This window comes from Medicago sativa, chromosome 2 (genome assembly GCF_051527215.1).
Source record: "Medicago sativa cultivar Bolivia chromosome 2, Bolivia_mono, whole genome shotgun sequence".
Taxonomy (NCBI): domain Eukaryota; kingdom Viridiplantae; phylum Streptophyta; class Magnoliopsida; order Fabales; family Fabaceae; genus Medicago; species Medicago sativa.
In genome coordinates, this window is record NC_140750.1 from 73651276 (window position 1) to 73722555 (window position 71280).

The 71280-nt window shown below is 34.6% G+C and overlaps 7 protein-coding genes, 1 non-coding gene and 2 pseudogenes across 10 annotated transcripts; 3 read left to right on the forward strand and 7 right to left on the reverse strand.

Annotated features, from left to right (window-relative positions):
* The first annotated feature begins 137 nt into the window (after positions 1-137).
* On the forward strand, positions 138-4968 carry LOC146950578 (mannan endo-1,4-beta-mannosidase 2-like). Its single transcript, XM_085746524.1, has 5 exons — positions 138-815; positions 2026-2223; positions 3314-3436; positions 3782-3993; positions 4303-4968. The coding sequence occupies exons 1-5, from the start codon at positions 459-461 to the stop codon at positions 4703-4705; spliced, it is 1293 nt and encodes a 430-aa protein (XP_085602650.1). The 5' UTR covers positions 138-458; the 3' UTR covers positions 4706-4968.
* Positions 4969-5425: 457 nt separating this feature from the next.
* On the reverse strand, positions 5426-6456 carry LOC146950579 (microtubule-associated protein). Its single transcript, XM_085746525.1, has one exon. It carries the CDS (start codon positions 6353-6355, stop codon positions 5657-5659), a length of 699 nt encoding a protein of 232 aa, XP_085602651.1. The 5' UTR covers positions 6356-6456; the 3' UTR covers positions 5426-5656.
* A 1399-nt stretch (positions 6457-7855) lies between these two features.
* On the reverse strand, positions 7856-28096 carry TPC1 (two-pore channel 1). The gene is made up of 24 exons (XM_085746523.1): positions 27801-28096; positions 25828-25971; positions 25602-25709; positions 24760-24855; positions 23762-23892; positions 22111-22171; positions 21772-21938; positions 21561-21666; positions 21311-21388; positions 19919-19980; positions 17686-17758; positions 17516-17581; positions 17289-17429; positions 15389-15446; positions 15030-15137; positions 14479-14545; positions 13352-13520; positions 13139-13203; positions 12818-12911; positions 11644-11730; positions 11248-11325; positions 9660-9700; positions 9170-9279; positions 7856-8363 (listed from the first exon to the last, which is right to left on the reverse strand). The coding sequence occupies exons 1-23, from the start codon at positions 27924-27926 to the stop codon at positions 9192-9194; spliced, it is 2214 nt and encodes a 737-aa protein (XP_085602649.1). The 5' UTR covers positions 27927-28096; the 3' UTR covers positions 7856-8363; positions 9170-9191.
* Positions 28097-35589: 7493 nt separating this feature from the next.
* Positions 35590-41758, reverse strand: LOC146950581 (callose synthase 12 pseudogene; annotated as a pseudogene). The gene is made up of 2 exons (XR_015027600.1): positions 36352-41758; positions 35590-36100 (listed from the first exon to the last, which is right to left on the reverse strand). The product of XR_015027600.1 is annotated as a callose synthase 12 pseudogene (transcript).
* Positions 38720-38800, reverse strand: LOC146950582 (small nucleolar RNA J33). The gene has a single exon (XR_015029560.1). It is a non-coding gene; the product is annotated as a small nucleolar RNA J33 (small nucleolar RNA).
* A 6250-nt stretch (positions 41759-48008) lies between the features above and the next one.
* LOC146950583 (large ribosomal subunit protein uL3m-like) lies at positions 48009-51117 on the forward strand. The gene is made up of 6 exons (XM_085746505.1): positions 48009-48137; positions 48515-48807; positions 48947-49156; positions 49784-49885; positions 50047-50160; positions 50698-51117. The coding sequence occupies exons 2-6, from the start codon at positions 48523-48525 to the stop codon at positions 50869-50871; spliced, it is 885 nt and encodes a 294-aa protein (XP_085602631.1). The 5' UTR covers positions 48009-48137; positions 48515-48522; the 3' UTR covers positions 50872-51117.
* A 1020-nt stretch (positions 51118-52137) lies between these two features.
* Positions 52138-53640, forward strand: LOC146950584 (uncharacterized; annotated as a pseudogene).
* Positions 53641-59935: 6295 nt separating this feature from the next.
* LOC146950585 (chromatin remodeling protein EBS-like) lies at positions 59936-64171 on the reverse strand. Of its 2 annotated transcripts, XM_085746504.1 has the most exons (6): positions 63989-64171; positions 62004-62832; positions 61334-61456; positions 60581-60920; positions 60399-60467; positions 59936-60209 (listed from the first exon to the last, which is right to left on the reverse strand). In XM_085746504.1, exons 3-6 carry the CDS (start codon positions 61425-61427, stop codon positions 60110-60112), a joined length of 603 nt encoding a protein of 200 aa, XP_085602630.1. In that variant the 5' UTR covers positions 61428-61456; positions 62004-62832; positions 63989-64171; the 3' UTR covers positions 59936-60109. The 2 variants fall into 2 exon arrangements, with proteins under 2 accessions (XP_085602630.1, XP_085602629.1); XM_085746503.1 differs by lacking the exon at positions 62004-62832 and having other exon boundaries at positions 63989-64109.
* Positions 64172-66085: 1914 nt separating this feature from the next.
* LOC146950586 (chromatin remodeling protein EBS-like) lies at positions 66086-67204 on the reverse strand. The gene is made up of 2 exons (XM_085746506.1): positions 67013-67204; positions 66086-66555 (listed from the first exon to the last, which is right to left on the reverse strand). The coding sequence occupies exons 1-2, from the start codon at positions 67077-67079 to the stop codon at positions 66260-66262; spliced, it is 363 nt and encodes a 120-aa protein (XP_085602632.1). The 5' UTR covers positions 67080-67204; the 3' UTR covers positions 66086-66259.
* A 164-nt stretch (positions 67205-67368) lies between these two features.
* Positions 67369-70528, reverse strand: LOC146950587 (uncharacterized). The gene is made up of 3 exons (XM_085746502.1): positions 70342-70528; positions 68814-69104; positions 67369-68653 (listed from the first exon to the last, which is right to left on the reverse strand). Exons 1-3 carry the CDS (start codon positions 70465-70467, stop codon positions 67580-67582), a joined length of 1491 nt encoding a protein of 496 aa, XP_085602628.1. The 5' UTR covers positions 70468-70528; the 3' UTR covers positions 67369-67579.
* Between the last annotated feature and the right edge of the window lie 752 nt (positions 70529-71280).

The following is a 71280-nucleotide window of genomic DNA, read 5'->3' on the forward strand; positions in this document are numbered from 1 at the left end:
TCCATTTTTGAGGATAATAATAATCATCATGTGCTTCTTTTCACTTCTTTGAGGTTGTTCTTTTAACATTACCTCAATCATTTCCTCATTCTTAGTTGTTCACCTATAAATAATTCAACTTTCCTAATTATTTTCTCATTACTACAAAATTAACTTAATTAATCTCTTCTCTTAATACATTTTTTTGGTTAAGCTAATTTTCATTGCAGCTCATTAAAGTTAGTGTCTTTTGGAGTTATTCACACTCTTCCAAGTTCTAAGAGAGAGATCTAGACATTTTAGCCAATTGGGTTGTCAAAAAAAACCAAACTTTTTTTTCTGGGTTTGTGGTGTTTGAGTAATTGAGTGTGAGTGTGAGGTTCAATAATTTTCATCAAGCTTTACTAGTTCAGTGACCCTTTGAGGAAAAAATCAAAAGGGTATCTTTTCTTTAATTTGTTGAATTTTGTTGTGAGATAATGTTTGCAGGAAATGGATTGTTTTATCCCATTTTGGGTTTTGCTTCTTTTGTGGTTTTTATTTACATGTCTTTTGGAGGGTTAAGGTTTAGTTTTGAAGAAGGGAGAGAAATGGGTTTTGTGATGAGAAATGGGACACAGTTTGTGTTGGATGGGAATGTGTTTTATGTGAATGGGTGGAATTCTTATTGGTTGATGGATCATTCTGTCGATTTTTCGTCGCGATTTAAGGTTCGTCAAATGCTGAAAACTGGGGCTAATATGGGACTCACTGTTTGTAGAACTTGGGCTTTCAATGATGGTCATTATAATGCTCTTCAAATTTCACCTGGTCACTTTGATGAACAAGTTTTTCAGGTATTGTTTGTTTTGTTGTTTGTAGCTCTTGATTTTCTGGTAATTTTATAACTTTGTTGTTCCTATGATTTGTTCTGATTATGTTTTTGTGTGCCCTTTCATTGTTTCATGTTGTTGCTGCCGACACAAATTAGTTTTTTATGTGTGAGTGACATGTTTTTTGTTTTTTGGGTTTTACTTTTCATTGAATTTTTTATTCCCTACTCAGTTTGTGCACTCTTTTCCTAAAATTGGGCATGACCGAGTGTGATTATGTCTCATAGGTCTTTGCAAAAGTGGTAATAATAATAGCCTGTGATTATAATTTAGTATAATAATGGTATCTTGCTGGGAAGGCAGGGACCAAACTAATAAACTAGGTATCTTTTGTGGAAATAATTATCTAATGCTGTGATAGTTCTAAAAAGTGATGTAAAAGTTATGTACTTGTTCCTTTAGGGTTGAAAATGGTTAAGTTCATGGTTAGATTGATAGTGAGTTTAGCATAATTACAGCGTGCCACTGTGATTTTGGCAAATGCTATACTTTGCATCTTCAAAAAAGATTACATAGACACCATGAATTTGCCAAACTCACAGTCAATTCAGACATGTACTTAGTTAATTGAGGACTGAGTTACCATCGTTTCTGGGAAGTGGTAGAATACAGAGAAAAAGTGGCAAGCGATCTCTCTCTATGGTCAGCATCTAAGTGTAATCAATTAGAAGATTGTTCTTTTCTTGTGCTCCTAAAATTGTGTTTACTAGGTAGATGGATCTGACAAGCAATATGTTGAACTTTTGTTATTCTTCTTGTCCTTTTGTCCATCATGAAACCTGGGAAATTGACCCAAAAAACGGTGTCGGTGTTTCTGTCTTCTGACTAAAATCAATTTATGAACGAAATACCAAATTTCAAGTACTTAATTTTTGCAAACGTCAGAGTACCTTAGAGATTTATGTTTTACTTAACATGTCCTTTATGACCGAGGTCTAGCGCAAGTGGTTGGTGCGCAGTGTGTGGAAGTGTTGTGAACTTCAGGGGTACCGATTTCAATTCCTGGTCATAAAAAAAAAAATCTGTCATTTCTGTTATACCCGATTGAAGGAAAGAAAGTTTTTATGTTCGATTACTGCAGTGTAATTCTTTTTGCTTGTGCAATTAGTTGTTTCGTTTACCATTATTTTTGAAGAATAGAAATTATGCTGAACTAAGGATTGGTATGTGACAGGCTTTGGATTACGTCATAGCAGAAGCAAGGCAAAATGGAATAAGGCTGCTCCTTTGCTTAGTAAATAACTTGCAACCATATGGTGGGAAGAGTCAGTATGTCAAATGGGCATGGCAAGAAGGGGTAGGATTAAGCGCCTCCAATGATTCGTTCTTCTATGATCCATCAATCCGTAGTTATTTCAAGAATTACATCAAGGTATGACATGTTTGTCTGTCTATATATCTACCTTTTCTCTTTCTCCTTTCCCCCCTTTCTCTTTACCCCACGCCCTCCAATGGTTGGAGTGGCATTCTTATGTGCTAAGATTAATTTCCTTTTTAAAGTCATTATGTCAGATTCCACATGTTGTATGCCTTTAATTGTCATATGATAACTTTAGATTTAATAATACTTTTGTACTGGTATGTTTCTTATTATTCTTAAACTCAGTAGGCCTATGTTTTCTATGGCTTGTGTTGTAAGCATTGTATACAGCAAGACAAGTAGTTTGCATGTATTTCTCTGCTGACCAGACCATTTTATCTGACATAGGAGTTACATTTGTTGTTTTCTCTTCTTTTTCTTTTTGAAGATTGAATCAAATATACAGGCTTTTGGAAGTTGAGACCAGTGATGGTACCTTTTTTACCGTTTAGGTCATAGAACATAGGTCTCCGATAACGTTAGACTCTGACTAATATCCGAGTGTTGTTGGGAAGAGGCCCCATAAAGGAGGGTAAGCTCTCCCGATGTTATTTTTCCCATCTACAAGACTGGAACTTGAGACCTTACTTAAGGAAACAAGTTTTGGTGTCACTGGCATCTTAATGAAAGAATATTCAGTCAGTTGCTAATTGAATGTATACTTCTTTTACTCAATAAAGGAGTAGTGAGAAAGGGCTGAATCATCACCGCAGCGGTGCAATCTTGCTGTGAAGCAAAGAATTAGACGGCCAATGCATACCTTTCTTCCTTTTCCCACACGCAAATTCTTAACCTTATTTTTCAAGCTTCATTGAATATATCTTCTGACCTGTTTCCTTTAACGTTTTGGTTTCACCACTTTCTGTTTTCTTACGTATAACAAACTGACGACTTATAGAATGCTTTACACTTCTCTAGCACGTGATCCATGACTTCCATATGAAGCTTGTATCTTTGGTTTTCCTAGGTCAAATTTCTTCTTCATTTACTTGCTAAATCAATGTCTATGACTTTTTAACTGTGCACTTCAGTTTTCGCTCTATGTTTGCAGCCCTTGAGGCTATCCTTCGAAAACTAATAGCATCCTTTGAGTTTTCTGCAGACTGTCTTGACAAGGAAAAATTCTTTCACCGGAATTGAATATAGAAATGACCCCACCATTTTTGGCTGGGAATTGATTAATGAGCCTCGTTGCATGACTGATCGTTCCGGCGACACTCTCCAAGTAAGTCCTTCACCTGCGATCCACCCTTCAAATGTTTATAGAAAAAGAAGATTTTGCAAGTAATCACTTCAAAAATCATAATAATTATATGTTGACTCCCATGAGGAGATTAAAAAGTTCAAATTTCTATATTAAAACATTTATGATCTCTAATGAACTTGTCATGGTTGTTTTCTCTCCACAACTGAATATGGCAAAATTGGCAGAGTTGTCACCAAGTTCAATACGAAGGATTCTTTATCCAAATTTTATCCATTTTTTCTATTTGATATTGATACTGCAAGTTTTAGTCCATGTTGTGAAATATATAATAAAATAAGGAAAATGTTGAAATCTTTCCTGCAGGAGTGGATAGAGGAAATGTCGGCTTTTGTGAAATTGATTGACAAGAACCATATGCTGACCGTGGGGAATGAAGGCTTTTATGGTCCTAATGACCCAAAGGATTTGACCGTCAACCCCAATTATTGGGCATCCAGACTTGGGTCTGATTATATCCGGAACTCCAAAATCTCTGATATTGATTTCACCTCAGTTCATATCTACCCGGATCAATGGTAAGCATTGCTTGAACTTTATAAGGTTTTCTTATGAGTTTTTCATTTCATTTATGCTCAAAGTCATTGGGTACCGACCAAAATTTCCACTATGAGTAGGGTAAAAGTATGTGTTATGGGTATGGGCGCAGGTATTTCCACTCTGAAACTGTAACACAACCTGCAGAAGTAAGAAAAGGTTATAAGGGTTTCATATGAGTTTTTCATGTTCAACTGATTAACTAGTGCAAGAGTTTTAAAAATTATCTGTTCCCTTTTAGATTTGTCTTCGGCGTGTATTTCTTGTTTTAATTATAACTTTTTGCATAGGTTTCACGAGGATGAGAAAGCAATTGAAACTCAACTGAAATTTGTCAACAAGTGGATGCTTTCCCACATTGAAGATGGCGATGAAGTACTGAAGAAGCCGGTCCTGTTCTCCGAATACGGATTATCAAAAAAGAACCAGAACTTCACTGTATCCGACCGAGAAAAGATGTATGAAACAATTTTAAACATCGTTTACAAATCTGCTAAGAGAAACAAGTCTGGAGCAGGCGCTTTAGTTTGGCAATTCTTAGTTGGGGGAATGGAGGAATATTCTGATGATTATGGAATCGTCCCAGCGGAAAGTCGATCAACACAATCGCTATTTATAAAACAGTCATGCAGATTGGGCAAAGCGAAGGGATGGATTAATCAACAAGATGTAAATTTCAAAGCACTTTGTTAGCAAACAAAGAAGTGGAAAAAAAAAGTTGACTACAGTATGGAATAGATATCTGGATAAAAATCTGATTTAAGTGACTACACATTGGGGTTTTGTGCAATATCCTAATTTCGATTTGGAATGATTAGTTGAGTGTATAGTGTGGTAGCATGTATTAGAGATTTTTATAAACAAAGTATTGTTTATAACTTTATATATATCATATCTATGCAATATAATAAAATCTATTTTTTTTTTTGACAAGATAATAAAATCTATTAGAAAAATGGAAATTGAAAGTTTTCTATGTAATGAAGTTTTTACATCACAAATCCTATCATCTCACCGAGCTGTGTTGGTAATTACAAATCAATAGATTCAATACAAAATAGTTAGTTATTCATCTGGTTTCAATTCAGTCAGGCACAACAAAAATGTCAATTAAGTAAAAATTATATATTTTTTTGGTTTAGAGTGTTGAATAAACCTTGAATCTTGGACAATCTATCAAAATGGACCAGGTGCAGTCAGTCACATTGCACACACTTAAACACTTTGTCAAGCCATCAGATCAAGATCAAACAGTCTAGATTTTGATGTTCTTTATGTTTTAAAATATAAAACACTGACATTAAAACTTGCACGGACCGATATCGAAAGACTAGTAGACAACTCATAAGAAAACCTAATAGAATTCAAGCAATGCTGATATTTTGTACACAAACAAGATTCACAAAGTAAATGTATGTAAAAGCTTAAAAACCAGTCCCATAAGATGTGTATGTAGCACCAAGAATAATCATGCAGATGCAACTTATGTTTCAACTTGAAATGATTTAGTAAATCACATTGGACATAATTTCGTCAAAATCACATCATCAATCTAATCTCTAATCTTGAACACACACTTAAAAACGAAATGAAAAGCCAATAATATACATTTAATTTAATTTAATTTTGATAACCAAGCATATCCTAATTCGATCTATTCTTAGCCAATCTTGGAGAAACCCTAACCCTAGTAACAGAATTAGGGCTTTTCTCTTCTTCTTCATCTTCAACAACCTTCTTCTTCAACTTCTCTTCAGCAGCTTTCTTCACAGCATCACCAATTTTCACCAATCTCCGACTCCTCTTCACCGGTGGTGTCACCGGCGCCGGATCAGCAACTACCGGCGCCACCTCAGCAGATCGGTCATTCACCGGAGAAGCAACTCGATCAAAATCATCACCAAGCTTCTTCACCAACCTTCTCCCACGACGAGTTTTCTCAACCGGAACCAAATTTTCTTGCTCAAGAAGAGTAACGAATCTCTTCCTCTTCAAACCGATCGGAGCAGGTGGCGGTGAAGGTGACCGCGAACGCAAACGTGAAGCAGCAGAGCCTTTAGATCTGGGTAGATCTGCCGGGCTTGGGCTTGTTGGATGGGCTTTGAATTCTTTTTCGCGCTGGGAACGAAGCTTTTTGACGTTGCCTTCGATTTTACCCATTAAGCGAAGGCGTTTGAAGCTGACGCCACCCATGGACCAATGGGCTTCTTGGGCCCACGACATAAGCGGGGCGGTGACGGAGATAGGGGGATCAACACGATCGGAACCGTCTGGGGAGACGTAGATGCGGGGACGGGGTAGGCTTGAACCGTAGAATTTTGATGGTTTTAGAGAAACAACCATTTTGGAAGCGATTTTGGTGAAGAAAAGCGAAAGTGAAGAAAGTGAAAGTGGTGAAATGTAATGAGATGAATGAGATTGTTTTGAGAGAGATGAAAGAAGCGCGTTTGTTAAATAGGAGAATTGGAAATGATGAAAAGAAGGGTTTTTGATGGCGGGAATAAGCTGTTTGGCGGGATAAGTTGCCGCTTGGAACTTTGGCGTGAAAATTTTGTAGCTTTTCCGGTTTGGGCTTGGGATTTTTTTATTTGATTGATGATTAATGGGTTTCATTGCGTGTTACCTACACACTATTTTTGCTACATACACCGAAGTTGATTTTTTTGCTACCTTTTTTTAATAGTGGTTAGAGACTATAACTTGAGAGTGTAGTTTTATACAAACATTCATTTAATGATTTTATTTATAGAATGAAATTTTGTTAAATTTAGATATTTTAAGAATTAATAAAACATTTTAAATTATATTGAATTTGATTTCATGATATTATTGTTGTGTATTTTTCCAGCAAGTCTCGCGCTTCTTGTGCAGATGATGCATTAACAATATTGGTTGATTAAAAAATATATATAATCAATACATAACTCTTAAGCCCTAGGGTATGTTTGGATTTGGGTTTTGGAGGGATAAATTTATATTTTGATATTTATATGAATATGATGATCAAATAAACTTGAATAACACTTAATTTAAAAAAGAGAAGTAAATCCTCCCTCCACTTCCAAAACTCAAACTTGCAAATTAGAATCAGTTTGACCAAATACTTTTTTGCTCATCTTCTCTTTTAAAAAAGGATATGAGTAAACAATATTCAGAAGAAAAAAAATCCCTCTTCTAGGTACATAATTAAATGAAAGCAACTATGAAAAAAAATGTATGCAGGGATGAGTTTGAGAGCTTTTATGGAGCTTATTTTTTAAATACCCTTTCAATTCTATTTGTGCTTTATAATCTCTAATTTTTTATCTCTACAAAAATGCTTACCAGTGCTCCAGGACACTGGTTAATGACTTTTATTAGTAAGTTTTTATAAGAATATGTGTATTCAATGCATTGGAATTTGTAGTGTTTGACCTTTTTAAGAAATAATTTCTAAATTTAGGATCCTTAAACAGTGTCGGGGACACTCGTTAGCAAGATCCTTTGTTTAATAGGGCATATACTCGTGCATCACACGGGAGTGGGTTAGATTATACTGAGTGTGTGTATATTTGGATTTACATTTCCACACAAATTTGTATTAGCAAAATTTTGCAAATTTATGTTAACTAAAAGTAAATTTTATTTTTGACGGATGATTAAAAGTAAGTTCATTGCAACATGAGTTGTGTTTGAATAATTTTTCTCAAGTATGTGTGATGAAATATATTTTGTCTTCATTTGTTCCTTTTTGTTTCTCACCATCTCTGTTTATTGTCTCCATTGATCTTCTGTTCATTTATCTCCAGTTATCGGTATGGGGATAACTGATAAGTGGATATGGCATAGACTATAGTGTCCCTATTTTATGTTATCAAACAAATGAGGGTTTCTGAAATTTAATTAAATAAAAGAGTAATGCTATCTCTCACGAGAGTTTTCTTCACTAAAAGAAAAAAAAAAAAATACTAACAGTTAGCACACTCACCAAATTGTATTGGTAGTACAGATACAAGGCTATACAGAACATCAAATCCAGAAAGGATTATAAAAATCAAACAAATAAAAGGTCTCCATTACAGCACACTAATCAGAAAACACTTAGAAGCCTCGTGGAATATATAACATCCTGCTATTCGTGATTTATTCTCATTCCACACAAGCTCGTCAATTGCATTTGATAATGTGCTTTTTCCACAAATAACAGAAAAATCACGTTTGACCTGATCCACAGATTACTGGAGTTACTCACAATGCACCGCTTTCCCTCGTTCCGTACCGAGTCAATCAAATAGCATAACAACACGAGAGATATAGCACATGAAAGATCCTTTTACAAACTTTACAGAATTAAATGGCTCCTTTGTGCATCCTATAACCACAAAAAGTACAGATTCACATTCATATAAGATACTCAACAGGCATTAGTCGACAGCCTGAATTAATACAAGAGGAAACACAACAAAATGGCAGGATACTTGGTATAAAATGAAAAAATAATGTGGACACTTGACATGTAATTCCAGAGTAAATTTTATTGCTATCAATACTGTCACTCCAAAAGCATATTAGAAGTCGCATATACAGGACTAGGCATTACATTTTCATCAGAAACCCAGGGTATAGCAAAATTTGTTTCCTCTTTTTCTAGTTTGCTTTCTCCTCAAGCAAGAAGAAAGCATGGTTTATATTTACACTCACAAGGCAAAACAGGTGGCACCCTACCATTCTATATGTACAGTGATTGCAAACAGCTCCAGTGTATGAATGGATAGTACAATGAAACCAGAACCAAAATACAGAGGAATGTAGGAGCAGTGCTTGCTTCTACCAGGAATAATCTCATTAGCCCAAAGTTAAAAGCTGAAAAATTGAATAAAATGTCTCTCCCCAGTTCAGTTACACAACTCCAATTGTCTCTATTCTCTCTCATATACACCCTCTCTCTATAATTAACTTTGTCTACCTACATATTTCCCTCCTGATGGCAATTCAGCTCTAGTAGTCTTAGGATTAAGGGTATTGAAGGACGAGAATCCTCCCAAAAGAGCAAAAACAGTGGACCTTAATAATCACACTCAGTTGGAGGATAATCTGTTAAAAGTTATGCATGAAACTTATTCTCGGCAACCGAACCACTGAAATCTACAAGCATTTTATGAAGTTTGATTATTTTACCTTGAAAACAATATACTCAGATTTATGTATTGGAAGTCTGATTTTGACCCAGCTCAGCACTCAGCATATGATGAAGAAGAGCGTCAACCCTCTGGCTTCGTGATTTTGTTCTACAGAAAACCAATATTGTCAATAAGACCACCATTAATATGCGTTCAACTAATAGCTAATCTTTAAAGTTGAATGGTTTTTAGATTTGGTATTAGAGCATGATAAGTAGTTAGAAGTTCAATTGTTACCAACTCATTCCTCACAATTAAACTAAATTTCAGCATAAGGTATAATGAGCAAGTGAATTGTCTACTGTTAAAAGTCCAATGTCCGTTATGTCAGGTCATGTTTTACAGATATAAAAGTATTCATGTTCCTTCATCTAACTAAACCATTTAGGTTGTGTTGGACTATAACCGATACAGAGTTTACTGGATGCATGAGAAACAAAAAACGTAGGCATTCACAAAAACAATGCCAGTCATGGACTCATACGTACCCAAGAGCTCGCCGCCTTGGATATCTTTCTCCCGCAACTTCCTATATTGAGACAGAAAATAGAATGTGAGATTTAGAGCGGTTAGAGAGCTATATATGTAAATTAACAAACAATCAATAATGTACTATGCACTAATGGCATTAAGATCAATAAAAAAAACAGATCACATAGAAATTAAAAAACTACCTTTACACTCAATAAGATTCTGTACAAAATTATCTTTGGAGAACTGAAAGTTCATCAAAATTCATCTTGCACAAATCCATTGATAATATTGGGATCATGATTGTTGCATACAGTGAGGAGTGCAGAAAACCACGGCTTTTCATAGAAAGTTGTGTTAAGAGTCCCACATCGGATAGGTGATGGCCTGACAATGTGTTTATAAGTGGGGGCAATCCTCACCTCACAAGCCGGTTTTGTGGGGTTGTGTTAGGCCCAACCACGTTTTCTAAGATGGTATCAGAGCCTCTCCAAGATCCATTGGGCCACCTGCTATCAGGTTTCCGCTATCAGGCCACCCACCATTTATGTCCACAAACCAAGCCTAATAGTGCTGGTCGTGAGGAGGTGTGTTAAGAGTCCCACATCGGATAGGTGATGGCCTGACAATGTGTTTATAAGTGGGGGCAATCCTCACCTCACAAGCCGGTTTTGTAGGGTTGTGTTAGGCCCAACCAACCACGTTTTCTAAGAAGTTGTAGTGAACTCACTTTGTTACCGTGTTGCTAACAGAGTAATCTGTGAGAGTGTGTAAGTACCCATTACCTAACAGAGTAATCTGTGAGAGTGTGTAAGTACCCATTACTCAAAAGTATCTGAATTTTTTACCCATTACTCAAAAGTATCTGAATTTTTTATCATCATAACAAACAAGGATAACATGTCTGCTTGTAGATGAGTAGTGAAAACTGATTAAAAAAATGTCAAAATTACAAATTCATTATATGTCCTGCTACTTGCATTTGATAGGAATAAAAAGGACAACCAGATAGTATGAAGCTCATGCTAGTTGCCATAGTAGGATCCGGCGAAGGATTTGACCCATTTTGGGTTTATGAGCCTTTTATTTTTAATGAAAAAGAGATCTGAAATAACGATAGAACATATCCAGGAAAGTACTTATCCATACTTATATCACTAAGTCCTTGAGAGGTCCTCCAATCACGTTATATATGTAACAAGTTTGGTGCATATGATTTATATGCTCCAACTTGAGGGGGAGTGTTAAAAATAAAATAGAATCGTCGTGTAAATAAAGATAGAATAGCATTCAATTAGGAGTAGAATATCATGTAATTATTCCTTTCATTATTTGCATTAATTGCTTTAAGTCTATATAAAGAGACTCCGCTGTGTAGTTGACATACACAGTTTCACTATACGTCTCTCTCAATCTCTCTGACTCAATAGAGCCTAACCTTGCATTTGCAAGAGACTGATTCGAAAACATCAACCCATAATGCATTTGATATGAATCACTCCACAAATTTGGTGCAGCTGTTTAAATTTTAACTTAACTATACATCATTTAACAGACAGAAACTTTTATTTTCTATATTGGTAAGAGTTCAGATTAAATACAAACCTTGTCATTTCCATCACCAATTTCTGCTGCCTCAAGATCTATTTCAGCAAAGAATGCCTCCAAGACAAAAGCAATAATCTGAAATACAGGAAAGGTATAATCATGTCAAACTTATGCAAAATGTGTTAAAGCAGCACACTTTAAGCATGGTATAGAAAACCAAGCCTAATATATTCCCTTTGATTGATAAATTTTTTAAACATAATTACTTATAACTGACAACTACTTAAATAAATAAATTTAGAACTTGTAATTACTTTAATCAGAAAGAATTAGTACGCGTGAATGTCCATGTGAGAAACATAGTAACTTCCTAATGTTCACATTCCCAAAATGCAGTTTGTATATCACATTATGAAATTATAAGGTATTAAATAAGGAAAAACAAAACCATACCAAATTCAAAAGCAGCAAAACTGTAATCAAGTAGAAGCTAATGAAATATACATAGGTCCAGGAAGTTCCAGTTAAATCCTTATAGCTCTGAAATAGAAAACCACAATACCTATACATTAAGCTTGAAGTCATAGCATGACAATAACATAAATAGAGTTAGGGTCAAAATAATAAAACAATAAATAGGAAGGAGTAGCTGAAATGAATAAGCATCCTAGAATCTTACATTACACACATGCAGCAAGAAATTTATACATTTTTAGATGTATTATTATTAATTTTAATAACAATGCTTACTACCAACCTAGCAAAACTAAACACTTATTCTTAGTATTATACTCTGTTAAATGAGCTTGAATCTCACTCCCAACAGCACATATGATCACCACACAGCAAATTCAATTCCCACCCTCGCACATAGAGTGGACCTGGGTCCAATTTCTACTTTGCATGAGAAATTCAGCTTTGATACCATATCAAAAAGTTTGGATCTCACTCCCAAAATGTAGCTCAAAGGATGAGGGTTCCACTGCACATAACCACTGCAAAACTTGAGAACCTCAGCAATGTGGGACATAGGTGCAATTTGAATATGCCTGAAGCAGCAAGTTGGAACCTGCCCAATAAATCGACACTCTAAAGAGAGACCAATCCTGCTCACAAAAATCATAGACAACTCCTTTGAATCCCCTGCTGTCTAGGTGGGTGCCAGTGCAGGAACACCCCATAAGATGCGTCCCTGGGGTGGCCCTATGGGGCTATTTGCCTTTTAGATAGTTCGTTGATTAAAAATATTTTGTGATATCACTCATGTCATCCCTTCTTTTGTCCTGTCCTACGATAACTTTTTATATCAAATGTTGAACAATTATTTCTGTGTTGTTCAATCTTTTTTTATTTTTTTGCAAATCAAACTAATCCAAAGTATTAAAAAAAAAAGTATTAAAAAAAATGTTGTGCTTAGAGACAAAATGTTATCTTGTTTAATTTTCAACAAAAAACTATTGGAATGTGAATAAAAGGTATCTAATTGGCAGACAATTGTTCAAGGAAGAGCAGAAACATATAGAACAAAATAGTAACGGCAAGCCAGCAACATTTGTACTACTCACAGCATTATCATGAAACAGAAGAGGACATTGGAAGTGGAAAGGATTAGAGACAGCACATATACCTCCATCAATTCATCCCATACTCCATCCGAGACTAGCAAATTGAATAGTGTCACCATTCCATTTGGATAATCATTGAAATTGAAAAGTAAATAGCTAATTTTGTCAAGAAGAACACCTCAAGAACAAAAACTACCGTAAAAGTTATTCAATTAGAAGCAATATATAGGCCAGCATTGAAGTTCAGACTAGGTTGTTGACCCAACCCCATCCTCACCCCCTAGAAAAAATGTTAAGGTCCAAGGAAGAAATGCGGTTATTACAGGATCTTACCAATCTCTACAGCTTAGAAATAGATAGTTTTAAATATGAACAGAGGATACTCATTAGCAGCAAGGTCGGTCGCTTCCAAATCTGGGTTTCCAGCATTAACTATTCCACCAAAAATCTAGAAAGACAAATGTAAATTTGGTTCATTGATTGTAGAACGAACAAGAAAAGAGAATAAAATCACTACAATTAAAAAAATAAAATGAATCCTTAATTTAACTTGTAAATCTAAGCAGAAAATGACCGTGACTCGGGCTTTCACTCACCTGGACACCAAGTGAGCAATAAATACACAAGATGCAAAATATGGTCCCGAGGTATGGCATCAAACTTGGTATAAGAGTTAAGAAAGTTGCCACAAAACTTCGGAATCGCTTAACATACATCAGGAGCCTTATCAATCTCAACATTCTTGCAAGAAGGAGGTAACGAATCCTGCAAAGGAGACAGGAAAGACAATGTCTGATTGCATCTTCAAAGCAGTGCTCAAGAACAAACTGAAACTATTTTTTGCACCAATTCCCATCTTCAAATGAATAAACTATATTCCAGGCATGGTAGAAAAGGTATCATTTAAATTTAAATTCCAATTTGAAAAGGACAATTATATCTTGTCTTGAAGAAAATTAAATTTGAGAATAACTAGTCTTTTGTCCTTTAAAGAGATCACAACAACAACAACTACTATCGTTAAATAGGAAACTAATCATGGATTGAATCAATAATGAGAATCCTAATATAAATGCCCTTTCGTCCATGTGAGACGATATATACAGGGCTCGCTTGTTACAAATTAAAAAAAAAGTGAATTTGTTAATTCAATAATTTAGATTTTTTTTTTCTCAAAAGAACATAAGTTATTTTGTATTTGTTTAACGTAATGAAAATCACTTTTTTCAAAAAATCATCTATGGAAAATAATTTTTAAGAGAAGCTACTCAAAACAGCTTCATATTGTAAGCATTTTTTAGTTTTTTTTTTCTTCAAATTATAATTTTTTAAAAACCGTAACAAACTGATAAAATTCCTAAAAGTGATTATTTTTTTATAAAAGTTTTTTATTTTTTAAATGAAAAGATGCAACAATCGGCCAAAATCAAGATACAACAAGTCATTCTATACGCACAGTGTTAATAGTGAAGCTGCATCAAGCCTTGATTTTTGGAAATACATGAATCCATGGATGGTATATCTCAGATAATTAGTCAATAACCCAATATAATACTTTAATAGCACAACAGATGAAAAAAGACCACCAATGTGATTAAAGATGTGTTTAGTGAAATGAATCCAAAAATAAGGAACATTAATATACATTTCAACCAGTAATTTGGGATTATGAATAAAAAAAGAGAAATTTGGAAGCATGAACATTCTAAGTAAAAGTTCATACCATTCTCCATTTGTGAAAAGTGGCAGACCATCATCAGGCGAAGCAAAATCTATAGTTTCTCCAATGGCTGCAAAATTTAGAATTAGCAGTCAGCAAAGATAACATAGCCTCAGGAACTGGGTTTTCCCATATAATAAAATTCAGGGCCTAAAAGTGAATGAATGCATTATGAACCTACAACAGCAGATTCTAGACACCAGTGAGTATTTACTAATATGATATGATAGAAACCTAGAACTGGAAGTTTATTACATGAAAGAGAAATTAAATGAATTCTCCTAATACATACACCAATTCTGCAAATCATCGAGAGGCTGCAAACCTCTATGCCCAAGGTTCCAAAATCCTCTCTTCACTCATGAATGAAAGATCTCACTCATATTCCCCTCCTCCTATTGTTTACATCCTCTAATTCCCATCTCTAAGTAATTAGCCAACAAACTGACTAATATGGGGTTTACAAACAAAATATTTCATGACAAAAGCCAAAAACTGCATGTATTCAACCAGATGTTAAGGAATCTAAATACCACATATCTGAAATTAGTTACCAATTGTCACCGTGATCACAAAATCAAAGCGATTTTGACCATCCCGCCAATAGTTTTCGAATCCATATGAATAAACCTTTAGTATCATTTCCATCACATATATCCACCCTGTAAAACAACAAGGAAGTATCAACTTGAGACAGTAAGGTTGTATACTTAAAACATTTTGTGGATTACAATGAAACAAAATGTACCAAAGCAAAAAAAAAAAAAAAAAATCAGCAGTATTGTGGGATTGGGTCTCATCGCAAACTAACAAGAACAAAGGGGAATGAACATACAATTGAGTTACAAAACTTAAATGCTCAGTTCAAGATATCTCAAAAAAACAAGGAAATACACTGTTTGGATGTCCTTACCAAAAGTGAACTCAACCACTTGCCACGCTTTTTGAGCAGTACTATCTTCTACATCAAGCTGCGATTATGAATTAATACAAAATTATCAACACACGAATGCCTTTATATTAAAAAATCACCAATAGCAGACACAGAGATGATCATATGCTACTAAACTGAAAGTATCTCAAGGTTATAGACAGAGTCAGGGAGATCATATGCACTTCTTTATACATTCACAAGAAAGTAAACTGCTTGTGCATGTTGATGATAATATATCATTATAACAAAAAAATATCAAGTGGAAAAACTACTACTACTTAAGGAGAAACTGGTTGCTGAACTTGAAATGAAGGATCTTGGTAGACTTGGATGTTTCCTAGGGATTGAGGTTGCTTACTTGAAATAGGTAGGATATTTTCATTTGTCAAAGGAAATATGAACTAAAACTTGTTAAGGAGACAACCAAATTTGGACCCCACTTAGCAGAATAAAAGAAGAGTGATGAAAAGGAAAGTCCCAAGATTGATAAGACCTAGTATTAAAGTTGGTCAGGAAATCATATACTTGACATATACCAGATTTGATTGAGCTTATGCAGTAAGTAGTATAAGTCAGTTCATGTACAATCAAAGAGTAAGACACTTGTAAAAAATTCTCCAATAACTTAACAACCACACCACGGAGAGGACTGTTATTTAAAAAGGATGGAAGTTTGATTATGAAAGCATACACTTATGTAGACTACGCAGGATAAACAACTGATAGGAAGTCATTCCAGGTTATTGCATTTTTTTTAGGTGGAAACTTTTTTACATGGAGAAGCAAGAAGTAGGGTGTAGTTTGCTCAACTAAGTGCCAAGCCGAGTTTCAAGCTATGACACAAGATGTCTGTGGGCTGTCACAGATGCAAATTTTATTGAATGATTTGTGGATAAAGTATAAGGGTCCTATTAAATTGTTGTGACAATAAATCGACTATTAGTATTGCTCATAATCCAATTCAACATGATAGGATATAAGTTTTATTTATCTTATCTCAGAAGAGCCAAGTTTGGTGTTTTAAAGCATATTAGGCCACATGCAGATTTATAATTTGTCTTCTATCCAATATAGTATATAATTTTGTCATATGAAACATAAGTTAAATGCTCAACAATTTCTGTGAAGCTGTATTAATCTTAAAGATTCAAGCAGAGATAATATTCCCTATGATACTATTTTCGAGGTAAATAAATGTACTAAGGTACAAAATATGAAAGAAATTCACAATATTCCCATAAGCATTAGAGCTGGAGAAGGTAGGATCCCTACCCATCAGTAGAACAATCATCCATTTGAACTGTGCTTATACTTAAACCAGTACATAAAGCATTCAATAAACATCATACTCCTAAATGATTATTATGACTAGCGTTCAAACAGGCACTCCGTGCCAATCTATCCACTATTTTTATTACGCTAATGCATATAAATTACGAACAATTATTTTTATAAAATTTTGATTAAAATTATTTTGATTTTGATTAAAATTATAGGTATATATATATATATATATATTTTGCACCTTCATATTGTAACAAACTATACTTATCTTTTTCAATGATACCAACAATATAACAAATATAATATAAATTCTTATCTTTTTGAATGATACCAACAAAATAGCATTCTTATAGGTCAAGTTTGTTTATGGGCATAACTGGAAGTGAAAAACCAGCCCAAAACCGTGTATTCCTTTTATATATAGTATAGATATTGATAAATAGCACCTACAGACTACAAATATATTGACAAACGCAAGTATATCTAACATGGTCACATCAGATGAGACTATGGTCTGGAGTTGAAATGAGTTAAGAAGTGCTTAATAATGGAAAAAATTGTGAATGTATATTTTCACTTGAATAACATGCCATACCGTTGTCTCAATAATTACGGCAACCAGATTCAGTATAAGAACAAAGGTCACTATGTATCCAAACATGGTGCTCTTTACGAAGGCTTTCAATCTCTTTGAGGTGGGTGAATGGTAGATTCCTAAATAGTCAAAGTAAGAACGCTGCAACCAAATCAGATATTAGTTCATACTTACAGTACATATAAATCATTTTCCATATATTGTAAATTCAGAGTACTTAAACTTACCACATCCTCCTTCTGGAATCTTAAAGCAATGGCATTGCAAATATCAGCAAATTCATCCTTGTTGATCTGAAAGTAAAATATGTTGAGTTACATTAAAACACACATTTATGCGGGGATATATATCAGTATGTGCATAAAAGATAACAAGAGCAGTAGAGAACAAATATTACCTTTACATCATGAGTGTCATCCAGCTCATCAAATATCAACCCAAATTCTTCATTGGAGATTTTTGGCAAAGTCCTAAAGAATATACAATTTATGCTTTAACATTCACAATGTAGTAGAAATATTGCGGAAAAGATATGAAGTTAGAATCCAAGAGAAAGATCAACTGATAATTATCATGTCATAAAATAGTGCCAATTCACCAAAAATGCAAAGAGTTGTTATTTTGACCCAGAATTTGATAATGAATTTCAATAACACAGTTCAAATATGTGGTTTATTACGTTCAGTGAATGATTAATGAATATAACAAGGTGTTGCAACCAATGTTTTAAAACCCGGACCGGTAGTTGACCCGGTCAAGGCACTGGGTCACTGGTCGGACCGCATGACTACTGACCCAGTCTTTATAAAAAAAAGTCATGACATAAATTTCATAATATAAAAGTTAATAAAACTTCTTCTATGAAAAAATTAATAAAAATTCACACATTTAAATAATTATCGAATATATATATATATTATATATATATCAAAATCATATTCACATTAACAAGAAAAACTAAATGGAAAATATATATTATAATTATCAAATAAATATGTGAGATATTATTTTTTTAGGAACATGAGTTATTATTTTTTATTTTTTTAACAAACATGAGAGATATTTATATCATATATTAATAAACATGTATATATATACTCGTAAGAAATAAACGTTTGAGTTAACTATATATAGTTCATATGGAAATTTAACAAGCAAGTTCACATAGCCAAGTGGTAAGTGTTAACAATATTGTTCTGCATGTATCCAGTTCAACTCCCACTAGCCACAGTTTGATTTTTTTTTTTTATAAAATAATCATTAAGAATTTGGTCCGGTTCGCGGGTCGGTCATAACGGTTCACCGGTTCGCCCACCCGGCCCGCACGGGTCACACCGGGTTTCCTGGGTTGCTTGCATATCCGGTCTGATTAGCTTCTAGGTGTTTAAATATACGTGATTTCCATTATAATCATTCCAAATGTGTTCATGACATCTATTAATCACAATTTTTATTCAAATATAAAGGTGTACAGTCAAATATAAAATAAAACTTTTCCAGGCTCAGTTAAAGTAAGATTATCCTAAAGGACGATGTTGATATCCCACTTATTTCACCCGCATTAGTCCAATTTCAAATGCCCAGTCCTGATCATGGTGTATGTTGAGAGTCTCACATCAACTAGAAAGATGTTGAAATCCCACATATTGTAAAACCCAATCAAATGTAAAACTTCTCCAGGCTCGGTTAAAGTAGAATTTTCTTAAAGAAAGATGTTGATATCCCAATTATTTCAACAGCATTAGTCCACATTTCAAATTTCCAGTCCTGATCATGGTGTGTGTGTTGAGTCTCATATCGACTAGAAATACATTCTAGGTAGTGCTTATAAATCTGGGAAGGCCACGATCTTTACCTTAAAACCGTTTTATGGAGATGAATTAGATCTAAAGCCTAAGATGATATCAGAGCCAGTTAAATCTGTTAATTCCACTCACATTCGTCCATGCTCCATCTAGGAAGTTGTACAATTAAAGGAATATCTAAAGATTCTTAATTTTAACACTCCGGATCTCACTCGACTGTAAGGGTAGCCAAACTGCGTGCGGACACATATATTCTCTGAATATCGCTAATATAAAAGGCTTTTAGCCTTACCCTAAACATCAAAACACATCTTATAAGGATGAGAATGTGCAATCAATTACACGAGGAGGATGTACAGTATATTACACAAGGATAGCCTAACCAATTACACAAGATCCACAAAGAAAGGAAACCACGAAAGAGACTCATAAATACAATCAAGGTAATATCTTGACGGATACTAATATTATTTACAATATCTCAACACCCTAAAAAGCCTTGGCCCCCTCTTGAAAAACATGGAAACGAACTTTGTGTTAAGTTATAACAGCATATATAGTTTAACTAAAACTATTTAATTCGTCATTGCGGAAACCCTCCATGCATGTATTTTCAAAAATCAAGAGGGAAAAAAGTGGAGCCTGGATCCCAATGTAAGGGTGAGCCATGCAAATGTTAAAGGGTTCACACTAAACAGATGTGTTATTCTCATCTAGAAATATATAAATTAAACAAATGTCAAAAACATTTCTACTTTGAAAATCGATAAACTGATAAACTGATAAGTATGAAAGCACAATGATAATGGGGGTATGAAATAATACCTGTACTTGTTCACCTCCTCGAATAGCCTAATACATTGATCTTTGTTGAGATATCCAATTTTCTGCAAGCATAAAACAGAAGCTCAAACAGATTTAGAATTGTAGGCATAATTAAGATATTTGTCTCTTCTTTATTGTAGTGATGATTGTAACAATAACCTCTAGCATTAGTCTTAGACAGATTGCAGTGCTATATTGAAAATAGTAGAGTGCTAAGACAGTGTTATTTTTTTGTGCTATTTTTAGTTCAAACAGATTTAGAATTGCAGGCTTAGTTTTATAGGGTTGGTTTCTTTGTTTGACAATTCCTTTTGGCAATTAGAGAATCCTACTTGGAGTTATTTTCTGCTCTATCTTAGAGTCTTTATTTTATGTTTTATGGTTGTTCAACGTTTTGTTAGTAAGTACTCTGAAACTCATTCTCTAACCATGATGGGTAAGAGTTATACTTTTTCATCCTTTAATGCAGTGTAATTAAACTTGATTGGTTATCGACTCGGTCAGGGCACTAGATCAATGGGTCACTGGTCGAACCATTAGGTCACCAGTTGAAGCACAAGAACCGTCTGTATTTAAAATATGATATGTAAATACACATATTATATACAAAATCAGATAGTTCGATGGTGCGTTTGTAAAGTTTCACTTCAATATACATGGTTCAGTCCCTGGTGAGAATTGTTTTGCAAATTTCTCATCTCTCTATTCGAAACAACAAGCCACAAATGAGCGTGAGAATGAACAGCCTTCCTGACCCTTGTGAGCATGATAGGCTGACAGCATAGCATCAGAACTGTTGCCTTTGAGTTATGAGTAAAGGCTTGGGAGGCGCAGAAGTCGGCACTAAAAACTGTGTACCATTAAAATTCTGCACATGAGTGAAAGGATGGTAAAGTATGAGCCACCCAAACAAGCTAAGCCGAGGCTACTAATTTTTACTGGTTTGCAGCCATGTAGATGATATCATCCCTGGTTCAAGTGCACAACCGATCAAATAGGCTGATCGGACCGGCTATGGATCTGGTTCTGGATGAACCGGCCGGATCGGCTGTGCTTTAATGTTTCAAGTACTGTATTAGAGGATCTCTAGATCATTAACTGAGGTGATACCAATCATATGACACCTAAATCATCATATTTTTTCAACCTAACCTACTCTACTTTGTCTGGAAATCCTCACATTACAGTTGCTAATGGATACCATCCCATGCCCCTGTTAATCAGATGCCGAAACGCTCAACTTCAACCTTCCCTTTATGTTCATATAGGATAAAACTATTAGTGATTACATCTCAAAATCGTAAAAAATGAAATGTAGTTGTTTGACATCAGCAAAAGGAAGCATTGTCGACAGTTGAACAGTATGCTAAATACATGGAAAATCATACTTACATGTGTATCTAGGAGATTGAAAGATTTCTCCAACATAGCTCTTCTCGTACGATCCATCTCAGAAACTTGTTTTACAAGCTACAACAAAAGAACATTTAAGCACTGTTATAATTCGTTTTGGTATCTGTCATATAGATACACAATCAAAATTCTCGTGCTTCATTCCAATTAAACACCAATCCAATTCTTCAAAATTTTAATTGTATCATCAGGTGATTATAGTGAAAAGTAGTGGTACGGAAAAATTTACCTCACTCTTGAAACTATCGTAAACAACGGCAAGAATCAAGTTTGTAACAAAGTAGACTCCAATCAGCACAAACAGAACGAAAAACAGGATAGACGAACGTGAAGACCTAAAACGCCAGAAAATGATGATCATTGACAGCTGCAGATATCTCAAATTGAAAGGAAAAAAATCATCTAGCCAAGCAAATCAAACTGAAAGTTAAAACCCTTACTTGTATGCAGGAACCCAAACATCTGGATTATTGGCTGTGTTAAATAAAAGAAACATCTGATATAATGTTGTACTAAAGGAATTGAATACTGTTTTCCCCTGTATTGTATCTTCAAAAATCACATAAGCCACCCAACTTGCAAAAACAAGAAATAGAAGCCCCAAAGCCTGCAATTCGAGAGAATTAGATATGTCCAGTAAGAGAGTGTTGATTACACAAAATTGAAATAGTACAAATGTAGCACTCAAAGAAACCCAATAGATTGTGAATATTGAGAATGTTGCAAACAGGAACAGCAGAGAGCAAGGCGAATGAGAAACAGTCTAAAAGTGAACTAACCAATATATTTAAGTATGTGTCAAGCATTCCAGCCACGATGACGACAGTTTCTCGTAGCTCCCTGACATCAAATTCAGATGCAGAGTTAGAATGTCAAGAAAATTGGCTATTGATAAAACTGGACCAGAAATGTGACAAATAGAAAGCCTTTATTGCAGAAATGACCTTGATTAGATACAAAAACAAAAGCCAAGAATTATACAGTGATACACTCTCTCTCCCTCTCTAATTCCCAATATCTAAAATTTTTCTGTGTTCTTGCCCCGTACTATTGTGTGCTGTTTTAGTCCCAGCATAATCTTATATGGATTCTAAATCATGCAAAGTTGGAAACACATCATGATAACAGTTTTTAATAGTGACCAAGAAATGTTCACAGTACAGGACTCCCGCCATGGAGGTCATAACATAGCTCGTCTAATCAACTACTAACTGTTGAGACAGTTGTCAAGTTGTTGAGTCTAACTAACTATCTGATGATAGTTGGGCCAAGTATCTAATATTTACACATGATTTTTCTTTTGACTGAATAATGAATACACATGCACGTCACAATCAAGACATGTGAACAGTGAACCGTGGTAAGTAAACAACAAGTCATTAGTTAATTAACATTAGCATTAAGATAAGAACCAAATGAACCTAAAGCTAAACCGGCCACCTCACATGGAATGGAAGCCCTTAACTCAAGTTACTATGACTCTCTTCAATATCCTGTTAGAAACCTAGTATTTTTTTAGAAATAATATGGATAATTTCTGTTGATAGGGCATCAAAAGAGCATTAAACGTCTAGTTGATACTTTGAGACCGCCTAAGTTAGTTGATAATTTCCTATTATTAGACTTTCATAGTCACAATAGATCGCCTAAGTAAATTGATTTGATCCCAAAATTCAGGGATCTCGGCACTGTTTCTCCTGTGTATATTACTCCCTTCGGTCCTCATTATACGAAGAAAAACCAAAAAACATCAAAACCAATGCTATCATTAATTAGTGTAACTTATTGAATATTTTTACAAATATACCCTCATAAAAATGTGTGAAACATTAAATACACCTACTAATATTAAAAAGACAAACATTAAATAAGGGGTAGAAAGGTCTTTTAAACAATAGCTACACCTTAAAAATTGTGACATTTTCTTATAAATAGGACCAACATGTTTTTTGAAAATTTTCTTATATATAGGATCGGAGGGAGTATATTTCTACAATTCCTGGGAATTCAGTTTCAATTCAATTCTCTAACTGCCACATCTTGACCATTCCCAAAAAACAACTAATTTGTTTTTTTTGAACAAAACAACTAATTTGTTAATTAATTTACAGGGGTAAGGTACTAATATATTTGAGATGATTGATAGGTCAAGGGACATTACATATCATTAACAACAGTTTCTAACAGCCAATACCAATGAGGTGGAAGTGTACTATCAACATAGACAGTGTATGAAACATATGTTGGATCCTACCCTATGTTGTCTCTATCCCATTCAATCATTCACCATTCCTCCTTTGCAAATAATAACTAAAAGTCTTAAATGTGTACAATGATTGTAAAACTTTCAAGCATAGGTCCAAAAGGAGAATCTGCAACGATAGATTCATTCCAAAGTAAAATGAAAGATGGAGATCTGTCAATCAATACCTAATATTCAGAACGAAAAGAACAACTCTGATATATGGTGCAATTCTGAAAGGTAGAAAATCAAAAGCCACTGGAGACATATACAGAGCATAAACCAGCATATCAGCAAGGATAACTAACAGACAGAAGGCCTGAAAATACAAGTAAATTATTTTATTAGTAGTCTGAAGCATATATGAAAAGCACCAATTTACTTATTACACACTAAAAAAAAACGGTCGGCATTCTATTCAGTGAACTGGATAATAAGCAAGTATTTGAAAGAGTTGAATTTGAAATTATGAGATTCAGAATTCTGTTCTTTGAATTTTAAGGGACCAGGGCAGAGTCTCGTGGCGGATAACAGGGGTAACTGCGTGCGCCTAGTTATATCATTTTAGAAGAGAAAGATATTTGTTAAATAGCTATTAACGAGATAGAGCTTCCTCGACAAGATGATATATGATTCCAGGGGGATAGAGCTATTTGATCGATGGAGCCATCCCTTTGGAACAAACCACTCATAAGAGGAGAAGGCTATCAATGAGATGTAGCCCCCTGACGAGATGATATCATATAACTTATTACTTGAGATTAGAGGGCAATGGGTCAGACGTAGCCACCCTTAGGAGGAGAGGACAATCAACGGGACATCTTAGAATTTTGTTCTCTTGTACGACCCCTGTTTTACTTATATGCACATACTTTATCAAAGACTAATAGGATTAGTTGCATTTAGTACCCTAGCATGTTTGCCACCGAGTTTTGAAAGATTGGTCATTCATGAAGAATTGTGTTTCCCTTGCTATTCAGTTGTAGTTCAAGTCTTTCAGTACACTACACTATAGGCTGGGGTGTGGGTTGGGTATTGACCAACAGTACCTTCCAGAAATCACGTTCTTTGTTGAAAATTTGGCCCTCAAAAGTATGCTCTCGAGACAAGTAGATTTGCAGAATTAATAAAGCGCTGTTTCTAATTACTAAATTATATTCATTAGTAGGATCTTGAAGCAACATACCTTCAATAAATTAATAGGACTTCTCCAATATATACGGGACCCTTCATATGATAACGGCCAGAAAGTATGAATGCTTAGCAATACGAGACATATTCCCTGTATTACACAAAAAGGTCTGGTAAGACAAAATACTACAGAAATAAATGAAAGATGAATATAAGGACACCTTAAAGATCCTACAGATCAAACAAAATTAATATACCATAAGGAATCCCATTTAGCATGGTATAATAAACCACTTCCAATTGTTTTTAACAAAAGAAGAAAATCTCATTAGAAAAAAAATAAAAATAGAATCCATATCTGATGAGAGGATAAGAAATCATCTTTAAAAGTGAAGAGAAAAAGGACACAAGCCAAATATAATAAAATGTGAATTTTTTTTTTGGAAGTCGTTAATAAAAAAATCCATTGGGATGATAACTACAGTTAAAGCTCCAAAGGAAAAAGACACTCCCAGCAGAACTGCATAAATGCCAAAATAGAAACATCAAAGTAACCACGTGTTGTAGTTTATCCAATGTATGCAGGGGGAAGGATAATTCGGAGAACATTTTTCTTATCTTTTTAAAATACTTGCTCAACAATTTCACACACCTAAATCGTCCAAAACGACACATTCAGATCCAGTAAATAAGATAATGATACAGACAGGTACTGTTAGCTGTTTCATTTAAATTTCAAATTATAGGGGAATAACAAATATAATTTAACATGGAAATGACACATATACTGCCAAAGGTATTCACCATTTTCAAAATGACAACAAGTAAAAGGTTCATCAGTAATTTACACATTAAAAAGATAGATAATGTCTGAGCTCTGAAGTACTGAACTCTTACCTCATAAATAATACATTCTGCAGCAGTTAGATATGGCAACTCTCCCAAAAAGTAATACTCTCTATCTAGGCAAGAATGTGTGGCATTCTTTTCGCACCATAGAGGTTTCTGTAGCATATAAAGTACACTGTGATATATCTTCTTTCTATTCTATTTCATTTTGGTTAGCCTAAAGGCCTCAAAAACAATTTATTCAATTGAAGTTTAAGCGAAGCTTACTACAAACCTCCAGGAAATTCAGGACTATCAGAGCAAAATAACTAAGAGACCAGAGGAGATCGAATTTAGTGAACCAAAAATAAAATTTTGAATAACTTTGAAAGTCTGATGAATCCAGAAGTTGCTCAGGTATACCAACACCATCTTCAGCCTGTGTAATGCATTTCCAACCAGAATGACAAATCATTAACTGACCAAAAAGCAGGTATGCACATACATACTTTTTATAGGGAAGCTAGGAGAATATATATGTCAAATACTCTCGCCATAAATCGTGATTAGCCAGAGAAGTATTTTTTTTTAAAAAAAAAAATAAAAAATACTTTATCTACTTTTGCTTAGGTACACACTCAAAAAGGAATCAAACTAAGAAGATTTTTTATAGGAAAAACTTCAAAAGCAGAACTAGAAATCATTAGTAGCAATTCTTTCTAAAAATCGGCGCAAAATCACAGTCCTGAATGAGAGAACAAAAAAGAAGATACTATTTTTGCACAAACAAAATCACTGTAGGAGTCTTCAAGCAAATGAGAAACAATTTAAAAATGAAATTAATTTTGCTTTCTACAAAACAAATCCAAGACATTTAGAACCATTGTGATTATGTTGCTAACAAATTTATAACGGAAAAAAAATGTTCCTAAAATATGATAGAAGGAGACCTCCTATTAAACAAGTTTATGAGAGGAGGTACCTAAATAGGAGTTAAAAGGAAGGAATTAACTAAATTGTATAACTGAATATGGTTGTATTGTAACTATTGGTAGTTTTTTTATTTTATTTTTTATGATTGTGAATATTAATAGTTAGTAGCTAGGTAATTGTATGCCTAATACAAATTGTTACAATCTTTCCATTTCATCATATCAACTTACCACTAAAAATAAAGTGAAATAGTTTTCCTTTTAATTGCAGTTGGCAACAAAAGAACTAAAAAAATTCTTTAACAAACGAAACGAAACTTCCATATTACTCTCACTTTTCACTATCCTATCCATTTCTGCATCCCCTCTTTTATTTTGCACTGTTAAAACAAAATTTTCTTTCCATTTTTACATTTCTCGCTTTGCAAAATAACTATAACAACAGAATCACTTCCGCTGTAGCTCAGAGTTTTCACATTTGTCTAAGTGCATGTTTGGAAGAACAATCTAAATGTAAAAAGTGATGTGTACCCATCAATATCGTGATTTAGTTATGCTTACTTGCTACCATAATTGATTTTGCCTTAACCTTGGTTTGATTAGCCTTATTGAAAAAGTTAACTAAATTCTACTTAAAACTTGAAGCTTATTCAAAATCACTTTGAGTCCTGTCAAATGCTCACTCAAACTTGAAGTTAGGAGAAGAATACTAAAACCAAAAAAGTGATTTCAATTAAAAAATAGAGTTAGCACACAGTAGATTGAATTGGTGATTTTGAGTATTTTGCACTTTTGAAAGAGCCAAAAATTGATTTTAACTTGAAGCTTTTGATTCTAGAATTGATTTGTAACTCCAATTTATTGTTCAACATGAATATATCCAAACAAAAATCACTTAACCTTTTGGTCACTAGTGGAACCAAACACACAGTATCTGATGACAAAAATAAGTTGTATAAAATTGATTTGGAAAGTGAATTAAATGTAAAGTGATTTTTGTTTGGATACAAAAAGTCAAGGCTAAAAGTCAAATATAGATACAAAAACTTTTTACCGTGAATCATTCACCTAAAAAAGTTAAGAATCAGTTATGAAGGCAGAATTAGTTCTACTACTCGAAAGCTTCAAAACATGTAAAAATCAATTCAACACATCTATAATCAATTTTCGTTGTTCCAAAAGTGGAAACGAATATACACGTTGATAACAAGATCTACCATTCATAAAGCATAGCAGCTAAAGATCTACCATTGCAAAACAAACAATGCAAATTTGAAATTGTGGAAGTGAAAGTGAGTTGATTGAATTGAATTGAATTGAATGTTGAGGAACGAACCAGATCGATGAGAGCGGCGGCTTTCTCGTAGTTAGAACCGTAGGTGATAGCATCGGAGCGACGGACTATACCTCGCGAACGGTTTCTTAAACCGCCACTGCTTTCGCCTCGTAGCAAAGGCTCCATCGTCGAAAAGTGAAAAATGAAAGAGAGATAGATAGTTGAAATTGTGAAAGAAAGAATAATGAAAGAGACTGACTACTAGTTGAGTTGAAGGTGTGTTATGGGATCACGCTATGCACATGGAGAGAGCTGAGAAGTAGAATGTGACAAAATGAAAAGAAAGAATTGAAAATGATATTAACGAAATAACGACTTTTTATTTATTTAGTTCTATCCTCTCCCTCTGAGTAATATTAATTAATTAATTGGGTAAGTGGTCTGGTACTACCGGTGAATGTCAATTTCATTCAGACTATAAAAATAAATGAATAAGTGGTGATGATGTGACTAGTAGTACTCGCTAGTTTCTCAATTCTCTGAGGGTGTGTTTGGGAAGAGGGTTTAGGAGGGGAGGGCTTACATTTCTTTTTTAATTTAAAGACATTATAAAATGATTTTTTAAAAATTGAATTAACAACATGATAAATGATCATATAATACTTCAAAAACACTTAATTTATCTTAAAAAGACATTTTACATTGTTCGTAATTTAAAAAATAAAAGTGAGTCCTCCCCTCCCTTCTCCTCCTAAACCCTCTTCCCAAACACACCCTAAGGATTTATTATCAAAGTGATACGTGCCAGTATCAATATGGATATAGTACGGTTCAAAGTCAAAAACTGTATGGATCCCAACCCTTTTTGTTCACACTTCATACTTTTGTCGGTAAAAACACACATCACTCTTTTTTGTTTCAAAATGGATATATGATTATTGATTTATTAGTAAAAATTATAATTTTAGTCTTTTAATTTAATTTAAGGTAATAGTTTGATCTTTATCTTTTTTTTTTCATTTTAATTTTATTGTTTTTGTTTATTTATTTATGAATTTTTAAGTTTCAAATTCGTGATTTTATTTTATTATGGCATTTCAATCTTTAAATTTATGTCTTCATCAATATTTACATTTTTTTTTCAACAGAATTCATCTATATTTACATAAGAATATTATATTATGAGTGTAGTATAATAACCTTAAAAATATAACTATAATATACGGTTTGAATATCACATGTCACAACAAAAATTGCTTAGGCACTGCTCAATTTTCCTTATAAGCTTAACTCAGTTAGTTGGAAAAATGCATAATATAAGTGAGGTTTGAAGTTCAAACCTCAACCACCATAAAAAAAGGCATTGTTCAAATTTTTTCTTTTTTTGAGCAAACAAATTTTTTTTTTTTTTTTTTTTTTCTTAAAAATAAAAACTTTATCTTCACATATTTATAATAACACGTTTATCTTCTTACACTTGTCATAGAAAAAAAATTATATTGTCATTTTCTATTCGATCAAACAAAACGTCAAAGACAAACACTTTTTTCCTTTTAATTCTCTCACCAAACAATATATTATCTCTTATATCTTTATCCTGTTGGATTAATTATTTAATTAATCAATTATGGATTGACAATAATCAATTATTATAAGTTGATGTCATAATATAAATTATGGTCTATTGTGTTAAGCACTAATTATTTGATGAATTTGAGTGATTGGGCTTTTGTTACTAAATGGACCGTGATGGGTTGGACCATTTAGATAAGCCCAATGAGAGGTCCCTGCCCTCAGCCGTTTAGCTATTTAAACGTCATCCCATTAGACGGTTAATTATTCTGAATGTCATGGTGAAAACCTAGAGCTAGACGGAATGAGGGTAGTTATCCCTCTCATAGTTGTCGGCGTTGTCTACGTTTATCCTTCATCAACCTAATTCAAAGGTACACAATTTCTTGTTCCTTCTTTTGTCATTGATGATATGCTATAATTTGTATCTAGTGATCTGGCTAAACCCTAAAACTTTCATCAATTGGTATCAGAGCCAAATAGATACATATTATAGCTATGTTCAATTTAATTGTGCATCATGTTGATATCGTGTTAGTTAAATCTAATACATGATTCTATTCATATGGTATGGTCACATATATGCCTTAATTGTGATTGTGAATTGCGTTATTTGATTGAATCTCAAATTCTCGTTGTCAATCGCAAATTCATGTACCAATGGTTTTTATTTCCTACTGTTGTGATGTTATTCAAAATCAAATATAAGCCACGTCTATAAGGCTTTATTATATCCTTGATGCCAAAAGTACAACATTACCAGTTGAGTGATTCATGATAAATTCTCATCAATTTTTCGGATCCACAGTGAACCCTATTTGGTTGGATCAGAATTTGGATAAATGGATCCAATTATTCTTATATAAAATTAGGGGTTTATGTTTGTCGTGTTTTGTTATGGCATTAATTCTTAATCTGTTGTGATGTTATTCAAAATCAAATATAAGCCACGTCTATAAGGCTTTATTATATCCTTGATGCCAAAAGTACAACATTACCAGTTGAGTGATTCATGATAAATTCTCATCAATTTTTCGGATCCACAGTGAACCCTATTTGGTTGGATCAGAATTTGGATAAATGGATCCAATTATTCTTATATAAAATTAGGGGTTTATGTTTGTCGTGTTTTGTTATGGCATTAATTCTTAATCTGATTGCCAGAATTGTCTCAAGGGTTTTGTGAATAACATGTTATCGTAAGCAACTTTATTTAATTGAATGAATAAACCTGAATCGTGAAAGTCTATATTTCAATTTTCGGATTTTGCAAGAGCCCTAATTTTCTTTGGAATTTTATTCAATGATCATTGAAATAGATTCAGGGCTTCTCTTAATCAATGAATCTCGATTCAAAGCCCTTTAATTTTGTTGTGTTTTGTTCTGTATCAAACAACAACCAATCGGGTTTATTTCGGGTCGTAGATACCCGTTTCTCTTTAATCCGGGCAAAGAAGAACCGTTTAAAAAATAAAAAAAAAAAATTATTTTATTTTATGCCAAATAATAATAATTATTATATTTTCTGATTATTTTGGTATAAATTTGGAATAGTTTGATGCATGTTGATATTTTATACACTATTATTTGGGGATAAATTGTATTTCTAAGATATCATATATTCTAAATTTTGTGTAATGATTTCTTATTTATATATTCTCCGCAATTGAGTCTAAAATATTTTTTTATAGAAATAACACTTGTGAAAAATATTCTTTTAAAGCGTTACGATTGTGAAAATTCTTAGACTCAATTTTGTATATTCTTGCATCAAATATTCTATATATAAATTACTATATTTTGGGATTTGTCGATACCCTCAATTATTTATTAAGTCAAGAGTAATTTGACTATTATAGCATATACATTCTTGAATTCATATTGTCTAAGCATAAAGATCCAAAGTTTACTATTTGATCATTCTTTTGGTGACATATTTAAACTAAGACACTTGTCTTTGATTCTTGTCAAAAAAAAAAAAAAAAATTGTTTTGAAGGGTCCTCGTAATATTTTATTTTCAAAATGAGTATAGTGAGTTGTATATATATGTCATTTATATTAATTGAATCTAAAATTGACATATTTCTCTTTAATATACATTATGCTTTCTGCTATACTCTCTAATCTAGACCCGTAATTTATTACTCTAAATTTTGTGATAAATACTATTAGTGTGTCTTGTCGCAATTAAGTATTTGGATCACAATTATGTTAAACTATGTATTTTTGTATATAGTAAATAATGCATTATTGCATTTTTTTTTATGCTAAAATTATAATGATGAATTAAAATTTGTACGCCTCTTTTTTGTTTATCCGTTAACTATTATTAAAACAACTTATTAAGAATGGAGGCAATTTTTGAAATATGTATCATCCTTACATCTGAATTCTTATATAAATCATATTGATTTATAATTAGAGTCTCACATATGCTTATTTATAATTGCTTATTCTCTATTGATGAATATTTTTGAGATGACTATATTATAAGATATTCTCGTTAAGTCATCAAAATTCAGTGGCTCTAAGTATAAGGATGAATGTCACACTCTGCGAGGTAAGTTGTTATTTAATTATTTTATCCTCTTGTGACTTATTGCTTATTATTGCACATATGAAGAAATTTAGTTCTTCTTCTCTTTTGTTGTGCAATTATGATATCCTATATAGAAGTGAAATCCTTTTTCAAAATATTCTAAACAGAACTCTGTTGTTATATACTATTTTCTTACTATAATGCTCCATTTTGTATTTGTGTTTTTTTTTAATTTATAGTGGGAGTATTGAAAAATTTTATTCTAAGAGTTCTTTTATGGATAAATTAGAAAACTATTTGACACACTTCTATTCCAAATAACAACTTTTGTTATTATACTACTTCATATAAAAGAAATTCTAAAGTCATGTTTATGATGTGCTAATTTAAAATATTGTTAAGCACATTTTTTTATCATTTGAATATGACCGAAGTTGAGTAAATTTAAGTATAATTGTTTATGCATGATATTATTGTATCATATTCTCTTAAGCATAAACATTATTTATTTGTATAATTGTAATCTCACCTATCGTGGGTACAATTATGCAAATTTTGTTAAATAGATTAGCATTATATTGGTAACAGTCATACCCTATCGGTGTGTTGTTATTAATATAATTGTTATTATTCAATGTACCTAAAATGTTTATACTTATGTCAATTATAATTAGAATACTCTATCAATGTTTAAATTTTGTAAGACATAAGAATGGTACATTGTGATGATATAGTTCTTACTTATTATCGTTAAGATCCTTGAATGAGATTAATATAAGTAAGTTACTTTGTTAAAAGACATGTAGAAAATTGTATAAATTTTGCAATCCAATATTATTACATTTTGAATTAAATTTCTACCTAAATGTGATTTTTATATATATATAAATATATCGGATTGCTACTATCCCTTTGTTATGTGAGTGACGGACATACCCTATCGGTGTGACGTTACTTAACATATCATTTTGTGATAGAGAAATAGTTGAATATTTTAAATAAAATATCTTTCAAACCTTTTTAATTCAACTATCATTGTCTATTCTCTATCAAGTGGGAGAATCATTGCTATGTATTGTGTAACGTGATGGACATACCCTATCGGTATGACATTACTTAACATAATCATCCTTTTGTGGGTAAGATAGTTTAACTATCATTCTTCAACAAGTGAGAAAAATTCTACATGTCAACTAACTATATCTCATAAACAAATATATTTATTTGTTTTCATATTTTAGATATGAAATAGAGACTTATATTGAGGATATTAATTATGTTATTGCTATTCTTTAATACTTATGGAATCTTATGACTATTTTCTCTTATATCCTCAATAATAATAAAATATAAGTCTTGTGTATTTCCGCTGCTTGTAACCTAATTGTTTCTCAAATTTGTGTAAGTATAATTGTACGTTTGAGTTTTGAGTGAGTTATTAAAATTGTGAACAGAGTCTTATATCCTATTTTTAGAGACTCATCTCACTCATATGATGATAAATTTTTTATATAATCATCATACTCTGTCATATAACGGTTACTATGTTTATAAAATTCTGTGGAATTTTAATTGTGAAAAGGAGATCTTGTGTTATAAAATTCTTAAATGAAAATTTACGTTCTCCTTAATTGTAAATGCAGAATATGTGGTTAACTACGAAACCCAATTCTTGATAATATCTGCCATTGATAAAATATGTATTTATGGGGTTTCATATTATCTTTGAGTTACCACTTGTGTTAATAATTCTGCTATGCTCATGTGCAAAATATGTGGTTGAGTTCATGAAACTCTATTGACTAAAATTATATAACCACTTATGTTGATGATCTTGCACTAGTAATTGAGTATCCCACTGTTGAATATTACATTATTATAATATTTTGTATCAGTGATCACTAATGAGAATTCCACTAACTCTTGTTTATATATATGTGGGATCAGTGGGAGTGTGTACACAATATTATATATTATGAGCTCAAATGAGAAATCTCACTCTTGTTTATATATATATATGTGAGATCAAGAGAAATGTGTACACAATATTATTGTTGTTATCGCCATATACTCTTGTGCACACTATAAAATATGGCATAGCTTAAGAGACTTTAAACTTTAGTCTCATTCTATTATATTGAGATATATGTTAAAATTCTATCGATCTCAATGAGCATCATAATTGGATGCTTAAGTCAATTTTGTTGGAATATGCACAATAACTTCTTGGCATGCAAATATACATTGTGTTTCTGTTTTACCAACATTCCACATTTTTGAGGTCATAAATAGTAAGTACAATGTATAATATCAATACTCCTATCGAGTATGATATTGTGTTTTTTGTGGTACTTATAATTTGAGATAATCATAAATGTTCTTTTGTTATTGACATTCTAGTGGCCACATTAATCCACATATTTTTCTTTAAACTACGTGTCTATGTTAATCCAATTTGGGGATTATTGAATTTCCTATTTTGCTTTTATGGATTTTCATAGTCACATTTTTGTAAAACTTGGATTAATTGAATGTCGTAGAACATTTATTGATTTTGACTATATGTAATTACACTCTTAATAGGCTATCCCTATAAGTAATTACTATTCGTGTACCTATGTGGATATATGACTTCTGTAATATTGAAAACTCATTGGCAGAACCACTAACCACAGACTTATATATATGAGTATTGTAACTCATAATGATTTGATCAAGTCTATGTTATTTTGGGTTAGTGGGAGTTTGTTATAGCATTTTTTAAAATGCTTGGGCTATTCTTTAGTGACATATTCCTTTTAATTCAAACGTGTCACTATAGATTCATCATTTGTTAGAAAAGTGAGTCTTTGATCTGTATGATTTGTTTTCCCTATCGGATTCAATTTCTGCAGCATTAAAGCTTACTTCTCTTTTGAATGATTAGTGCTTTGACCATACATGTAATTTTAAATTTTTTAAATTCTTTATGACAAGTGAATTTTTTTATTTTTTCAGTAATTGAGTATTGTCATCCAAGTGGGAGATTGTTGGATTAATTATTTAATTAATCAATTATGGATTGACAATAATCAATTATTATAAGTTGATGTCATAATATAAATTATGGTCTATTGTGTTAAGCACTAATTATTTGATGAATTTGAGTGATTGGGCTTTTGTTACTAAATGGACCGTGATGGGTTGGACCATTTAGATAAGCCCAATGAGAGGTCCCTGCCCTCAGCCGTTTAGCTATTTAAACGTCATCCCATTAGACGGTTAATTATTCTGAATGTCATGGTGAAAACCTAGAGCTAGACGGAATGAGGGTAGTTATCCCTCTCATAGTTGTCGGCGTTGTCTACGTTTATCCTTCATCAACCTAATTCAAAGGTACACAATTTCTTGTTCCTTCTTTTGTCATTGATGATATGCTATAATTTGTATCTAGTGATCTGGCTAAACCCTAAAACTTTCATCATATCCTTAAAAAAAAACTATTATATATTTCATCTTTCGCTCAAAATAAAACTCTTTCGTTCAAAATATTATCAACTCTTATATTTTTGTCCTCAAATTAAACTCTTTCGCTCAAAATAAAATAAAAAAACTTTCACTTTTTCATTTTCTTTTTTTACAAAATTACAATCAAACATAATGTTTTGGTGCTATTGCCATACAATATAAACAATTTTTTGTCAAAAAAATATAAACAATTTTGTCCTCTGAAAAAAAATATAAACAATTTTAAAGCGTAGTACAAATGGCATATGCTTTTGCCACGCCCCACGAGGGACACGACATACACATAATATATATTTTTTGGTCAAGTTTTTTTATGATTATTCTGTTTTATACTATAAATTGATTGATATACATATACTGATTGGTAATATTGAACATTGACACTGATGTATGGTTACATTGAAATCCACAACTTTTGTCTGATATTGAAACAAAACATGACAAAATGCAAGCCACGACATGATTTAATTGTATGCAGCTTCAACTAGTAGTCACATGGGATATGCATTGATGGAGTAATCTTTTCATTCTTCTGATTTTGAACCAAAGTTTGAGAATTGCACTCCTGGGCCCCTCAGTCCGTTCAAAGCCCTTTAGATTTATCGGATTGTAACTTCCGATCACACAAAATCTATTTGGAGTTACGACCCAATCGTTGTTTTCTGATCGGCTACTCCACATGACGCATGGAGGAATTCTCCCAAAACTTTTACAGTTTGAGGCTTTGGGCTAACTTTTGAGCTGCAGAATTATGATAAAAGATCAACTAATGGAGATAAAACTATACTAATTGCTAAACCATACTGAGGATAAAACTATTATCGTAAACGAATTGATCCAATGCCACAGCTTCTAAACCAAAAATGCAAAACAAATACCAATTGAACATATTGACAGAAAGCAGCAGCATTATATATCTCAAAAATTAAATACACAAATGCACGCATAATTAAGCAAATTTTCTTAGCTTGTGATATAAAAGAAAAGGGTACCTGAATTGAATCACATTGCTTGAAACCCAGGCAACCATGACAGCAGCATTATATATCTCAAAGATTAAAATCGCTGTGAAGAAAAATTACATCGAATCAAATTCAACTTATATAGATTTTTTTCCTGCTGTAACTATCTTGGTTATCTGAAGGCCCCTACTGAATGCTTCATTGAAGAGAATTCTGGTTTGCATTGCTTGAAACCCAGGCAACCATGACAGTACTGCAACAGGAGACATAACAATGATTCCGAATAATATATCGTATAGACGAGCCATCGAAACAACACCATGCCAAATTATGCTGCGCTGCAAAACTGGCCTAAATACTTGAGCAATCAATAACATACCCCAGCCTGTGGGAATGAATGCTAACAAACTAGTGAAAAGGTCCATGAATTTGAATTGAGTGAATTCCAACAAAGCAAGTATCACAAATATGGCAAAAACTATGACAAGTGACTGAATCAATCTGTAATAGATGTGATTTTTTGCATCATATTCATTCCTTGCATATGCTACCACCACATAAATACCAAACACGACAACGACATAAATCCATGATAGCAAGTAAACAACTATGCTGGTACTTCCTGCAGCTATGCCGAGCTGGTAGACAATACCATACTGGAAGATGAAGAAACGGAGGTCTAAAATTATCTCCATAAGCTTTCCCCAAAATCCTGTTCCCTTTAGATGATCTTGCTCTTCGTACCACCACTTTTCCCAGCTCTCTTCAGCTTTAGCAAACACACTTCCACGGAACCAAATCCAGTTCATAAAGTCTTCAAAATCGTACACAGTTTTTAACCAGTCAAAACCAGAAGGATTGAATACAAAGGGTGCCATAAACCATGATGCAACCAAAAACCAACTAGAGATGGTCATGGCTAGATAAACATATGTTTTAGTTGATACAGCACTGTGTGATGAATAAATTACTAATATTAACCCCAATTCAATTGCTTTCACAAAATGGCTACGAGCATAGAGTCTATAGTTTTCTGCAAAACTCTTGTGCTCTACAACAAAACCACGACCTGTGGCTCGATATTTTGCACCTCCGTGCAGGATAGTCCGGCCAAAGAAATGGCTACGTGTACCCATGGAGAATGTGTAGAAAACTGATGAAAGTTGGAGCTGCATTGTCAAAAAATCCCAGACAGCTTGAAGGAATCCGTGTTCGAGGGAATTCTCCACAATCATTGGAAGGGCAGTGAAAAGTCCAATTTGGACTAGGAACTGCTGATTCATTATTATACCAAGTGCTTTATTTTTATTGCTGTTATTTTCCATAGCAGCTTCAATACCACTAAGCGCAAGCAATAATCGACCCCACAGAAATGCATAAACGGTAAGAACCACCATCATTGTGTTGAAAAAGAATCCCACTGTGGTGTAGTAGAATGACAGCATCCTGAAGAAATCCAGTCTATGACCCAATCTATATACATCTCGGCTCAATACTTGCTCCCCATTTCCACTGGCAACCTTGGCTTCAAACATTGATATTTGATTCAACCCAACATCCCTTCCTTTTCCAACTTGAATGTATTCATGATGTGTGATATTACCTCCTCGAATAGTACAGTTAAAACCGGCAAAAATGTCCTCGCTTATGTTGATCACTCTAGAAGCTTTACTGATACCACCTCTAGTTATAAACCAAAACCTGTCAAACACATCAGGATGGCCATAATGCATTCGAATTTTCAAAGGGTTTGCCAAAACCCTCTGCCCTAAGGTTACAAAACTTGATTCCTGAGATGACATGAACCAAGCAAGAGAGGAAACGAAACCTGTAAATATATGTTCCCTCACTCCCAAAATAGTTGGTTTTCGAATACCATAGTAATGCTTGAATTCTTCCAAGAGATTTCGTATTTTAAGTGCCTCCTCGAAATAGTTATCCTGGTTCATATCAATAGTTTGAATTGCATCCCCGCGAGTGAATATGATGGCGTGGTTTTGATTTTCTGGCTTTCCTTCTCCAAGTTTCAAGGGACCTGGCAATTTTACACGGTATATTTCCACCTCCCTCTCCAGCTGTTGGTCATACTTAACAAGAACAGAATAATAGTCCTTCTCATTCTCATCCCTCCCTGTGCGAACCTCATCAACATAGGCAACTCTTAGGGCTTCATTGTTTTTCATTAAATTCAAAATTTCATCAGCATGAGGATCCTTTCTTGCCTTCTGAGCTCCATATATCTGACAAGCAATCACATATGTGAATTTCATTAATGCAGTTCCATAGTCATGGCCTTTGAACAAACTTACTGTACTGCTTGCTTCAGAAGATGATGACTTTTGCGAGTTGATACCGTCTGGAATATCTTGATTCGATGGAACAAGTTCACGTGAGCCTTCTGTGATCTCTACTTCTGATGCAGAATCTAGAAAAGCCAAAAGCTTGAGGGCCTTATAGTAGTACATCATTCCTCTAACAGTCCGCGATAGTGTCTGGCCTCTATAGGATGCCCACGACCTCAATTCTCTTAGTTTATCTGTCCATATCTCACGGTCTTTCATCATCCCCTCTCGCCGCATTCTCTCCATAAAATTCTTCCATTCATCTTCATATATAGTCTGCAGATAGTATAGAGTTGATATCCCATCTTCGTTCCCAGTTCTGAGCTTCTCTTTACTGTAAACCACTTCTTCACTATAATAAGGGGTTAGAACACTGAAAGCCATCATTTTCTCAACTTGAGGAGCATGGGGCATCTTCATAAAAAGTGAGTTACTGAAGAAAGCAATTCGCCGTCTAGCTTCTAGATTAATTGGAATGTTTTGCATTGAATCCCTGGAGGTAAGAATAGTATGCAAGCGTCGAATCTGCCGATAGAAGTTCTCGTTCATGGTCTCAGGGAACTGAATGGCATTCTGAAAAAGTAAAACCTGAGAAGAAGCTGGATCTTGTGGAGCCAAACCATCCTCCTTTAGCCGTTCGTTATTCCTTTTCTCCTTGAAAAAATCTCGGATAGAAATCTCATAAAGAGCCTGAAGGGTGTCCACCAATCGGTTAGAATCTTTCTTTCCATTATTTAACAATTCAAGAAGTTTTATCAACTTGCTGTGGAGCTGGGGAAGTGCAGTAGTTTTGAATACTTTGGTGAATTTCCCAATCTCAATTGAATGATCAATTTCTTGAAACATAGCAGTCACAATAGAATGTTCTTCACTATCAGGTCTGATAATCTGTCGAAACAGGTGTTTGATACAGTCATATGCTTCAACCACAGCGCATCTCCTGAACTCGTACTTACATATCTTTCTCCAAAGCCTCCTATCGTGAGAATCAACTAGTTCTTTGGCCTCGCTTAATGCCAGTAGCAACTCATTGCAGAGAAGAAAACACGGCCAACGAATAACCCTAACATTCCAAGCGTTGTTTGGCAGCTCCAGCAGCTCAACCTCTTTATCAGAAATGATATCCTCCTCTCTAAAGGACATAATTATCTCGTTCCATAACAAAGCAAATTTCTTGGCATCAGCCTGATTAGACTCGAGCTTCTTAAAAGGATGACCAAGTCCATACCTGAGCTTCATCCTATGAATTACATCCCTAAGCTTGCTCCTTAATGTCCCCCTTGCATTCAACAACTGCTCTTCTGGCATTAAATTAAAAAGAGCAGCAGTGGCGAAAAACTGAAACCTCAACTTCAGCTGTTGCATACCTCGAATCTCGCCCAAATGTGCAAACAAACCCACTGTTGCTCCAACCAAAGACGAATATATCGAATACCATATCTGAATATCCATCAGGTAAATCAAAACAACCGGAACCCACAGTAGCCCAATAGCAAAAATGCTATGACCTTTTTGAAAAAACTCATGCCAATGATAATCAATATTCTTAAGATCCAATACTGCTCTTGATGGAGCAATCATAGGTTTAATCTGTAAAAAGTAACTGAAACTAAATTTTGAAACCAACACCACAACCCAAAACAAAGTATACTTAACACTATCAACAAGACCTTGTCTCAATCCACGACCAACATAAATTCTCCTCTGAAACCACCATGTGAACATATAAATAATCCTCCAATTTCTTTTCTCCATAAAATTTCTAATCCAAGGTAGTATAAAAAGTGCCAAAGCAAGAAGCTCCGGAACAACAAAAAGAAAACAAACTTTAAGAAAAATTATCAACCTCTTATTAGCTTCCACAGACCATTCTTTATCATGTTTCCTCTGCGACCATGTCTTCGAATAAAAGTAAGAAAAAACAACGACCCACCCTGCAGCAACGATACTTTTCAAAACCATCCTAACTCCAAGCAACTTCGTCTCCCTCGAAACCAACCTCCATTGCATAACTATATCAAGCAAAGATTGAAAAAACCTCAAACCACTCCACGTAAAAACAACCGTTAAAAGCAGAACCTGCAAATCGCGTTCCTCCATCACCGCACGCCAAGGATAAGCTCTATCATTCCAACCAACAATAATCGCCACTTGCAGAAACAAAATCAACATCACCCAAAGCCTATCAAAACTCCTAAACAAGTTCCAAAACGACCTCCGTTCAACAAAACCCGTCTTCCCAACACGATTTCCATCGAAAAAACTACTCCCAATATCAATAGGCCATTTCAATTTCTCAAAACACCTCTTTCTCCAAAAATACTCATTTATATCATCATAATTTCTCCATCTCGTATGTGGTTCCGTTCCATTACCACTCCTAATCTCAGCCTCAAACTTCACCATTTTATAAATCGGCTTCACAACATCGTTTAAAAAACCATATTGCGAATGAAAGAACGGTTCATAATCATAATGGTCGTTGTTTTTCTTACTCCGCAAGATTTTGTTTAAATCATTTGCCATATGATGAAAAATATAGCAAATACATTCAGGAATAAAACGTAAATTCGCAGATTCTCCCCAAATGAGAAGATAAAGAGAAACATACAGAATCTCACAACGATGATCAGAGTTATTATTTTTGAGATCAGGAAGCCAGACACTTGACTTGACATGCAAGTAACTACACCAGGAGGTGTAATTACGCAGCAGATTCTTCCGGAACGAGCGGATTACAGAGGCATCGAGGGAATCAATGTTGTCTGGTGGAGGATTGAGACGCATCTGAGCATTGGCAAGATGGAGAAGAACATGTTCTCGTTGGTTGCGGACATTGTTTGTCTGGAAGCCAAAAAAGAGGGCTAGCCAATCTAGGAGGTCGTAGTGAGGTTGCCATTGGGGAGGAAGGTGGAGGTCACCGACGGTATTGAGGGCGGAGAAGGCAGCACGGATTTCGGGGAAACGAAGGGAGGGGTGGTCAGTGGTGAGGGAGTTGTGGAGTGGGAGGATGTTGTAGGGCTCGGCCGCGACGGAGGTGGTGCGAGTGGGTGGCATGTCATTGGAGTTGGGAAGAGAGAGTGTGACTGTGTGTGGAGTTTTGTTATGATTCTGTTGTTAGTTAGTTAGTTAGAAAGAGAAGAATGAGAAGTGGTCTTGTGAGTGTAACGGTCATCGCGGGAAATGATAGACAAAAAAACGTGCGTTACTTAACACGTGTATCTACATGTTTATGTCTAAGTTATAGTATTATTTTTCTTAAAAGATCCTTTGGGTGATGTTTCTCTCCATTTATAAAAGTAAGAGTAAATGGAGATTGTCATTACGATTGTATGAGAATTTTACGTGATTGGTCATTGACGTCTTTCGTATATTTTTAATGAGAGATAATGATTAAATTTAAGAGAAATGATACGTGTATAAACATTTTAAAAAATTGAACAACTTTATAATACTTTTACTGTGTTTTTACCCTTTTCTTTGATAAGAAGAAAGAAAAAAGAAGATTGTCCCAATAATTGTCACAAAATAGATATAGAATTATCATTGTTCAAAATAAATTATTTAGATAAGAAGGAATGATTGGTTAAGAGAGAAATGTGAACAAAGACATCAAATATGAATGACACTCAAATGAAACTCATTCTTCAAAAAGGGTATACAAGATTAGCAATATTTGTTTATTTTTACATTGGAAAGAACAATTTTTATAATTTTAAGAATTTAAATGCATGACTTTGAGACAGAACTACATATATGTGTCTTAATCATACTAATCTTTGTTTATTTCTTTGAAGTGATGAATACTTAATCTTTGTTATATCAATATCAAATGTGAGAGATTCATCCTTAGATTCTTTAGAGGGCAAAATTGTATCAAATATTACTTAATTTAATGTAAAACTTCAAACAAGTAATATCCTTTTTCTCTTTTCCGTATTTAATCTTTCATTGAGAATGATTAAACATTCATGATTGTTTGTACGTGAAAGAAATAAGGTGAAAGTTTAAAGTGACAATGAAATCAACGTTTTAAGAAAATTTATATGAAAATGGCAATTTTGATATTATTGTAAAATTTTAAATAAATTTAGGTGTAACCAAAAACATATGGGATGTGACTAGAAAAACTCTTTAACTTTGCCCTACTCCAAAATTGAATTCTTTAAGAAATTAATATCTCAAAATTATCCTATAGTCATACTCATTTTTGGGTAGACCAATTTTTTTTTGATTTTACTTACTTTTCGACCGAACTCCAAACCATCATAACCCTATTTCTCTAAGAATCAGACGATAAACACCAAAAACTATTTTTTTTTACTTAACACCAAAAAGTATTGATTAAAATTTGAAGATCATTTAATCAAATATGAAGAGGAAAACCTCTTCCAATGTTAGGGTAACACTAAACCCAATTAACGCTTGCTTATACCGTAAACAAATTTTTCAATGAAATCAAAATCTTCACAGCATTAGAGTTTCTCTTTTCTCCGCCATCGTCGCAGTTGAGGATTGGGAAAACGTTGTGAGTTAAATCGCGGTAGTGATTTCGAAACGCGACAAATTAAAAATTGCCATTGTCGTTTTAGAAGTTTGAGTTGTAGTTACATTGCAGGAAGAAGTCGAAAACAATGGTTTTTTGTTACATAATTACCTCCACCTTTAGATACTTATTTTATCTCTTCTAAGAAAAACTATATTTTTTAAAATACCCTTAACATCTTCTCATTTAAATATGTTTTCTGATTTTTTAAGTGATTATCAACTTTTTTTTAAAATGTGATTTTTTCTCTTATAAAGCTAAAACAAACAGACTCTTAATGAAAAATTGTTTTTATTATCTTTTCCACAAAATCTTTTTTTTTTTTTACAGAAATGAAATTATTTTTTGATAACTGATTTTTTTGAAGTTATATTCATTTTAGTAAACAATCACAAAACAACCTCTAATTTTTTCTTAAAAATATCTCTAAATATTAATCTTTTAATTATTTATATCAAAATCACTTTTCTATACTATGTAACAAATAAGCTCAATATCTCTTAAAATTAACACATAAATTATGGAATATCAAAACCACTATATTTTATAGGCAATTTCTACAGTACACTCGAAAAATTTGAGTGTACCGGTACACTCATAATTAAATTAATAGTTTAATGAATTTTTTTTAATAAAAAAATATTTTCTATCATTTACAATTATAATAACTATATTTTATTTCTCAAAAGTGTCGGCGAAGCAAAATTCAACTTTTTTAAATTTTTTATTACTTATAATAGTGAATATTAATTATTTTTTCGATAAAATGTAAAAAAATCAGTATGATTCTTATAAACAATGAAATGATGTTTTTCATATGAAATAGTATTTTTTTTAAATATAAAAGTCGACGAATAACTCTCTATTATATAAAAATGATCGTTAATTTATTGATTTATGAAAAAAGGTGTACCGATACACCTTAATTCAAGGATGTACGGTAGAAACTCCCTATTTTATATCCACAACAAAACAGCGTTTATTGAAAATAAAATGTAGGGTTAAACCCCTTCAAAAAAATGTAGGGTTAAATATGTTTTTGATCCCTATAAATATGTCAACTTTTTGTTTTAGTCCCTCTAAAATTTTCCCTCAACTTTTAGTCCCTATAAAATTTTCAATCTTCACTTTTGGTCCCTCTTTTAAAGTAACTCATATGTAGAATTCATATTATTTAATAAAATTTTCCAGAAAAATTCAAAATATTATAAGAATCACTCCAAAAAAATTTCAGAATTTTTTAACAAAACATGAATTTAATATGAATTTTAATATTTTTCACGGTTAAAAATTCATATTTAATTTGAGTTTTGTTAAAAAATTCTAATTTTTTTTAGGAATTTTTTTTAGAACACTTTACACATTTCTGCACAATTTCATTATAAAATACAAAAATTAAATTAAAAATAGGGACCAAAAGTAGTGATTGAAAATTTTATAGGGATTAAAAATTGAAGGAAAATTTTAAGAGTATTACTTTTCCCACCCTATGGTCTCCTCGCGCGCCCTACGCAAATTACCAACATACCCTCCGGATTATGTAATCCGAAATATAGGTAAAACATCCGGATTATATAATCCGGACAGTTGCGAGGTATAAAAGGAACTTCACCCCCCATTTTTACAGTTTTACAGTTTCACTTCTCTCTCTCTCTCTCTCTCTCTCTCTCTCTCTCTCTCTCTCTCTCTCTCTCTACATTATCCCAAAATCCGGACACCAAAAATCTTGACCAAATTTGGAGTTTTCTTGCTCAAAAGCACCGCATTTCAACCCTTGTCAAGCATCATGGAAGGTAAGTTCGATTTCTCTACACAAGCAAGTTCAATTAGTTCGTATTTTTTTTGAATTCCGTTCGAATGCAATCCGGATTTTGTTTTTCGGACTAGGTTGTTGCTCCTCCGGATTACGAAATCCGGAGTAACCCAGAACCTTGTTTTGTTTCTGTTTTGTGCTGTTTGATTGTGCTGTTTCATTGTTATTGTTGATTACCCTAATTTGAATGTTACAGAAGGTTCAACATCAAATACCCGACGCGTAAGAGAGGCAGGGCATGCTTCCCATAGGAGAGAGCGTTCTCGACGGCTGCAGGAGGAAGGTGGTGTTCGTCCGAGGCGTCGGGGTGGTAGAGGACGCCATGCTGATGCCGAGCCTGATGTCGAGCATCAGCAGTATATGGAGCAGGAGCAGGAGCAGGCTGATGCTGATGTGGAATTGCAGCATATGGAGGAGCAGGAGCTTGAGGAGGAGCTGCATGGTATGGACGAGGAGATGGAAGATGCCGAGCCACAACAAAGGCGAAAGAAGAAGGAGAAGGTGGTGGACCCTGAGCCACTACCGGACTATCCCGGTGGCCCACACCAGACTGACCTGCTGTGGAGGTATCATGTGCACGTGGCCAGGAAGGCGGCTGATGGCGTGGTATGCACTGTTAAACTCACTTTATATATGATTTATATTTGGAACTGCCTGTTTATGTACTGTTTAAACTCACTTTATTAATTTTAAATATATGCAGTGGCGTGGAAAATTAAAATGCATCAACAACGGAAAGAAGATAGAGGCGATGCACGATGATGACACCAGACCTATCATGGCTGCACGGTGGTGGGAGAGCAGATTGCGTCGCACAGGCCTTGGTTGGCTCCAGGATACGAGCTACACGATTATTGATCATGGGCTGATCTGTGCTTTCGTGGAGAGGTGGCACGAGGAGACTTCCAGCTTCCACCTTCCGTTTGGGGAGATGACGGTCACACTTGATGATGTGGCCTCTTTGCTGCATATCCCCATTGACGGCATGCTCCTATCCCACGGGTCCATATCACGGGACGAGGCGGTGGAATGGATGGTGGAGTACTTGGGGTCTGATCTGGGTGATGCACTCAAAGAGGTCGAGAAGACCAAAGGTGCACATTGCAGATTTAACTACTTGGAGAGGATATTCAAGGAGCGGTTGAAGGAGCAGAGGGATTTGGCGGAGGAGTATGGTGTGACTGCGGAGGTGGAGAGGTTGCGGGACCAGGCTGTCCGCATATATTTGCTGTACTTGGTGGGCATCACGATCTTCAGTGACAAAAGCCAGTGGAATGTCCATGTTGTCTACCTGAAGTACTTCAGAGACCTTGATATTTGTGCTGGTTTTTCGTGGGGAGATGCGGCACTAACTCAGTTGTATAAGGAGCTCAACAATGCTGCACGTTGGAACACCAGTCAGGTGGCAGGATACCTGAGTTTGCTGTAGGTATAAATTAAGAACTATGTTTTATTTTTTTTAATTTAAGTGTATATGGTTTGTATATTTACATGTGGTTGTCTTTGGTGCAGGCTTGGGTGTTTCATCACTTCATAGGTATGGGCAGCAAGGATGTCTGGGACGGATATGTGGAGAATTTGTATCCACGCGCGATGCTTTTTGTGCCACTGCATGGTTTAGGCACAGTGGACCAGTACAGGAGCTATCTAGATGCGCTGGATTTGACGAGGGTTGTCATGGCCCCATATGCTGCACACCGTCAGGCACGTCCCTTCGAGCGGGTCAGCCTTTACTCTGGATGGCTGAGATGCGGAGAGCGCATGGTGAGATATCTGCCGGAGAGGGTGCTTCGCCAGTTTGGGTGGGTTCAGACCATACCGAGACATCCTGTTCAGAGTGCACCTGTTGATGTTAACTTGGCAGAGATCACAAACCGCTTTCAGCGTGTCCTTGATTATATGCTGACACCTCAGGAGTTGGGACAGGTTGCAGTTCATGGTGTGGAGGTAGCAGATGGATACATCGACTGGTTTTACCAGGTGTCTCATCCACGCATGATTCTTCCAAACATGCCGGTACCGGTGCCACAGCCACCAGAGCGTGAGGTCCTTGATGCCCGAGCTGCTCAAGATGATGGAGACCTTGTGTACTTACAGCTTAGCGAAAGGATGAGCCGCATCAGAGACCACATCTATGCTGTGATGAGAAGCGGTCTGGTGCCGAAAGGGAGTGAGGAATGGCAGCATTTGGAGGATGCCTTGAGAGAGGTGCATGATGCCAAAGTTTACCGTCGTCGGAAAGCTACTGAGGGTGGCAGGGGTGGTGGCAGAGGTGGTGGCAGGGGTGTAGTTATTAGGGACTGATACTATTTTATGTAACTTTAATGTTTGAATATTTTGGATAATTTTGTTATGTACATTTGGATAATTATGTTTATTAAAGTTTAAAAATTATATTATATTGTTAATTTTGAAGTTATAATTTGATTTTCTGGTTTGCGTATGGTCAAAGGCCAAAAACATTGACTGAATGTGCTCTAAAACAGAGGCTCAGCCAAAACAGATGGCTTCTGCCTCTGAACTGATGCAGTCCGGATTATATAATCCGGACATGTTTAGCGTATTCCGGATTATATAATCCGGAACTTTTGTTCACCACCCCCTTTTGTTGACTTTCAACGGGGTGATTTACACGTTTCAGATTATGTTTTCCGGAAACTCTCTAGCTGTTTCGGAATATATAATTCGAACCAGTATATTTATACCTGGTATCATCAACCATCAGGATTAATGGAGTGCCAAAAGACACGAATTAATCCGGATTATATTTTCCGAAATTAGTTCGGATTATATAATCCAGACTAAGGGTATTTTGGGAAAAAAATAGGGCGCGCTAGGAAAGACATAGGGTGGGAAAAGTAATACTCAAATTTTAAAGGAACTAAAACAAAAACAAAAAGTTGACATATTTATAGGGACTAAAAACATATTTAACCCTAAAATGTATATAAAAAAATAAAAAGGAATGCTAATTTGTCAATATAAAACCCCAAAAAAGCCTTAAACCCAGAAGAATGTAAAGGCAGACTTCTTCTCGCATCTCTCTCAGCCAAGCTGATCACTCGCATCGGACACTCTCTCTTCGCTTCTGCCTCTTTCATTTTCAACAACTCAGGTATTCATCCATCTTCCTTCTCTTCATTTTGATTGTTCCATTTTCTTCCCTCTCGAATATGTCTCTGGGATTATGAATATTTCAAAAATGCCCCTAACCCTATTAGACCCTTAAGCTGGTCCCTATATTTAACAACTTATTCTCATTTTAATCCCTATCATAGTAACATACTCTCAGAAGGACTAAATTGAGTAAAATTTGATAGAATTAAGGACTTTTTAAAAAAATTCATAATCTTAGGGACCTATTCGAGAGCACTCTACAAAGTCAGAGACGAATTTGGTAGTTTACTCTTTCTTAATTCATATGAAAACGAAAGTAATTTGGAACTGTTTTTGAATAACAAGATTGTATTTTTTTTAATGTCATATACATAGGTGTTGCTATGCTAGCGTTTTCGAGAGGCGTGGTTTCTCGTCTACGGCAATTCCCTGTGGTGCCACTGCCGCGGTTTTTGAGTTCGGAGGTGGAGACTATACGGAGGATTGAAGCAAAACCTAGTGTGATGACACCGAATTCACAACGAACTGGTGTTATAGCTGTAAAATGTGGAATGACTGCACTTTGGGATAAATGGGGTGCTAGAGTTCCAATTTCTATCCTTTGGGTTGATGACAACATTGTCTCTCAGGTCAAAACTCCTGAGAAGGAAGGCTATTGGTCTCTCCAGGTGCGTTCCATTTCGTTCTCTCGATCAAATTTTAATGTTTATAATGAATTATTAAGCGGAGTTGCTTGTTCCCTCGTTTATATTTTTAAGTTCAATGTGTATCTAATTATAGACATGTTTGATATTTTGTTTTGGTTAGATTGGTTGTGGACAGAAGAAGGAGAAACACTCGACAAAGCCTGAAGTGGGTCATTTTAGGGCTCAAGGAGTTCCCATGAAGAGGAAGCTTCAGGAGTTTCGAGTGACAGAGGATGCACTTCTTCCTGTTGGTACATCGCTTAATGTTCGCCATTTTGTTCCCGGACAGTATGTTGACATCACAGGAATCACTAAAGGAAAAGGTTTTCAGGTGTTTTTCTCTTTCCCTCATACTACATACTTCTCATTCCTTTTTTTCTTTATAAATAATAATCTCTCTCTTACATTGTTTATGTAGTATTTGTACATGTTTATGCTTGTATTGTTCCTGCTTGTGTCTATATAATACTTGAGTTGAGTTGAAATGCTTAGTTATTATTTTGTCAAAGAATTACATAATTGGGATTTTAAGCGTTTCGATCCACATCCAATTGGTCGGCAACAATAATAGGTTCACAAATGCATTATATGCCACTATTTATTTGTTCAATTGTTTTGTTTCCGATTTATTTACTTTTGGGCGATCATTCATGTTCAGTAGTTTCAACTGATCAGGTGATGTTGCACCGTTATTCTTTTATCTCCTCCCGTTTTATTTGACCCCTCCTGAAATTTGAACGACAAAATGTTGATTTTCATGCTTTCTAGGGGGTGTTTTTTTGTTTATTTTTTCTGTTTCTTATTTTATTTATAATCCATGTATGACTTCGGATACTTCTCTGTTTCATGCCGAAACCTTCCATCGAGTAAATCGGGCAATTACATGATACTACCATTTTTACAGATCTATGTCCTTTCAGTTACATGACTGTTAATTCAAATTATCTTCTGTTTACAGGGTGTAATGGACCGGTATGATTTCAAGGGAGGTTCAGCATCCCATGGGAATTCGAAAGCACATAGAACCATGGGTTCTTCAGGAATGCTTGGTCCTTGTAAGGTTGGATGGAGTCCTTTAGATTAGTATTTTTTCTTAATTAATACATCTTTCTGTATTTGTATATATTGAAAATATGTTTGATTGACTGTCTGTAAGTTTATTTCTTTACATTTATGTTTCTCACCTATAGTTGTGATAATATATTTTTCCTCACTGTTCAGGTTTTTAAAGGTAAAAAAATGCCGGGGAGAATGGGTGGGAAGCAAAGAACAGTAAAAAATGTATGGGTCTACAAAATTGATCCAGCAAGAAATTTGATGTGGGTGAAAGGCCAGGTAATTTTATATACGATTTATAAAATTGCAGCTATAGGACAGGAACTATTTTGTATCCCCTCGGGGAAAAAAAAAAACTGATTCAACTCGAGTGGTTAAAGAGCTTCAGTTAAAGATGAATCGATCTGAAGTATCCGAGTTTAAAACATGGCTCAAAGCCTGAAACAATCCTCATTCAAATTTTATTTACCTCTGGCTGAACTGTAGATTACTAGGGTTCCTTCCCTCACGGAACCGGAGGTTTAAGACCAAAAAATATCAACTAAGATAGTTGGCCATAATGATTTTAATTTTTTATTAAATTTGAATCCCACTTAATTCACATTGCAGTACTGCTAGTATAGAAACTTGTATGTTTATATGAGCTAAGAAATTTTGTATGACGATATCATTAAGAAAACGATGGTGAATCAGTAACCATTTTGTATCTATTTTAATATGCCAATTATTTATTAATAACTGGCCAAAATATTTGGAATGTTGGCTTTATGCGGGCTGATTGCTTTTCTTTGTAATTGTATGATGTGCACTATGCAGGTCCCAGGAGCTACAGGGAACTTTGTTTTTATAAAAGATGCAGTTTATGAAAAACCTGAGACATCTATACTTCCTTTCCCAACTTACTTTGTGCCAGAAGATGAAGATACAGATGATATGAAACCTCTGGTTGCTGATCTTGGGGATGTGGATCCATTTATGGTTACTGATTAAAGAGAGAGTTCAGAAAATGGGTTTTTTCGTTAGGTTTTCTTCATGTAATCATGTTCTTTTATTTGAATATAGATGGGGAAAATGAGTATTGAGGTACCACAATCCAAGGATGATTTTTTCACTTGAGTCCTTCACTGGTTAACTTCTAAGGTTGTTACTTTGAGACTTGGAATTGGTGAATGACATACTTCATTCAAATTTAATTGTTGCCTTTTTGAAGCTAATTTATTTGGCACGGACCTTGCAGTGTAGTATCTTAACAAATTTTGGTAGATCTATCTATTCAGATTGTGATAGTTTTAAAGGACTACTTGAGAGGAATAGATTTCCAAAGGTTAAGATATGTGATATTTATCGATTCTCAAAATAATTATATTCCCATGTCCATAATAAGTTAAGAAGTTGAAAATAATAATTTTGAACTTAACTCAATCTACCATGTTGTCACTCACACATGTTCTTAACTTTTTTGTGATCCTCAACATATTGTCTTAATATGTAAAATTACTGAGAAATTGAAGAAAATGTTCAATTATACATAATCAATAAAGTCATCAAACTTATACAGTTCAATATAGGTTAGCATTATGTTCATAGTTCAATAACTGTACGCCGATAGTACAAACAAGTTTTACCGAAACATCCAATCATATTCTACCGTCTTGATAATACAGATAAATGTACGTGTAAAACCAGTTTATACTGTCGGTGTGTAGCAGTTAAACTCTTACTTTAAAGTAAGGAATATGTTCAGCTGATCCATCAAAATCATGAATTGTTTCTGTTTGTTTTCTTCTTTTCTTAAATGAAACCTTAACATTGTATGGATATTATTTGTAAAAAAAAAACTATTTGTGGTGTCTACTGGCAAGTGATTATGCAATCGGACAATTCCGTTTTCTTGAGAGATTGTTGTTTAGTACATGGCCACTGGTGTTATAGGCGAATATCAATGATGGTAAAATCATGCATCCAAAGAACTGTGTTTGTGAATGTATCATGTATGTTATTTACAGATAATTTAGGAAGCTTAATCCACAAAAAACTTGGTCACTGATAACTTGTTTTATTTGTTGATGCAGATATGTTACTTTTTCTATAAAAACATTGCATTTGGATTTACCCTATTTTAGTTTGAAGCATATGTTTCATTCTTTGGTCAAGCCACTTCAGCGATTGGTACATGTCATGTTACAGTGTGTGTTTCACTTCACTACCTGTAATCGCTCCTCTAGGTGTTTTTTATCAGGATGATTCTGCCAAATTATGCCAAAAGGTACTAAATTGTCATTCTTTAAATTGCTTATGTACATACTAAAGAATAATCAAGGATCCCTTGGTAGATATGTGCAATTTTTTAAAGAATAATCAAGGATCCCTTGGTAGATACTGAAAATGTCATTAAATGATGATATGGATAAATTTTAATCAATCTGAAATTCGTTAAGTTTCTCTTACACATTTAACTATAAACATGCACCGCTACAAAACACTCATGCTAATGTTTTCATCTGTCTCCTGATTTCTTTTGTTGACTCATGATTTAAGAATTCAGATGAAAATATTTTTACTTAGGCATCCAATTAAGGGTATGTTTGGATTTACTTGTTTGTGTTTATCTATTGACATAAACACTTGTAATATGTCCATAAGCTGTTTTCAGCTTATTTTGATAAGCTCTCAAGGATAGTTTATGAAAACAGCTCATAGCTTATATGAATACAGTTTGACTTTATTTTATCTTTGTTGAAATAACTTATAGCATAAAACGCTTAATTAAGCTGTTTATCCGAACATGATCTAAATTTTACCATGGTGTGACATTGCATCACACTATTATTTTCTAAATATATGCACTTGTCTGCATAAAGATACATATGATTGAACGTCCTGTACAGAACTTTTTGACATTGTCAATAATGCATAGTTATTAAATTTTGTGATTACTTGAAATCCAAGAAACCTTGTGCTAATCAAATATCTTTATATACATCATCCCTTTCTCTGAGAACACCCTCTTCAGCTGGCCTTGGATTATCGGCTGAAGGAAAGAGAAATTCTGACCAAGGAGATTTTGAATTCATTGAAGAAATTGTTTATCGAGGATGAGAAAAAGAATCACGTACCTTCATCAGAGGTGGAAGACGATCTGGATTCGATTCCAGTGGAGTCATATTGTTTGTGGTCTCCGAAATCTCTGATGTCATCTCCGGTTGCTTCTACTGTGGCTTATCCAATGAATTTTCCGATCTTATGCAAGAAAAGCAATTCAGGTTTGTCGTCAAATTTTTTGTTCATCGAAGCGATGGAGGTTTCTGAGATTACTCCGGCGAAGTAAAAGCAACGGAAAAAAATCTTTGATTCTGTTAACTCTGGAGAAAAAAGTTAATTTGAAGGTGAATAGCAGTAGAAATGAAAGCAGTGATAAAAACATTGCCAGAAAAAAGATTCTGGTGACGGAGAAGAAAATTTGGTGACACTATCGGCGATGGAAGCGCTTTTTGAAAGAAAGAGAAGAAGGTAAAATCAATTTATTGTATAAGAAAGAGTTAATTGGGTTTAGTGTTGGTTTTAATGCTAATATTGGAAGAGGTTTTCCTCTTCGTGTTTAATTAATTTTACTTCAAATTTTAACTATTTTTAGTACAGAAAAGCATGATTATGACTCTAGGTTAATTTTGAACTATGTACATTCAACCTTGATCTTGACACCATGGCGCTCGAGATTTACTTTGAGATTGAGTTTAATGCAGAGACAAGTTATTGGAAGATATATGCAATTTGAACAATGTTGTCAAACGTGAATTGAGAAAAATAGCGGTTTGTTCAAATAATGCTACACTATAGTACTATAGCGTGTCACTATTTGACAACACTTTGTATTTAATAGTATATCGAGCAACAATGATGACGTGTTCCAATTCCACTACACGATAGTGCTATATAGCCGCTATTTGACAACCCTGAACTTGAGTGATGTCTAGTACACAATAACAAAACTGCAAATATAATAACAGATTCCTTATTAAAGCCACGCAGAAAACAATACGAATAAATCAAACAATGGTACCAAGAATGAAGAAACACTCATGTAAAATCAACAAAATTGTTATCATAACATAAAAAACAGTAAACAACTTCCATGGAATACAGTATGGAGACTAGTTCAATACATTACCAACCTCAACTAGCTGCTCAAACGGTTTATCTATTTTCCATTGAAAAAGAAAACATTTTTTTAAAACCAATATCCAATTACTACCATCTAATGTGTCACTAATCATCTGATCAGATGGACATTTAGAACAAATAAATCTATTGTCGATCAATTTCGTCGCTTCTTAGAAAGTCATGCCCACACAATCAGGATGGTACCTACAAGAAATTAAAATATTTCTTTCATAAGATCTATAAGGACATAAACTGGTTTGGAAAACCAAAACAACATTACTTCTCAGATGCTCCAAACATTCAACAAATATTTTGTAATGAATGACTGTATGATGACAAATATGATGATAGAGTTTAAGCAAGCTCAACAAAATAACCCCTTGCATGATAATTCATTATTCATTATATATACATAAAACCAAAATTCAACTTCCTGACCTTTGCAACTCTCTCACTGCACCATTAACCTATCCGGGTTATTAGGCATGTTCACATTTGCAATACCTTCAAACATAAAAGCAAAATCAACAATTTTCCTTAAAAAACACCTCATCAAATACTCGATATTCCCCTAGACCAAAATTGCAGTGTTTAAACTTACACAGCAATAGGATCAGGTGTGAAAGCCCCGGTAGCAACTTTGAACGAAAACCTACAAAAGTAATCTTCAGCAACTACTATCTCAAGCTTAGTGTAGTTCTTGAAAGTGTGCACAAAACACTTCCTTTCAATTGTGTCAACACTCTGAATAACATAGTGATCAGACAAAAGCAGCTCCTTAACTCCATGACAACATCTGCGTCCTCCAATGGCTTCTTCGGGTCAATAGTAACACCTCACATGGACCCTCATGTTGTTCATATTATCCTGCTCGAACTTCTCCACGCGGGCTATGATTGGTTTTCTTGCTTCAGGAGGACGTAATAAAACACAGTCTCCGGCCACAACAAAAATCAAAATTTATGTAAAAGATACTGAAAACATTCAGAACTTGTTTCTCCTTGAACCGTTTACATCCCCCAATTCCACCAAAGGAACGATCTTGAAGGCATTTACGTAACTTGGTAGGTGCTAGGAGAAAAGGGTTTTGAAGTATTACCTCTAATGAGCTTGTTGGTGCCTCTTATTATGTATGAATCCTTATTCATGTCTTGCCTTGTTAGTGCCTTAGATGAACATTCAGAACAAACAAATCTAAAATCATGCAATTTCATCACTTCTTCAAAAGGCATTCCCGCACATTCAGGATGGCACCTACAACAAATTGAAGTGTTTCTGTCATAAGATCTACTCCCTCTGGTCATTATTATAAGCAAAATTTCAGTTTTTAGGTTCATTCAATAAATGATGTATATAGACCACATACATCATTTATTGAATGAATCTAAAAAGTCAACTTTTGCTTATAATAGTGACCGGAGGGAGTATAAGTCTATAAACTGATTCACAAAACGAACACCGCATTACATCTCAGATGCTCCATAAATTCAACAAATATTTTGTAATGAATGAATGTATGATGGAAAATATGGTCAACCACTTCATCAGAAATTTTGTTACCACTCCATCACTGCAACTTACTCTTATTCCAATTCAACCACTTCCTCTACAGTCTTTGAACAGCCTGCAAACATAAATGCCTCACAGTTTCTAATTCGTTAAAGCACAATATGCAACACTGTTGATGCATGTCTCGGATTTCCCCTCTCCTCCACACAACTTACGTGAGTTGGTAACCTGTCTTGAAGCAATCTCCATCCAAACACGCTTATTTTTATGCAACCAAAGTGATCCAAAGCCGCTGCTAAAAAATCTGCATCAGAATCTTCCTCTGTATGCATCAAGAGTAAGACTGACTAACAACTTCTGACAGAGAAACCACTTCATAAATCTGGCAGCCAACTGTACGAATCAGCCACGTCTTCCTGCAACTATAAACACAACCAAATATGCTCCAAATCAGCGACAGAACTGCATTCTTCCTGGTTTAAACTTCTCTTCCAACACCAGCCCCACCTCTGCAAATTAACAGACCGCAAGCCATTCTGTGCTTTTGTTACTGACTTATAGGAAGCCAACCTATATAAATGACGAAATGGTGACATAAAAGTTACTCCCCCAACCACAAATCTTTCCAGAACATAATACTTTCGCCATTACCGAGCTCTCTTTGAATTACACTTACAAACCAATTTGAGTCGAGTTCACTCTCCCTTCAAATTGAGCATAGATCACACTACCACAACGGACCATATCTAAAATTAATTAGATCATACCAAACTGTGTTACATTCTGCTAAACATCTACAAATCTAACAAAAGCAAATTTTATGTAGCAACATGTATCTACATTTGGCAGCTAGTTTACTTTACGAATCAATTTTTCTTAGGTGATATCTTAGTTACGCTCATCACCAAAACCAGCCTGTTGTATTTCGGGGGTTGTGAAATCTTGCATATACTTTCTTAGGTGATTTCAGTTTGTGTTTTAAATTATGATACATGTACAAATATGCGTTGGCAAGTGATGTTGAACTCACACATAATTTTTGAGTGCCCGAGATCAATTTGTGTCAAACTCGCCTACTATTATTTAGTGTCTAGGGTTGGTGTGTGCCAAGTTCAAATATATGTATCAACTAAATTGTAAAAAGAGATGCTTTTAAGGACTAAATTGATCGTTTTCATTTTTACATTGTATTAGGTAAATTAAAAATATGACAGCATATGATTCCCCCAACTGAAACAATTTTTTTTTAATGTCTGATGAACTAACAAAATCAATATTTTTTTTTAAGAGCTAACAAAATCAATATTAATTCTTACATTAGTATCTGAATCAACATTAAATCATATTTTTTTTTAAAAGGAACATTAAATCATATATCAGTAATTCTTGTATATCTCAAACATGGTATACACCAATATAACACTATAGTGCAGTGCATATTGCTAGACAACATTGCTCATGGTCATACATGACATGCTATATAAAGTTATTGCCGGACACTTTTATTCAAACAGAAAATGTAGTATAAGTTCTTCTTCACCCTGATCATCCCCTCTGGGGACATAGTTCACTATGTACAGTCAACCTGTAAAGTACAGAATTAAAATTTACTGGCTGGCCAGTTTCCTCCATCCTCTGAATAATGCTTACCACAAGATTACCTTGTTGAGCTGGATAATGGCCCTTGATTTGCGGCGGAATCACTGAGTATAGCTTTTACATCAGTATGCTGTTCGGCAATGTATCCGTGGGAGGTGGACTAGTAGCTTGGCTTGTAAGGTACATAGTGTGAGCATTTACTGAAGGGGGTATCATTTGAGAGTGCATTGAGGGTGGTTGCAGAGATTAGACCTGCTCAGGTAACGTTGAGACCATTGCTGTTGCTACTGCTGTTATGGCTGCTGATACTGAGAAAATTGTTGCACAGTCGGTGACTGGTTTACTTGAGATGATGTTGATGATGATATCGATACTGTATCAGATACTGACTGAGGTAGTTGGACCATTGGCGAGGTTGGGTGAAGATGCGGGCAGCATGTAATAACGAGTATGTTGTGTGGTTTGGGTCACATTTGGTGCTGGAGCATGAGATGAAGGGGCCATAAGCTGTTTCTGGAAGGCAACCCGATGAGAAAGGGCAAGAGCTAGCTGCTGGTTATGTGGGTCAGATGATGTAACAGATGCATTATCAGTTCTGTTTTGATTTAAGGCAGAAGGGGAAAATTTATAGTCATTGGATTGACAACCTTGAAGTACAAAGCAAAATTTCGAAATCAAGAATAGATGACGGTTTGCTTCACAAATTCAGAGAGGGTAAGGTATTTATCTGCTGGACTTCATTTTACTTTATTCCACGAAGATTAAAACTCAACGTTCCAGCTATTCACTCATCAAAGGGAGAACTGCTTATTATAAGCTAAAATAATCAGTCAGGCACATCGAGAAAGAAGAAATGCAAAAGGTAACTCAGCAGATAGTGAAGAACTTATGAATTGAAGATATCACATGCTTCCGGCTGGTGTTTGTCGAGAGAATTGAGTTTTGAATCTGCTTCCTCCTGGTCACTAGTTTTGTCGTATATGATTCACAATCACTTGACATGCATAAAAAGTACATAGTACATCTAATCCATAATCATCACAAGTACACATCAATTGGAAGGTTTGAAGTTATGTTAATCTTACATATGATATCATCACAAGTATACACACCCACTTAAAAATTATAAGCTTGAGAATGGTCAAGATATAACTCAGAAAATAGTAAGTTCTGACTTTTGAGTTCATAGAAATTGCAACTACCCACAATAAGAAGTTAATAATCAGTAAAAACAATGAGCTTATCACAATTTGTTTATCTCAATTCTTAACGAAAATAAGTTACGCCTGTTAATCTTTGCTGAAGACGTGCATCTGCTTTAAGAACATTAAAATATGTTTGAACTCAATAACTTCTTAATTTATACCCTGATCTTGTTCAATAACTTGCTTGAGTAATGAAATTTTACTGATTTATTACTAGGATTAGAATAAACCAAAAAACAGATTACGTTCAAATAATCCACATTTTATTAACCTTGTGGTTGGTAGGGGAGACCGGGAGACCCCACTAAAGGTTTTCAAGCAGATTTTTCGCCAAAAATTAGTCATCTGCAAAGTTTGGTGGATGCTTCGCACCAATAACATGGTTAAAAAAAAAAATTATATTTTCCACAAAAAGTTCTTAATACAATTCCTATTCAATTTAATGGTAACCTTAACATCGGAACAATCTCTTTTCCTTAAAACAAGAGCATCACAATGATTGCAGTTGAAGTCATGGAATCCTCTCATAAATTTACTCAATTAGTTTGCCCAACATCAAAGTATGTTGCTAATATAAATTTCTTGTATTGTTTCACTAAACTTCAACGAAGCAGTCATACAACTAGCTGCTATACTACCATAGCATTTTGATGTTCTGCCACTACACTCTGCTACCTGTCATCAACTACATAGGTCTCTTGCGAAAACGCAACAGAAAACTGCCTAATTGTTTACTAGTGATCTAAATATGTGCAGACATAAAAAAAATATTGCTAAAAATGAAAAAATGTCATAAAAAGCTATCAACTTCATCATTTAGAGAACAAGACCAAATTTAGATACATGAAATATGCTACCAAAAGAAGTGAGAGCCCTCATGGGTATTTACCATAGTCCTAGTTAATTTAACTCTCATATTGTATGAACAAATGAAGTCATCGACTCAAGGACCAAAGACATTAGAAAAAAGTTACTGTGACCAGATGGTCCAGACGCCATAGCTAGAGCTTTACTTTGAAATTGTGTTTGATGCAGAGAACAGAGTTATTGGAAGATATAGAAATTTGGACAGTGTTGTCGAATGCAAATTGCGGAAAATAGCAGTTTGTTCAAATTCTGCTATACCACAATACTATAATGCCGCTATAGTTACTATTTAACAACACTTTGAACTACATAGCATATCGCAGAACAATAGCGATTGGTTCAAGTTCCACTACAATATAGAACCGGTTTTTAACAAAACTGAACTTGGGTGATGAATTGTACCCTAACACTAGGTCGTTCACTTTACACTAATTGCAACTCAATTTTGATCACAGAAAATTAATCCACGCCTAACCAAGGACCTTTTAATCAGAGACTCATATCTGTGTTAAAACCATTAAAGGTGCTTATGTTCTACTATATCTATAGTCTACGTTTAATCATCTGATAACCTTTAAGTGCATAACTAATTACACCTTGAAGCACATTCAGGTGTAAAAATCGTCTAAATCTTTTCTTATAAAAGCCATGCAAAAAACAAACAGATAAATCAAACCATGGTACCAAGAATAAAGAAACACACATGTGACAAGTAAAATCAACAAAAGTATTATCATAACATAAGAAACAGTAGGCAACTTCCATGGTATCCAGTATGCAGACTAGCTCAATACATTGCCAACCACAACTAGCTGCTCAAAGGGTTCATCTATTTTCCTTCGAAAAAAGAAAACAGCTTTTAAGACTAATATCCAGTTACTAAGTCCCTAATCCTTTAAATCAGGTGAACATTTTGAACAAACAAATCTAAAATCTTCTGATTTCATTGCTTCATCAAAAGGCATGCCCACGCATTTAGGATGGTACCTGCAAGAAATTGAAATATATCTGTCATAAGATCTGTAAGGAAATAAACTGGTTCATAAAACCAACACAGCATTACTTCTTAGATTCTCTGTAAATACAACAAATTTTTTGTATTAATGAATGTATGATGGCAAATAAGGTCCTGCATAATAATTCATTATACATACATAAACCCAAAATCCAATTTACCTTTGATTGCAACTTCCACACAGCACCATTAACCTATCCGGGTTATAAGGCATCTCACATTTGCACAACCTTCGAAACATAAAAGTAAAATCAACAATGTTTATTTTAAAAAAAAAAAAAAAAAAAAAACTTATCAAATACTCAAAATTCCCCTAGAAAAAAATATCAGTGTTTAGACTTACACTTCAACGCGTTCAGGTGTCATAGCCCCAGTAAAAGCATTGTACCAGAACCTGCTAAAGTAATCGTTAGCACCTACAACTTCAAGCTTCATGTAGTTCTTCAAAGTGTGCACAAAACACTTCCCTTCAATTGTGTCAGCACTATGAACATCATAATGATTAGACAAAAACAGCTCCTTATCTCCATGAAAACATACGCGTCCTTCAATGGTTTCCTCAGGTCGATAATACCTTCTTACATAGACCCTCATTCTGTTCATATTATCCTGCTCAATCTTTTCCACACGGGCTATGATTGGTTTGTTCCTGCCAGTATGGCGTAGCAAAACACAGTCTTTAGCTGCAACAAAAACAAAAAAGCAAAATCATAATCTATATAAACGACGCTGATATGGTTTTGAATATTGTTTTAAATTGCACTGATTGTGGATGCTGCGACACACATTGCGGTCATTGTGGCGTGAAATAAATTTTTAGAAGTTTCAGTTTGCTCCACAGTTGTTAGGGTTTTGGGGTAGTTGGTGTGGTTACGAATAATGTGGTACACACACGTGATTGAAGATCACATCACAATTGCAGTGCAATGTTGAAGAGGCTGCCATAACAGCGATATTGCGGCTGCAATTGCGGTTGCGGGTGCAATTTGAAACCATGTTTTTGAACTATCTACTTCACTCGATTCCGCAAAAGGAACGATTTGAAGCAATTTGCTTAACAGGAAGGTGTAAGGAGAGAAGGGTTTTGAGGGATTACCTCTAACGACTGTGTTGGTGCCTCCGATTGTGTATTTGTTCCTTTTCCCTTGCCTTGTTGTCGCCATTATGTTCTGTAGGTTGCTGCGGCGCATTCTGTTTCTGAGAAAGGGAGAGCTGCTGCCTATGAAAAATTAATTAGGTTTAATGGATAATTTATGATGACTCATACTATATCTTTCATTGCGTAAAATCGACGCCATCGATTAGGTAATTCCTTTTTTATTTTCTTTAACTTTTACACATTAATTTTTTTTACTGTTTTTCTTTTGAATAGATTCATGTGGACATACTCCTTTCCTCACAATAATTGATATATTCGTAAAAAAAAAAAAAAAAAAAAAAAAGTTATGCTGGATCAACATCAAATCATTTTTCTTCGAAAAAGAACATTAACTCATATATTAGTAATCCTCAAATATTACAAACGGGGGGAATATAAACTATAGTACAGTGCACATTGCAAAAAAAAATAGTAAAGTGCACATTGCTAGGCAACATTGCTCATAGTCATCCATGATATGCTATATAATATTATTGCCGGACACTGTTATTCAAACAGAAAATGCAGTATAAGTTCTTCTTATCGAACTTTGTACATTCTACCTCTCAAGTACAGAATTAAAATTTACAGGCTGCCCAGTTTCCTCCATCCTCTGATTAATACTTACCACAAGATCGCCTCTGACTCCCATACTCACCAAAATCTCAGGATGGCAACGCATAAGTTGCAGCTGGCTGGGATTCCTGACCGTTGGATTATGTGGTGCAGGATTCTGGAGGGAAGCACTTTGAGGAGGATATCCACCTTGAGCAAATTGAGAAAGTTTGGGAGAGTAATTTTTCTGCCACCTTCATTCATTAGGTACGCGCTCGGTTTGCGGCGTCCCTGAATATGCCTTTTGCATCGGCATGCTGTTCGGAAATGTGTTGGTGAGAGGTGGACTTGTAGCTTGGCTTGTAAGGTACGGAGTGTAAGCATTTACTGATGGGGGTTTCATTTTAGAATGCATTGAGGGTGGTTGCAGAGATTGCACCTGCTGAGGTGACTGTTGAGGCCATTGTTGTTGCTGATGATGCGGCTGCTGATACTGAAAATATTGTTGTGCGGTTGATGGATGATATTGATACTGCAGATCAGAAGGAAAAGGAACTTGTGATGCAGTTGGCGGATTTGGTGAAGACGCGGGCAGCATGTAATAATGAGGTTGTTGTGTGGTTACTGGATCTTGAGATGAGGGGGTCATAGGCTGTTGCTGGAAGGCAACTTGACAAGAAAAGGAAAGAGCTAGCTTCTGGTTATGTGAGTCAGATGATGTAACAGCAGCATTATTTATCAGCTCTTTTTGGATCAATGGCACAACAGGAAAATTTCTCCTCGTTGGACTGTGAATTGCTTGAGGAGGTGATCCTTTCCGAGCAAGTCAAAGTTTGGTTAATTCTTTTTAAGTTTCAACTAACTCTTGTTTGACTCTTAAAAATTTGTACAGACCTATGTACCTACACGAGCAACACAGAAAAATAAACACACAGCAAATTTAGAAAAACAAACGAAACTCTAAGCATAGAAAAACAAATTATTCAATGTATGTCAGGTTCTTAGTTTGACAACAACAACAACAATGGATGAAAAGGTAACTCAGAGGACAGTGCAGAATCTCTGTCAGTACATGTTTTCATACTCTTCTCGACAGTTGTTGCAATAACATATTGGCTTAATGAAACTTCAGGTGAATTATAGGCTGTAGTAGGAACTATTGATGTTTCCATGATCCATGAAATGTTAAAATCCTATGAAAAATGAAAATTGCGTAGATACAAGATTCGGAATAACTTCACAGGCATATAAAGTACATGTGAATCCATAATCATCGCGAGCATGCATCAATTGCATTGGGAAAAAACTGGCATAAAGAAAATAAATGAACACAAAACATAATGTGGAAACTTCCAAACCAGAGGAAAACCACGACCCTTATCCAATGACAACCAGAGAATAACACTACATGCAAATCTTTACAGCACATAGACTATTCTCAAACACCCACCGGCCCGGTACACCCATACCCTCCAACAGGCCCGGCCATGAGGGGGTGCAAACAGCTCTGTTGAGCTGGCCTCCCCCAGCCATGGGCCACAATTTTTTTTTAATACCCACAGCCATTTTCTATCCTCTTGTTTTAGCCTTTTAGGCCTATTAGAATTAGGTCCTCTTGCTTTTGGTGTTAGGTGGGGGTTCCTCGGTAGTCATTTTCACCTTTGGGTGTACCGCATATATACAGCACCTTGTATTTATCTTTTAAAAAATATAAATAGAACATTGCTCTTTTAAAAAAAATACGTTTTGATTTTATCACTGGCCTCTTTTCATTCCCAGAGCCGAGCCTCCGAATTCTTAGGGACAGCCCTGCCCTCCAAAGAATGATAACCTTAAAAATGGAACAATTTCCAGCACAATGATTGGAGTTGAAGCTATGGAAGCCTCTCATAAAATTTCCTATCAAAATATTTTCCTAAAAAATGAGAACTTTTCTAAAATCTATTCACTACTTAATCAAAAGAACTGAGACCCAAATTCTGAAATGACCTATAAAGAACAAAACACACGAAATCAATAACAAAAAGGATCAAGAACCCTTATGGGTATGTTAATTACCTTACTATAATCGATGTGAATGACACTAGAAAAATCCTCGTTGGTAAAGGCATATCATATGAACAAAAAAATGTCATTGTTTTGGCCCTTGGAATTGCAGTTACCGATAAAGGATTGTCATGGCACCATGGATGTAGCTTACAAATTCAGATGCCCTAACCCTAACTTGATTAAAGTGCAAGTAATAATATACTTATCTAAACCTTTAATTAAAGAATGAAAGAAGTTTGTCTTGTAACTAGTGTGTCTGGACTGGAAACAATAAACTCTTGCTAATGGTAAAAAAAATTCAATGAAAACAATAAACTCTTGCTTTTAAAAAATTGAATATACAACTTTTTCACATTTTTTAATACAATATTTTTATATTTGTTTTCTTAACCAATGTCCCAAATAGCATTTTTAAAAAGTTGAATATACTCATAGAAACTTATATTTTGCGAAAAAGAATTAAAGAAGTTTATCTAAGTAATAATATATTTATCTAATCCTATAAATAATAATATACTTATTGTAACTTTTACTTTGTTAACAAGAAAGAAAAATGTTTGTCGAAGTAATAATATACTTTTACGAACCTTTAAGTGATAATATATTTGTTGAAACATTTACTTAAAGATGTTTTCTGAGCTTATTGAACTAAGAAATGCATAAAACGTAAAGTAAATCAAAACAATAATTGTTTGTTCAAAAAAAAATATAAAGGGGATAAAATGCATAAAAAACTTATTTGATTGCAGCTTCAACCAATAACAAAGAAGTGTCCTCGTCGAGGCTTTCGCCTCGAGTTGTGTTTGGCGTCTTGGATGGTGGAGTTGGAGGATCACTTATTCTGTTGATGTAGTTTTGTGGAGGCAATTTGATATGGGATTTTTAAATGAATTGGGTTGACTATAATTTTGCCTGATAAGTATTTCTGTTACCCAAATGCTTTACTGCATCATGTGGGAATGAAAAATGAAGGAAGAATTTACTACTAGTTTGGTATTCAACACTTTGAAAAATCTGAAAGGTTAGGAATGAGGTCAAAAGCATTTTATGGAAATGGCTCATAGCCTCATACCTAGAAACTAAGATCAAAGATATTTGAAAACAATAACTTGAGCTTTGCTTTGAAAATGAGTTTGATGCAGAAACAAACAGTTATTGTAAGATATAGGAATTTGAGCAGTGTTGTCAAACGTGAATTGCGAAGAAAAAAAAAACGGTCTATTCAAACTCTGCTATGCCGCGATACTATAGTGCTGTTGCTATAGCTACTAGTTAACAACAATAAGCAATTTGTTCAAATTTCACTACAATATAGTGCTATAGAGCTGATATTTGACAACACTAGACTTGGGTGATGTCTGGTGCACAATAACAGTAAGTTGTTCAATATACACGCCGAACCAAGTACCTTTCAATCAGACCTATTTCTGCGTTGAAGATTTTGAAGGTGTTTATGTCTTAATATCTATACTCTATGTTTAATCATCTGATAATCTTCAAGTGTATAACTAATAACACTTTGAAGCACATTCAGAGGTAAAATCAAACCATGCAGAAAACAAAGCAAATCAATCAAAGCATATGGTACCAAGAATGAAGAAACACACATGTGACATGTCACATCAACAGAACTGTTATCAGAACAAAAGAAACAGCAGGCAACTTCCATGGTAAAACTAGCTTCAATACATGGCCAACTTCAACTAGCTGCTCAAAGGGTTCATCTATTTTTTATAAAACCAATATCCAATTACTGTATCTAATGTATCTCTAATCAAAAGGACAAGCAAAAGCACATCGCCTATCCCGGACTACTTCTTGTATCAATGTGATCTGTTTAGGTGCAGAAATCTCATTGAAGTAGGAAGTAGCATGGGGTTTCTTCACCTAAACATATCAATCAGATAAACATTCAGAACAAACCCACACATTCTGGATGGTGCCTACCAGAAATTGAAGTGATTCTTTCATAAGATCTAAAAGGACATAAACTGGTTCACAAAACCATCACAACATTATTTCTGAGATGCTCCATATGAATGTATGGTGGTAAATATGATCATAGAGTTTAAGCAAGCTCAACTAAAATAAGCCCTTGCATAATAATTCACACAAAACCAAAATTCAATTCCCCTTTCATTGCAATTCACCTATCCAGGTTATAAGGCATCTCGCATTTTCAAAATCTTCAAAACAAAAGCATAATCAACAGTTTTTCTTTCAAAAAATTTCATAAAATACTCAATATTCTGCAGTAGGTGTCAAACGCCCAGTAGCAAATTATCGCGGAAACCTACAAAAGTAATCGTTAGCAGTTTCATATGCAAGCCTCTTGCCCAAAGCATGCACAAAACACTTCCCTTCAATTATGTCAGCGCTATGAACATCATAATGATCAGACAAAAACAGCTCCTTATGTCTATGAAAACATTGGCGTCCTCCAACGATTTCTTCAGGCCGATAAAACCTCCTTACATGGACTCTTTTTCTGTCCAAATTATCCTGCTCAAATTTCTCCACAAGGGCCACAATTGGTCTGTTCCCTTCAGTAGGGCGTAGCAAAACATAGTCTCCAACTGCAATCAAAACAAAAAAGAAAAATCAAAATCTGAATCAGAATTTACGTAAATGATCCTGAAATGGTTTTGAACATGGTTTTAAATTACAGTTGTCATCGTGGATGTTGCCATGCACATTGCGGTCAGTGCAGCGTGAAATAATTTTATAGACGTTTTAGTTTGTTTCACATATATTCGTTTGAAAGGTGCTAGGGTTTTGGGGTAGTTGGTGGAAGCTAGGATGTGGTACACATGATTGAAGATCACACTACAAGTACACGTAATTGTAGATCACACCACAATTGCAGTGTGATGTTGAAGAGGCCGCCATAAAAGCAATATTGTAGCCGCAATTGTGGGTGCAATTTGAAACCATGTTTTTGGACCATCTACTTCACTCAATTCCGCAAAAGGAACGAATTTAAGCAGTTTGCTTAGCAGGTAGTTCTAAGGAGAAAATGATTTGAGGGATTACCTGTAACAGTTGTGTCAGTGCCTCTGATTGTGTATGAGTTCCTTTTGCCTTGCCTTGTTGTCACCATTGTGTGCTGTAGGTCGCTGCGGCGGATTTGTTTCTGAGCAAGGAAGAGGTGCCGTCTATGAAAAATTAATTAGGTTTAATTGATAATATATGATCACTGGTACTATATCTTTCATTGCGTAAAATCACCGCAATGGATTAGGTAATTCCTTTTTCATTTTCTTTAACTTTTACACATTATTTTTTTTTCAGTTTTTCTTTTGAATAGATTCTTGTGGACATACTCCTTTCCTCACAATAATTGATTTATTCGTAAAAAAATCGTTATATGCTGAATCAACGTTAAATCATTTTTCTTTGAAAAAGAACATTAAATCATATCATATATTAGTAATTCTCAAATATTACAAACGTGGGAGTATACACTATAGTACTGTGCACATTGCCAAAAAATAGTACTGTGCACATTGCTAGACAACATTGCTCATAGTCATCCATGACATGCTATGTAACACTATTGCCGGACACTATTATTCAAACAGAATATGCAGTATAAGTTCTTCACCCTGACCATTCCCTCTGGGGACCCAGTGAACTATGTGCATTCAACCTGTCAAGTACAGAGTTAAAATTTACAGGCTGACCAGTTTCCTCCATCCTCTGAATAATGCTTACCACAAGATCGCCTCTGACTCCCATACTCACCAAATTCTCAATCAACTCATTGTAAGGATGGCTACGCATAAGTTGCTGCTGGCTAGGATTCCTGACCGTTACATTATGCGGTGCAGGATTTTGTAGGGAAGCATTTTGAGGAGGATATCCACCTTGAGCAAATGGAGAAGGTTGAGGAGGGTAACTTGCTCTGCCACCCTCCCCTTCATTCATCACATACGCGCTCGCAGGAGGAGGCGTCGTGTGGACCCCACTAGTTCCATACAGATTACCTTGGTGGGCTGGATGATGACCCCTTGTTTGTGGTGGAGTCCCTGAATATGGCTTTTGCATCGGCATGCTGTTCGAAAATGTGTCGGTAGTAGCTTGGCTTGTAAGGTACGGAGCATAAGCATTTACTGATGGGAGTCTCATTTGAGAATGCATCAAGGGTGGTTGCATAGGTTGCACCTGCTGAGGCAACGGTTGAGACCATTGCTGCTTCTGTTGCGGCTGCTGATACTGAGAAAATTGTTCCACAGTTGAGGACGGAGTTACTTGAGATAATGTTGATGGATGATATTGGTACTGTGGATTAGAAGGAAAATACTGATTCTGAGGAAGCTGGGCCGCAGCTGGTGGGTTGGGTGAAGCCGTGGGCAGCGTGTAATAACGAGGTTGTTGTGTGGTTTCGGTCACATTCGGGGATGGAGCTTGAGATGAGGGGGCTATAGGCTTTTGCTGGAAGGCAACTTGATGAGAAAGGGAAAGAGCTAGCTGCCGGTTATGTGGAGCATATGATGTAACATATGCATTATCGGTCCCCTTTTGATCTATTGCAGAAGGGGAAAATCTCTCCTCGTTGGACTGTGAATGGCTTGAGGAAGGTGATCCTTTCCGAGCAAGTTGTAGTTTGGCTAATTCTTTTTGAGTCTCAACTAGCTCTTGTTTGTCTCTTAAAATTTGTACAGACCTATGAACCTACATTACCAACACAAAAAAATAAACAGACAGCAAATTTAGAAAAACAAAGTACACTCTAAGCTAAGAAAAGCAAACTATTCAATGTATGACAGGTTGTTAGTTTGGTAAGATAACTCAGGGGATAGTGCAGAATCTATCAATTAAACATAACACTTACTTCCTGAAGGTGTTTGTCAAGAGATTTGAGTTTTGAATCTGCCTCCTCGTGGTCACTAGTTAACTCCGATTTCATTTCTCCAATTGATTTGTCAATATTGTAACAATATAATTCCAATTGTGATAGCCTAGAGCTGATTCCCTCAAGAAACCGCATAAGGTTATCGGTACATGTTTTCATACTCTTCTCAACCGTTGTTGCAATAACATCTTGGGTTAAAGAAACTTCAGGTGAATTATAAGCTGTAGCAGGAAATGTTGATGTTTTTACCATCCTTGAAATGTGAAAATCCTGTAAAAAGGTAAATTTTGTCGATATAAGACTCGTAATCACTTGAGAGGCATATAAAGTACACATGATTCATAATCATCACACACAACAGTCAGAAGGTTTGATGGTATGTTCATCTTCCATATCATCACAATTATACACTCCAATATAAAAATTATAAGCTTGAGAATGATCAAGATTACTAAACCCCTTTTGAGTTCATCGAAATTGTAATTAACCAGAATAGGAAGTTAATAACCACTAAACACAGTGAGATTATCACAATTTGCTTATCTCAATTCTTATAGAAAACAAGTTATGCCTGTTAATCCTTGCTGAAGAAGTGCATCTACTTTAAGTACACTAAAATAAGTATATGAACTCAATAACTTCTTCATTTTCACCCGTTCATGCATCTACATTAGCATAAGAGTTTAATAGAAATCAACCATTTATCCACGTCATACCATAAAAGTGGGGTTTAGTGGGATGATTTGGCGGAATTCACGGTTGTTAATAGATGATAGTGTGAAATTATTTTACACCGCCGGTGTGTATCCTATTTTCTCCTAGAATAAACCAAAAATAGATTACATTCAAATAAACCCCATTTCTTAACCATGTGGATTGAAAAAATATGGTTCGGAGGGGAAACCCCACTAATAGCTGCTAGGCTATGAAGCACGGATACGGACACGGACACAACACGCCGACACCGCTAATAATTTGAGAAAATCATATAATTCAGTGTAATTATACGTGTCGGTGTCGTACACGACACGTGACCGACACCGGAACACGCCTAATCCAAGGAGTGATCGTGCTTCATAGCTGGTAAGTCAGGTTCCCAATGGAAATTAGTCATCAGCAGTCCCCAAATACTTCGCACCAATAACATGGTTAAAAAAAATTACATTTTCAAGTTTTGCCATAGGTGAAATGATTGATAAATCACTTTTGAGTAAGATCAAATCATCAAACAGTTTCCACAAAAAGTTGTTAAAAATGGAAAAATCTCTTCTCCACCAAACAGGATCAGCACAATGATTAAAGTCAAAACCTTGTAATCCTCTCACAAAATCACACAATCCCTTTACCATCAATCATAAAATATTGCTAAAAAATTAAAACTTTCCTAAAATTTAATCACTTCTTCATCCAAAGAACAAAACCCAAATTCTAAACTTACCCAAAAAAAGGATAAAACACATGAAATCAACAACAAAAAGGATCAAAAACCCATATGGGTATATTTTACCTTATTGGAATCAATATGAGTGCCACAAGAAGAATCCTCGTTGGTATAATCATCGTATGAACAAAAGATGTCATCTTTATGTCCCTCAGAATTGTAATTACGAAGAAAGGATGGTTCAGACGCCATGGATGAAGCTTGAGGTTGATTCAGAGATAAAGAAGTGAATCTTGTTGCAAATATGTTACTTAGGTTGTGTGCAAAAATGTGAACTTTTGTTGTTTTCACATAGAAGAAAAGGACAAGAAGATGAATAAAGACAAGAACACGTTTTATAAATGTGAATATGACATTGATGAGGATAACAATTTTCAACCATGTTTTATTTCATACACATGTTTTTTCATGGTCAACCCTAAAATTATTTTTGCATTCTAAAAAATATACTCTCTCCTCTATCTCATATTAAGTGACACAGTTGACCTTTTTTTTGAAAAAAAAGTGACACAGTTGACCTTGTTATACATACTAATACAAAATTTTGATTTTAAATAATTTTACTAATCTATTAGAAAAAAATTATAAAAATTTGATATTTTGAAAATATTCATCGAGATGAAACCAATGACATCTTATATGATATTATTTATATTTGTATATTAGTAGAAAACGACGATCAAAATACATTAGGTCAATAGTGCACATTTTCAAATAGGACATCTATTGTAGGACGGAAGAAGTAGTACACAAAATTTTAATATGTATGATTTCAATAGAAAACAATTTAATGAGATCGCTTACAAGTTAGCTATAAGAGTCACATTAAATTCTAGCTTCCATATTATAGATGATGGATCTTTTTCTTTTGATGGTGTCCAAGGTTCGAACCTCGGATCTTGCATACATTATACATTGTCTTATCAACTGAGTTAAACTCCTGGGGACATATATGATGCATCTTCATGTATTTGAAACATTTTAACTAATGAAATGCAATACATT

Bases quoted from the DNA above. Each gene is read 5' to 3' on its own strand.
- LOC146950578 (XM_085746524.1), top strand. From the start codon at position 459: ATGTTTGCAGGAAATGGATTGTTTTATCCCATTTTGGGTTTTGCTTCT. The intron at 2,224-3,313 runs GTATGACATGTT...AGTTTTCTGCAG, and splicing joins ATTTCAAGAATTACATCAAG to ACTGTCTTGACAAGGAAAAA. The intron at 3,437-3,781 runs GTAAGTCCTTCA...TCTTTCCTGCAG, and splicing joins GTTCCGGCGACACTCTCCAA to GAGTGGATAGAGGAAATGTC.
- LOC146950579 (XM_085746525.1), bottom strand. From the start codon at position 6,355: ATGGTTGTTTCTCTAAAACCATCAAAATTCTACGGTTCAAGCCTACCC.
- TPC1 (XM_085746523.1), bottom strand. From the start codon at position 27,926: ATGGAGCCTTTGCTACGAGGCGAAAGCAGTGGCGGTTTAAGAAACCGT. The intron at 25,972-27,800 runs GTTCGTTCCTCA...TGCATTACACAG, and splicing joins CCGCCGCTCTCATCGATCTG to GCTGAAGATGGTGTTGGTAT. The intron at 13,204-13,351 runs GTGAGTGAAAGC...TTGTCTTTCTAG, and splicing joins ATTGCTCACTTGGTGTCCAG to ATTTTTGGTGGAATAGTTAA.
- LOC146950583 (XM_085746505.1), top strand. From the start codon at position 48,523: ATGCTAGCGTTTTCGAGAGGCGTGGTTTCTCGTCTACGGCAATTCCCT. The intron at 49,886-50,046 runs GTTGGATGGAGT...CTCACTGTTCAG, and splicing joins GAATGCTTGGTCCTTGTAAG to GTTTTTAAAGGTAAAAAAAT. The intron at 50,161-50,697 runs GTAATTTTATAT...TGCACTATGCAG, and splicing joins TGATGTGGGTGAAAGGCCAG to GTCCCAGGAGCTACAGGGAA.
- LOC146950585 (XM_085746504.1), bottom strand. From the start codon at position 61,427: ATGCGCCGCAGCAACCTACAGAACATAATGGCGACAACAAGGCAAGGG. The intron at 60,921-61,333 runs GTAATCCCTCAA...TTTTTGTTGCAG, and splicing joins CACCAACACAGTCGTTAGAG to CTAAAGACTGTGTTTTGCTA. The intron at 60,210-60,398 runs GTAAATTGGATT...AATTTCTTGCAG, and splicing joins TGTGGAAGTTGCAATCAAAG to GTACCATCCTAAATGCGTGG.
- LOC146950586 (XM_085746506.1), bottom strand. From the start codon at position 67,079: ATGGTGACAACAAGGCAAGGCAAAAGGAACTCATACACAATCAGAGGC. The intron at 66,556-67,012 runs GTAATCCCTCAA...TTTTGATTGCAG, and splicing joins CACTGACACAACTGTTACAG to TTGGAGACTATGTTTTGCTA.
- LOC146950587 (XM_085746502.1), bottom strand. From the start codon at position 70,467: ATGGCGTCTGAACCATCCTTTCTTCGTAATTACAATTCTGAGGGACAT. The intron at 69,105-70,341 runs GTAAAATATACC...ACCTTTTTACAG, and splicing joins CTCATATTGATTCCAATAAG to GATTTTCACATTTCAAGGAT. The intron at 68,654-68,813 runs GTAAGTGTTATG...TTGGTAATGTAG, and splicing joins TTGACAAACACCTTCAGGAA to GTTCATAGGTCTGTACAAAT.